The sequence below is a fragment of the Rhea pennata genome, chromosome 9 (assembly GCF_028389875.1).
Source record: "Rhea pennata isolate bPtePen1 chromosome 9, bPtePen1.pri, whole genome shotgun sequence".
In the NCBI taxonomy this organism is placed as follows: domain Eukaryota; kingdom Metazoa; phylum Chordata; class Aves; order Rheiformes; family Rheidae; genus Rhea; species Rhea pennata.
The window spans coordinates 36,937-106,234 of record NC_084671.1 but is presented as its reverse complement, the minus strand read 5'-3'; the positions used below and the strand labels follow the sequence as shown (position 1 = coordinate 106,234).

The following is a 69,298-nucleotide window of genomic DNA, read 5'->3' as shown; positions in this document are numbered from 1 at the left end:
GTAAGGAATTGTATTAGAAGCTATATTTATGCACGCTATCTTACTGTATTGGAGAGGAAAAGTAATTTGTTTGGTTAACACATTTGAATATATGAAATGCGTCATAAAAATAAATGCTTGCATACACATGGTGTGAAAACTTCTTATGTTTGTTTGTTCTTTGCAGCAACTTCTTGTGTTGTTCCAGAAGATACAGGCTTTGGATCTGTTCTTGTAGCATCGCCTACTCCTTTAAAAAGAAAAACAAAGAGGAAGGGTAATGAAGAAATAAACAGAGCATATTAATTTCTGAGTATTACTTGAAGCTGAAATACTGTATAGATGCCACTTTATAAATGAAGCATATTTTGTTATGAATTGCTTTGATACTGTTCAGATTAAGAAATACAAACAGAACTTCAGGGAACTGTGCAGGTTCTATGAGCTTCTACTGTGCTTTGAGGTGGACTGTTATTAAATGTGACTTCTATTTTCTCAGGTACCGCTAGCATTCCATCATCTGAGAAAAAATACTCTGAAGACGGCTCCAGAACAACTCTGATTATATGTCCACTGTCTGTCCTAAGCAACTGGATTGTAGGTTCTATGGTCTTCTAATGTGTAAATGTTATTTTGATGCTGCAGAGGTAGCACTGCTGGTAAAATGTCGTGGTTTTCCTTTTTCATAAAATAGAGCTCCTTTCACAAGGGAGACATATTTGAGAGAAATTGTAGAAATGAAGTAGTATTGTATTAACAGTGCAGTTCCACAAGTTTACTATTCCACGTGCCATTCCAATGAGCTTACTACTATGAAAGAGAAAGAGCTCCCTTTCCATTCCCTGCTTCTGGCTAGGCAGACTGGCACTTCTGAAACTTTGTTGTGAGCTGATCTATCTCCTTAAACTGGGGAAGGAAGCGGGGACATGCAGGAGACATGTCCTATTTCTTGCATGCTCAAAATGAAGTTACCGTTTATTGGTAATGCGTGTAACTAATCTATTAGAGATGTACAGTAATTTGATGATTCTACTCTTTGTGAAAGTAGATCTGCTGGGGGAAGAGACTGAGGGGCCCTTTTTCGCTCTGTTTCTGCATAAGTTACAGTTTTTTTGCTTTCATACCATTTTGAGTGAAAATATTAAGGGGATACTTTAACTTTCAAATTATGTTTTATCTGGAAGTCCTTGCTACCTGTGGTTATAACATTAATAAGAAAAGGCAGCAAAATTTTAATTTTAGACTGTAAGTAAAAAATTCAAATCATACAGTCAAGCAGGAAACTATAAATAGTTTCAAAAATTATTCTTTTTATTTACTTGAAACTGAATTAAGTATTTAAAAATGGTATGTCCAATAATTACCATATACCGAGAGCTTGAGAGAACAAGTGTAAGGAATATAAGCCGTGTGTTATTTAAGACTTTGCTGACAGTCATGCAGCTGTTTATGGTACATTGTATCACGAATTGCATTGTTGTGCAGCCTGGAGATAAGTACTGCATTGTAATACTGCATTTAATTTTTATGGCAAAAAGCTAAAAACCTAAGATGGTTAACCCAGTAGTGGGAGAAATTGTAAATGAGTAGTAAGAGAATGAACCACGAAGAGAAGAAGGTAAAAAGTGAGAAAGAATACAGAAGCTCTCCCATTACAGTTCGGGAGGAACAGTAGATTTTGAAGTACATATACCATCAGGATATGAATTAATATTTTACAAAAAGTAGAAATGTAGTTATCAGTATGTTACACTGTGTGTGTTACTAGTAACTGAGATGAATATTCCTCATCCCTCTTGTCACTTGGGAAGACAGGTAAAAATAAACCGATACTGCTCTTGTTACATAAGCAGATGTAGAAAATCTGCACTGGAACAGGTTGCCCAGAGAGGCTGTGGAGTCTCCTTCTCTGGAGATACTCAAAACCTACCTGGATGCAACCCTGTCTAACATGCTCTAGGTGACCCTGCTGAGCAGGGGGTTGGACTAGGTGAGCTCCAGACCTTCCAGCCCTATCCATTCTGTGATCTGAGTGCTAGGGGAAGTGGTTATTACTTAAGCCAACTTTCAGGAATTTTATTATAATAATAATGTAGTGACACAGTATCTTTTGAGTGTGTCATGGTGACTTTCCTTTCAGGACCAGTTTGAACAACATACCTGCCAAGATTTTCATCTAAATATTTATATTTATTATGGTTCTCACCGTAACAAAGACCCAGCAATTCTTTCAGAACAAGATGTGGTACTGACAACCTATAACATTTTAGCTGCTGATTACGGAGTAAGTAAATGTGAAAGTGTTCTGTGAAAATACCCAGCATTTGGGATAATGATGGCAGCGTATTTGAGTGCTGTTTTGCTGGGCGATCCAAAGGGTATAGCTGTAGGTCTGCTTTACACGCTTTCCAGCAAGTTTGCTGTGGTAACCAGTGGTGTTCTTTGGCTGCTTCTGTGGAGAAAATGGCTTTGCTGTAATGACGACATCTTTAGGAAGAGACATCTTAAGGATAGAGAAGTGTGTGAAGTGTGTAGATTCCTACAGTTCTCAGTGGCATGAGACCCCCATTTCTACTTTTCTGTATCAAATTCTTGAGGTAAAAGCATGGTTCCATAGCTCTTGGGGCGCATAGGGAAGATGTGTTCTATACAGGCTGCAACCAAATAAATCATATGCCTATGAATTCATAATTCAAAATAAGACATAATTTGAAAAGTGATGTTTCCACAGACACAACACAGCCATTTTAAAAGCCTGAAGTATAATGTAAACATTATTTGATTTTGTAAACTCTGATTTATCTTCCATATCTTTGTGTTGTTGAAGCCTCTCCTTTGATTCCTTTTGCTGTAGTTCATCTTCCACAATAAAGTCTGAGGAAAACTCATAGACCTTTACAGGAATCATTAAAAGAATTAATGCCTCATTCTTAGTTTTACTGTTCTTTGCTGAGAAGTAAACAAGATGTAAATAAATACTTTCCATTATTAGATGTGAAGTTGTTACATTAATAGCTTAAATTAATCCAAATTGAAAAGAAATATTTTCATTTGAGTCAAAAGATCAAAAAATACTGTGTTTCAGATCGGAGATGACAGCCCATTACATAAAATCAAGTGGTTGAGAATTGTATTGGATGAGGGACACACTATACGAAATCCAAATGCTCAGCAAACTAAAGCTGTCTTAAGTCTAGAGGCACACAGAAGATGGGTACTTACAGGTAAAATATTTGACATGAGGAATTGCAATGCATATCATCATAGAATAATACCGCCTTGTGTTTTCAAGTAGCTGTTTTCACTTTTTCTGAGATGTGCCTGATGTCTGTCCATGTCAAATTTATTTTGAATGTTTTTAAGCTTGTCTTTGGTCGGTGTTTTAGGCTTGTTGTGTTTGTTTTTCTTTTATCTCTTCTGGGTTTTTTTGGTTTGTTTTTTAATTCTGCTTGTGACAACAAATTTTAAAATAAAATTCGACATCACAGGTTCAGTGAAGATACAACCAAAAAGGACCTGTTCATGTACTGACATGTTGGATTGATTAGGAGTTTTCTCTTTCTTGTTTATCTGAATGTTGGAAGGTTTCTGAAATGTGCCACAATCCTAGAAACTGTCTGGGACCATGCAAACATGATTCTTAACATTAACTTCAAGAAGATAATGATGTAGCTACTGGTAGTAAGGATGGAGTGAAAAGATTATCATCCAAGACTTCCTAGCATTGAGAGCTGCACTTCTCTCACTTGCATATATTTGAGTGCGTTTTAGTATTTTAAATTAAAAAAATAATATGTATTATATAAAACAACAGGTCAAACTAATTGTGAGAATCCTTGTCTGCTGTTCATGGTTTGGAAAAAGCATAGAGTTTTCACTTTGACTAAAACTCTGCATTTTTAGACTCTTTGAGATTTTACAGTCTTTTTTTTGCTTATTTACTTTTTGTGTAGGTACTCCTATTCAGAATTCTGTAAAGGATTTGTGGTCTCTTATTTCCTTTTTAAAACTGAAACCTTTTACTGATCGAGAGTGGTGGCACAGAACAATTCAGCGTCCAGTCGCAATGGGAACTCCAGGAGGACTTAGGTATGAAGCCTTCCCAAAGAGTTTGTGGGAAGGTGTGACTGACGCTATGAGGGCAGTGTGAAAAATGAATTTTTCAAGTTTAAAACTGAAATACTTAACATATATTGTCGGTTCTTTCATGTTGCAAATTAATGGCTTGTATTTTAGTGCTAGGCTTGGATTTTGTGCAGAACATATATTTATGCAGTAAACTACAGAAAATACCCATTGGTAATTTTTGTTAATGAAATAATAAGTGGTCCATGTGTGTACTTTCAGGCGTTTACAGTTGCTGCTTAAGAGTATTACCCTTAGAAGAACTAAAATAAGTAAAGTTAAAGGAAAACCTGTTTTGGAGTTACCAGAGCGTAAAGTACTTATTCAGTATGTTACGCTTACAGAGGAAGAGAGACAAATCTATCAGTCTGTGAAGATGGAGGGCAAAGCTGCTATTAAGAGGTAAATAAAAAGACTGTCTGAATCCTGAAACTTGAAGTTTGGTATCACAAACAAGTGTTCTGGAAGTTTTGATCATATTAGCTATAGTAGCAGAGGATGTCAGTTTGTATGTCCTAAGCTAATAATTGTGAGTTAATAGTAGCATAATTGTGAATTAGTAGTAGCATCTGTTCAGCTCTGAAGTGGAGACTATTGCTTAACTATGTATTAGAAGTTCTAACCATCTTGAAACAAAACAATGTCAGATAGCTGAAGAACGGTCTTAGAATTTTTGTCACTGATTGTTAGAATTTCTTGTAGTAGAACATGCTACTGATAGCATTTTGTACCATTTTTCAGCAGAGGATTTGAGAAAAAAATGTTACTCAAACAGGACAATGAAAAATCAGAACATAATTCTGATATCTGAACTAGATCCCTTAATGTCATCTGTTACTTCAGACTGTAGTATTTCATACTCTAACAATAATATTGTTGTTCAGATTTTTCAATGAGGGGACTGTACTAGCTCACTACGCTGATATCCTTGGTGTTCTGCTCAGATTGCGACAGCTCTGTTGTCATCTTCGTCTTTGTACAAATGCATCTTCTAGTTTTTCAACTGGTGAGTGAGTATATTTGGTTTCTGCATTTCTAAAAACAGGACTTTCACTTTGGATTCAAGAGTGCAAACATGTTTGTGTGCTTTCTGAGCTTTCTTTCCTGGCCTTCCTCCTGTCAGCTTGGATTAGTGACCTTTTAGCTTTATTCCCTTCTTCCTTTCTTACCATAATCTGTTTGAATATGTTTGAGAAGTGGTCAAGGAAATACTCAAATAAAAAGGAAAGCATAGAAGTGTTAGTAGTTATAAAGGCTAGAAGCAGGAAGTGATAAGCCTTTACAGCCCCTCATATAAATGACTGAAGTGAGACCTCTGCAGAGGCGACTGTAGAAAGCTTGTTAAAAAGCAGTGTATATGTTGTAATAATTTACAGAAGTGCTTTTGCTGCAAGTTTCTTCTTGCCTCAAGAGAGAAGGTGTAGACGAGTTTGGCAGAGCTGTTTGTAGATTGTCGGAGGATCTGATGACTCTTCAGCAGAATAGGAAACTAGTGACTTTTTTTGTGGCTATAAGGAGGGGTGAACACAGAGAACTGAAAGGAGCGTGGAACTTTTTGGGAGAAACCAGAAGTGTACTGCTGCACAGTGTTAAAAATGATACCATTTTCTTCTTTCAGAAGAAGGTATTGCATTTGTAAGTATTTAAATACTATTTAAAACACTCAATTTAAGAGTTCATAGTTTTAGTATTTCAAAAAATCCTATTGTGAAATGCCATTAGTATAGTTGTTATTTTTTTCAAAAAAGACTAATGAGAATATGATGTTGAATTTTTTTAGGTGGCTGCTATTTATCTTTCTGAAAAATACAGCTTGAAGAAATTAGTGAATAATTGTTTTAATAATTATTTGGAAATCAATTAGTAATTGCTAAATATTATTTATTTATTTATTTGTAAGAGTGTTTCTGAGCAGCCTTAACTATAAATAAAGTGACTTCCAACACCCCAGTAATATCATTGCTACCTAAACAGCTGCCATGTGAAAATTGCTTGATCTCGTTAGGCATTATGTTACACATACGTTCATCACTGAGCTTATAGTCTAGGTTCTTTGAGTTCTAGTTACCGTTTTTCCAAGTAAGATTATTCCTAGTATGTCTTGAAATAGTAAATTAGAATTTTTCTTTAGTTTTTGTCATCTTATGTTTTTATAATTGTAGGCTAAATCCTTATTGTGTAAAATTGTTAAAATTGTGTTTTGATCAGTGGAACTGTGTTAATATGTGCCAGTTAAGTTTCCTATATGGAATATCTATTTTCAAGTGTTTTTCTGTATTAGCAGGTAATAATACTCCTGAAGAACTGCGTCAGATGTTAGTCGATAAAATGAAGTTGGTTCTGAACTCTGGTTCAGATGAAGAATGTGCAGTTTGCTTAGAATCACTGACTTTTCCTGTGATAACACACTGTGCACATGTGTTTTGTAAACCATGTATTTATGAAGTCATCAGAAGTGAACAGGTTGGATATTTTATGGTTGCATTTAATTGTAATAGCTATTCAAAAAGAATTAAGAACTGGTACCAGCGGAAGCCCATCTAGCTGTTGTTCATTGTAAATCATAATTGGTAAATTGTCTAAAACTTGTCATCCACTGGCCACTAGTATAAAAACTGTTGGCCTTCACTTGAACTAAGGACTGTCAAACTGAACAGTGTTAAGGTCCATCAGTATGTTCAAAGACCTTTTCCTGTGCTTTCCTGGTTCTCACCTTTTCTAGCCCTTGGGTGAATGTGATGACATCAAATGCATTGTTGTATACCTCTATATGGCTTGATCCTTCTTCATTATTTGCATGTGAAATAATGCACATGTATTTTTGTTGTACTTAGAAGGGACCAAAACTGTATATTGGAAGCTGACCGTTGAACTAAAAACAGCTGCTCTCCTTATTCTTCTCTAACAGATTAATGTCCTGTGTGTGGAACAGAACTCAAATGTGGGCAAGTGTCTTTCCTGCAACATGTAGAGCTGTGCTGCCTTTCAGTTTAGGCCATCAGATTTTCTTCCTCCAGAACAGAATTTGTGGTTCATCTTCCATTGGCCACTTTTTTGAGGGGGAACCCTTCCCCCACCCCTTTTTTTAATGTGTTCCCATGCAGTTCTAAGCTATATTCTGCTTTCTTGCTTGTCCCTTGCTTTCTGAGGGAATCTGATTGTATGGTAGTTCTACCATCTGTATTCACCACTTTCACATTTCCGCTCTGGAATTGTGTGTCTCCCACTCAGACATGGCAGAGCTGCAAATACCAGGCTAAACCTGGGTGGTACTTCTTGTGAGGCAACAGAGGGCAAAATAGTTCCTGCCTGAATGTAGTCAAGCCTAGGAAATGTAGTGTGTTTGGTATGTAAATTTACTCTTTGTGTTGTCACACACAAATATTCCAATGCAGATGGCCCAGTCAGGAGTTTCTGAGAATTTTGAGGGAATCTAGTGATGTGAAATTATTATCTAAGGAAAGAGCACTTGCAGAGGCCTTTTTCCTACGTAGAGTTTCCTGATGTGTCTGATGTGTCTGTACCAGAGTCAGTGACCCTTGCCACCTTCTTGAGTATCTGGATATGTGGAAAAATCAGTCAGGTTATAGTGGGGCATGTATTACTTGCATAGAAAATAAGACTTTTGCTTCACCTGGAAATGACCTTGGATTTTGCAGAACTAGAGTCTTTGTCTAGTCTCACGTTGTTCCAAAGATTGCATTCATAGTAATCAAGTCTGAGTAGTGAGGGCAAGTGTAGGTTCTACTTTCTCTGGATCTGTCATGAGTTTCTAAAATAGAGGGGAAGCATTTGAACAAGTTCCTATGTTCAAAATGATTGCTGGTTTAAGTCAAGTCTTAAGGGGAGTTTCTGCATCTTCCAGTTGAAATACTGGCTCACATCTAAATGTCAAAGTCAAGAGAATTAACTTGACTTTTCATATAGTAGGTATTTGTCCTAGGGCTGCATCTCAGTTGGGTAATTCTTATGACAGAATGGTTAGAGCAGTTACTTTATCCTAGTATATAACTTGGAAGAGTAGAGGGATAGCGTAGTGGTTATCACCTTTGTTTTACACACTGAAGGTCCTGGGTTCAATCCCCAGTGGAACCAACACCAGGAAATCTTTGGAAGATTGGACTAGATGATCTCCAGCAGTCCCTTCCAACCTTACTGATTCTGTGCTAGCATAGATTTGGGGTTAGGTTTAGCTCAGTTGGTTAGAGCGTGGTGCTAACAATGCCAGGGTCGCAGGTTCAATTCCTGTATGGGCCACTTGTTTGAGGGTTGGACTAGGTGATCTCCAGAGGTCCCTTCCAACCTTACTGATTCCAAGAGGACTTTACTGGCCATCTCCTCTTCAAAACAAAGCAAACCAATAAACCAGCCCACACCTACACCTCCAAAACAGTGTAAACCCATACAAGGTCTACCAGCCAGGATGGTAGCCTATGGTTTCCATTATTAATTAAAATGGGAGCATTAAACTGGCAGTGAGGAATGGGATGTGAAACTGCCAGCACAAAACTGTTGAGTAAAAAGATCGATCTTTCATTTGTTATAAACTTCAAGGTAATTTTATCTTTCTGATACTATTTATTGAAATTGGAAAACCTTTCAGTGGTCAACAGTTTAATGAGCTTTCCTCTGTGTATCTACTGTATTCATCTAAAAACATGCCAGATAAGCATCAAATGATGTGGGTTTTTTTTTCTAGATTTTATTATGAGAAAATATTTTTGTCATTTTCATATCTATTCACTGCAAGTTCTCCTTTTCTGTGTTGGCATTGTACATGTGCATTTTTGTTATTATGTTGGTTTTAATTCCAGAACTCAATTCGAGAAGGGATGCATGAAGATACGAGGAAAAAAAAAAAAAAAAAAAAAAACACTGATGTAGTGAAGGAGATTTGAAAATTTCCTGTTTTTTTCAAATCTGTCAGACTTTATTTAATTTTTCTTGACATTAGAGGGGTTTGGATTGCTGCCAAATTATGGAATGTTCATTTGTAGCTACATTTGTGGAGACTGTTATTTCAGATTCCTCTGTGGCAAGAGGAATGAGGCAAGATACAGTTTCTGTCTTCTGAAAAGGAATCATTATTGCTGCACTAATACTGTATGTGCACACTATGGTTGCTGGCCTTTCAACTATTGTTCATTCCAGATCAGCATTCTGAGAGGTGCTTTGCTGCTTCTGTGCAGATTGCTGTAGAAGTTGAGTCAACCAATTTTAAGTGGTTGTGCTCTTAGTCAAAAATTTTTCATATTTATCTTTTTGATTCCCTAAGTTGCATATTTGTATACCATACACAGTCTTAATTTTGTGTGTAGTTCCATGAAAGTGCTATTGCATAGATTCTAAGCTTTGCTTTAGCCGAAGTTTATGTATGCTTCAGAGAGAAGCGCTGTTGGTGTTAAATTGTGTCTTATTTCTCATGTTTGTTATGAGAAGGGGAAGTTGGTAGCCTGTGTCTGATATCTGACCTTAACAAAGCATATTTCATCAAATTACTACTATTTCTGTGCTGATGATGAAGACAGAATGAGTTCAAGTTCATTCTTTGCTTACAAATAAGAATGATCCTCACTTTAAAAGATGGTTTGTTTTTTTTGTCTGTTTAGTCTTCTCCCCATAAACCAAGTATTCACTTGCATTTAAGTCTTCAGCTACCTATTTAAAATATAAATATGCTCAGGAAAGACTTATTTTAAGGAAAGCTGAGTACTGTTAAAACTTTTAGCATTTACATGCTACCTTAAATGCTCTAACAAATGTAATTGTTTTGATTATGTTATGTGACTGGGGAGTGGGTCATGAGGAAGAATGTACTACTTGAGGATTTTTTAATGGATAACAGTACAGTAACTTAGTAAAATGTGCTTTATATTGGTGATCTTTAGTATTCACTATGATTAATTTTTTTTATATAATGTTTGTTTGGGGGGGTTGGGGATTTGTTTTTTTTTGTAGCCAAATGCCAGTTGCCCCCTTTGTAGGAATGAACTTCGAGTAGAGCATTTGGTGGAATGTCCCGTGGAAGAGGAATTAGACTCCAGTAATGGGAAGAAGGGTGATCAGGAGTGGGTATCCAGTTCAAAGGTATATTAAATTTTGGTTTACTTTGATTTTGTAGAGCGCTCTCTAGAACTTTTGTGTAAATATGCACGTTTTGAATTACTATTTAGAAGACTGCCCAGCATGTCAAGCCAGCACAGGAGAAAACACATAATCTGGTACTCATCTTTGTGTGGACTTTGACGCATATTAATTAAATATGACTTTCAGTGGAAGAGCCTGTTGCTTTATCTTTTGTTTCTTTTTCTGACAACTGAGTAGTTTTGTAACCAGTAAAAGTATTCAGCTCTTCCTTTTGGAAACTAAAAATCTAAGTAAATAATTCTTTCTTAGAAATTGACTAAAAAAAGGAGATATTTTCAGCTCTGGAGGGGAAAGTGAATGAGCTTTACATATTTAATACAATACTGTCAGATAAAGCAGTGAGATATTTTAATGTTACGTTGTAGACCTTTCTTCAAGATCTGACACTTTTTTTTGCATCACGTTCATTGTGTGCTTACTGCCAAACATGAAAATTTCCGTTTTGTACTTCCAATATTTTTGTTGTTTTGAGATTACTTTTTCAGAACATTACGTTTGTCATTTAAATTTGTAGTGAAGTTACTGTTATTTCAAAAGATGTTTGTAAACTTATTCCCTGCAAATCTTTCTGCGGTGACCTAAGAAGTTATTTAGGATATTGCACTCTAAGGTGAATCAAGGTGTTTTCTAAACTAGTGCCTCTACTTCTCTCATTTACATTCTCTAGCAGTAGTTCTCCACCTCATCGTAGCTAAACATTACATGAGAAAATTGGCTATGTTCTCTGCCTCTTACCAAAGTCCGTGCTCATTTCTTCTCACGCTGGTCCTGAGATTTCTTCTGGTGGCTCCTTGTCTTCTGCCATAGCCAGTAAAGGGTCTAGCAGAGGTTATTTTCTTGTGTATTTCCAGGGCGGGAAGCCTTTCTCACTTGTTGAGTTTTCCTGTGAGATAACACTGCCTTATGGCTTTCCCTTGCTCAAAACTTAGTATTCTGAGTTCCAATGCTCTGTTCCTTTTTTCCATCTGCTCTGGGGTTAGGGGAGTTGTTGATTCCTGACAGTGAGAAGTATGCCTGGAAGATGTGTTTGTTATCTTCCTTTCCCCAGATCTATGGTTTGTAACCATTGAAAGTGCTCAGCCCTTGCTTTACTTAGGAAACTAAAAGAAAGTCGACCCACATTACTTAAGATTAGACAGTTTGAAAGGTATTATGGAACACTGATTTCTCAGTTGATGTGAACCTGATCAAAGCACTATTAGGAATGAAACGTGACCAAGTCATAATCAAATTGCATAAGTCTTCGTTTGATTTCAGATAAATGCTCTAATGCATGCTTTAATAGAACTACGGAAGGAGAATCCAGCTACTAAATGTCTGATTGTTTCTCAGTTCACAACCTTCCTGTCACTGATAGAAAATCCTTTGAAGTAAGTGGAACTACTGTCATTTTTTAGTAAGCACGTGCTCATTTAAAAAGCTTGCACAAAGATGGTCTCATTTAAGTTTTTTATAACTTCAGAATATGAACATGTTATTAAATACTTTGTTTAGTGGCATAGAGCATGAATCTCATTCTTGTTATTTTTAATGTATAGCCCTTAAAATGAACAATTTTAAATATGCATTTCAAAGTAGAGGTCAGGTTTTGCCTATGTTTGTTTCCTGTTGTTACAAAAAAATGAATTGTTAAAAGTTATTATTTTCTCTTCAGAAAATCAGGGTTTCTATTCACTCGTTTGGATGGTTCCATGACACAGAAAAAAAGAGTAGAAGCAATTCATTGCTTCCAAAGCAGTCAAGCAGGATCCCCAACCATAATGCTTTTGTCTCTAAAAGCGGGTGGAGTTGGATTAAATCTGACAGCAGCTTCCCGAGTGTTTTTAATGGATCCTGTAAGTAAAAGATTGTTCATAATGACCTGACGCAATTGAAGTGAAGCTCCTTTGGTGTCCTCCTCTGAGGAGTGACACTGATAGGTATCTGTTAAAGGGCAAGCAGGGCTTTTGTTTGTTTCTCTGGCGCATTTTTGCTTTATCACAATACTTCTGTGTCCATTTACTTCTCCTGAATGGAAGGACACCTGGAATGCTAATAGTATTCTTTACAAAATGATGTGACACCTTACAGTGTAGCATTTGATGTCAATTTTCTTGTTTTTCTGTGGATACTTTTTAATGTGCTTTTCTGCTTGTGCTTTTGAAACTTGAAGTGGTGCAATGTTTTTTGCTTCTGCAAAAACTCTTATTTTTTGTGCTATAGTGCAGTGCATCTGTAGGTTCTGTTATTTTTGTGACCTTACTTACAAATAAAGACATGAGTGTGAGATCACTTTTCACAATTGTAGGAGGCTAAGAGTGATGATGGTACCTGACCTTAGGGTGATTAGATTTTTTTTAGTTACTTATGTATTTATTTTTTAGTTAAAACTCTCTGGAAGAAACATAATGAAAAGTTACTTTTAAGGAAAGAAAGCGTAAATTGCAGTGAAAAAAGAAATCATAGAAAAATGATATCTCTCAGAAGAATCGGTTTGTGTCTCATCCTGTCTGATTATTCACTGTATAAAACTAACGTTTTTCTGTTCACTTCCTCCCTTTTCCACTATTTACTCTTTATGTCATATGTCTTAAATTTTTGAAATTGGAAAGCGATACAAATTCTCAAGTTCGATTTCACCTGAAAACAAAAACAAAGTAAATTAAAATAATGAAGTGTAACTCCAGACCTGGTATCACCAGATACCACATCTGGTTTCACCAATAGTAAAGAAAATGTACTAGCTTGGCAGTCAGGTTAATGACAATATCAGCATGGAGACAAAAATTATCTACTTAATAAAGGAATTATATATGACTGAAAATATGAAGAGGTAGCCTTGGAAAATTGTAATATATCTTAGAATATTATCATTAATTGTGATGTATCTTAGAAAGTATTGTTTCCACTTTTGCTCCGTTAACTCTTTATCTTATCCGCATTCCTCTTTATCTTAAGCCTGTTTAGCCATCAGAGGTTCTTAGACAAAGTCTAAAATTAATTTTTTGTGCTAGCCTCAGACTGGGAGTAGTTCATTTGCAGTGCAATATTTGTCCGATTAAGTGCGGACGGTATGATAACATTTTTAATGATTCTATATGTATCTTGCTCTGTGTTTTGAACGTGATTATTTAACTTCCTCATTGTTGCCATTGATAGGCTTGGAATCCTGCTGCAGAAGACCAGTGTTTTGACAGATGTCACAGGCTGGGTCAGAAGTACAGTGTCGTTATTACTAAGGTAAGTTGAAAGAACGTCTGTTCGAAGTTGTATAACTGTGATTAATTTTTTTCTAAAAAGCTTTACTGTATTTTTTGTAACAAAATTGTGGCATTGTATGTCTCACTGATAAACTTAACTGAAGTTGTGGTGTGACTTTTGAAAAGGGGCATTGGATTTTAAGGTTAACTTACAAGTAACTTATTTGCTGTGAAATAATAGTTTTAAAAATAAAATGTCCCTTTTGAGCTGTTTGGAGTGGCTAAGATGGTACTGTTGCTGTTGCCTAGCCTGGTTGTTCCTGCTCATCATTTTGGAGGTATTTAGAACATTCTTTCTTATGTCACAGCAGCTTGTTCAGCTGCAAAGCAACTAGTCTGTGTCATCCAGTACTTAATCACAGAAATAATACTTGGTAATATGAAGACAGATTCTCTTCTATACTTCCAACAACTGTTTAAAAGAAGATAAAACAAAAAGAGGAAAAAATAATTAAAATGCTAAATGTTTTCCTCCAACTGTTTTTATAATCCTTCCCTCTTACATTTTCTTTGCAAAGAAATTAGATTACTAAATAATGTAATTATGCTTTGGTGTACTTTTTTTTTTTTTTTTTTTTTTTAAGCACCTTTTTTATTATTATTTTTAAGGAAGGGAGAAGAGCTAATGCCTTTGTTTCAGTGAGGGTTTTATGTATTTCAGTTCATTGTGAAGGATTCAGTAGAAGAAAATATGCTGAAAATCCAGAATAAGAAGAGAGAACTTGCAGCAGGAGCCTTTGCTACCAAAAAGCCATCTGCAAGTGAAATAAAACAAACTAAAATTAATGAAGTTAAGACACTAATTGATTTATAGTTTGAAATGATGGTATTTTTAGTAAAGAACATAATAAATAATTTAGGTAATATTGGTTAATCTTCAGTTTATTTCTCATGACACCTTATAATTTTGCTATCTATGTGGTCAAAACGTAAATGTTAGCAGTAATTTAAGCCAGAAAAATTAATTTCCTCCTAAATGTTGATTTAGAAGTGCATAAATGTATTTTACAGTACTGAAGTATTTCCAAGGTATTTATTTCTTCCAAATGTTACACATTATATACAAAGGTTTAAGAATTCCTTAAAATCCCTCAAAATAGAACTGCGTATTTTTCATGCATTCTAAGAATTTCGTTGCTTTTTAGCATGAAAAGTAAACAGCATGTGTGTTTTGTTCTTCTAAAACATCACTCTTAAGAAATGAATTAGCTTCATGTTTCAGTCTCAGTGTTTCCTGTTAACTAAACGGATCTTTTCAAGTTTTTGTTTCAGTACAGCTGGTCAGTGATCATTTTGTAAGAAATTCTTACTTTTGCAGACTATGTTCAAATATGGTGTTTATTTCAAAATGTTTAATTTGTGAAGCACTGGAATCTTTTTCATGATTTCTGAATAATGCACAGATGTAGCAGAGAGTTCTTCTGTTGATTATCTTCCAAGTTCTAGTCAAAAATTGATTACTGCATTTGTAAAATATTTTCTTCTAGTACTTTTCTGATATATCTAATATTTTTTTTTATAAAAATACGTGTTTTGCAGTTTGGATAAAGTGATAGAATCAGAGGCGTATATTCATAATGCAGTTTATGATCACTTAAAGCACAGTAGCATTGTTCAGAGTTTGTGTATGTAAGTTGTGATACATACAGAGTACGACCCTAATACTAATAGACCTTAGTAGCTAACAGCATTCTCTAACAGTTTTCTCGTACTGCTTAACACTCTTCCAACCCAACCCCACACATTCTGCAGGTTGAAAGATGCCTTAATGGAATGCTGATCTGCATACACCTTGACTGATACAGGAAAGAGTTGTTTGGTAAATCACTCAAATGTATGTTCCACAAACTAATAAACAGCACTGAAGAATACTGGATATTCTCATCTGTTCCATCTTGCTCTTCTCTGGAAGACCAGTTGATTCTGGTGTTTTGTTAAGTGTTGTGAGGCAGAGAAGCTGGCTTCCCTGTAATGCTCAGAATTGGAGACATAGACTGCTATGTTTAGACTGCGTTTAGATTCAGGAAGTATACTTGGCAGCAGAGAAATAAACTTGGTAATGCCTTTCTTGTTTTTCTTACAATCAGCCAATGGATATTTTAAGATACAATGTGAATTGCAGGCATAAGCAGAAATGAAAAGGACTGGGAAATAAAGGCAAGACATTTTACAGTTGGAAAAACAAGGAGCCGATGGAAGGCGTGAGAAAGGACTTGAAAACATGTGACCTGTCATGATGGTCCAGTTTTCAGGGAGCAAGGCAGCATGTTAGCTATATGCTGGGGAAAGATATGTTTTAAGTTTGTTAGAGAAAGAATTAAAAAGCTCTGAATGATGGAAACAGAGCCCTGGCAGCTGGTTACACCACAAAACAGCTGACAACAGAACAAGAAAACAGATGTACACCTGATACAGAGTGTATGCAACAATCCTCCTGTTGAAACATGCTTGTGTATGTGTTGCTCATGCTGTACTGCTAGATCTGTAAGTTGAAATTTCTTTAGGTTTGTGGCTCACATTCAGGAGGTTGGAAGTGGAGAAGCAATTTTCATTGTGAATGAAAGATTTGGCTTTGTGTCATTGTTGTCTTGTCCAAGTTAAAGTTCTCTGGAGACCCATTTTAATGGCTAATCAGGCTACATCACTGCTTGTGTTTAAAATAATGCTGACCACTTACTTTGTAATGTAGAATAGTGACATTTTGCAGAGTAACTTGAGCTGTGACATGATTGACTTGTTAAGAAACCAATTAGTAGTAGTATCATTTTTTCACCTACCAGATGATGATTTCCTGTTCCAAAGCCAGATCAGATCTTACTGGAGTTAGTATTAATCTGCATGGCTTGTTAAGCTGTCCCCCAAGAAAAACAGTAATGGTTTCCAAGAGAATAGTAAAGGTCAAAGCTGAGAGCAAAAGTGATGATTGGATAGATCAACTGCTTGAGTGGCTGAAAAAACATGGTGGGTTTTTTTTCAGTTTTAACAAAATAAAAGTTGTCTGTGGTTATCGGTACTCTCTTTCCTGGAGTTCTAACAGTGTGCTCTGACATGTGCTCATGACAGATGTAGTTAAATTAAAAAAAAAAAAACAAAAAACAAACAAAAAAAAAAAAAACCCACAACTTCTGGACATTCAACTGTTACTCTGAGTTGTCACCATAAGGACAACCTTAAATGATACATTTTCTAAAGGCAACTATTATAGCAACAGGACTGTGATTCTTTTGAATAATTAAGATTAGAGCTGTAGTTAAGCTACTGTGTTAAGAGTACCTACACCTCAGAACAGCCATTTGATGTGTCAAAGTAATACTCATGTGGGAGGAAAGAAGGAATGTATACTTTGCTAATGTTGCCTGCGTTAATTATGAAGGAAATAGTGGCAGATAATGACATAATAACTCTTACTGAAAATATGCTATATAGGGTTAGGTAAACAGATCATAGCTTTTACTTCCTCAGACTATGGGTAAACACTTGACCTTAGTATGAGTCAGGGGCTAGGACAAGATGGTTTTACAGGTTTTATTTCTTTACTCACTGTTTGTTAACTCAGAAAATACAAGTGCCGGTCTTCAACATCTACTGTTCCTTAGAGCCTTTTTATTTTGTGCCTTATTTTCTTATATTAATGTAACAAAACTTATATGCTAAATCAAATTTTCAGGCTGTTGTAGTTTCACACTTACTTACACTTACTTTTTCAGCTTATTTGGAAAGAACTTTAATCTGCTTGTTCCTTAGTAATGAAACAGGGAAGGGGAATAAAACTGAGACTGTTAAGATCTCTTAAGCTGGGCCTCTTATGCCTGGGGAAGAGCTGACCGAGGGACAATCTTATCAAAGTCTGTAAGTATCTGAAGCAAGGGTGTCAAGGGGACGGGGCCAAACTCTCTTCAGTTGTTCCATGTGACAGGACAAGAAGCAATGGGCAGAAATTGAATCCAATGGTATCCTGGGCTGCATTTGGAAGAGTGTTGCCAGCAGGTCAAGGGAGGTTGATCCTGCCCCTCTGCTCAGCCCTGGTGAGGCCCCATCTCCAGTACTGTGTCCAGTTCTGGGCTCCTCAGGACAAGAGAGACATGGAGCTACTGGAGAGAGTCCAGCATAGGGCTGTGAAGATGATCAGAGGGCTGGAACACCTGCCCTATGAGGAAAGGCTGCGAGAGCTGGGCCTCTTCAGCCTGGGGAAGAGCAGACTGGGGGAGGAGGGGGTCTTATCAGTGTGTATACGTACCTGAAGGGAGGGAGTCAAGGGGGACAGGGAAAAACTCTTTTCAGAAGTTGCCCCATGTGACAGGACAAGAGGCAGTGAGCAGAAACTGAAGCACAGGAAGTTCCACCTGACTGTGAGGGGGAATTTCTTCCCTGTGAGAGTGACAGAGCACTGGCACAGGTTGCCCAGAGAGGTTGTGGAGTCTCCTTCTCTGGAGATCTTCAAGGCCCGCCCGGATGCAGCCCTGTCTAACATGCTCTAGGTGACCCTGCTGAGCAGGGAGGTTGGACTAGATGATCTCCAGCGGTCCCTTCCAACCTTACTGATTCTATGATTCTCTTCAAAAGAGTATTTTACTCTTTTCTGTAATGCTTCTGTAATGCTTTGTCAGCATACAGAGCTTCAAGGTTTGTACTTGTGACAAATATCCAATTATAGGTTATGCTCACTAATCTCCCTCTTCTCAGAGCTTCGAATTTATCTGTAAAAAAACCTTTAAGAGGAAGAAAGGGCTAATTACAGTGGGAGTTCAAATGCTATTTAAATAGCTGCAAGCTGCTTTGATTTGGACAACTCTTTAGAATTTTTGATGAATTTTGATGAAGGACTTGCAGCAATTAAATAGTGAAAAAAGTTAAACTAACACTCAGACTATGTTGTCTGCTTTATCAGCAAGTAGTGAGAGCTTGCTGATGGTGTACTTTCTCTTTTGGCTAAAAGCACACCCTGACTAGCTTTCTGCCACATCCTCCTCCAGTAGGAAAATAATGAAATAATTATCCATTTATTAGTGTTTCCAGACTAGTGAAAACTACAGTTACCAGAGAGCTGTTTAGATTCTTCACTCAGCTAAAAGGCAGTTCTGGGACCTAGTACAGAAAACAGCCATCTCCATCTGGTGTCAGAACATTTTTATTAACATGGCACTTACGCTGCTCTTACATGTATGCTGGAATACATGTGCCTTGAATCTGGCAAAAAAAAAAAAAAAAAAAAGGCAACTCATCTCTCACTCTATGCACACATGGAAAGAATAGCTTTTTTTCTAATCAAGGCAGGTGCAGTTACTTAAACAGAGTTGATCTTTTGACTTCTAAATCTGAAAACCTTTCCTTCGTAACAGCATTGCATTTAAAAACAATTTTGTGTTCTACAGGGCTTATATTAGGAATGATGTTTCTTTATTTCTGAAATAAACATTCCCTCTTTCCAGACTCCATTCTGCTTATTTGAATAGCTTCAGCATGTAGTTTCTCCACAGGCCTGTCATATACATGGCACTTTGATAAGGTGATCTGCCTTAAGCAGCTTCCTGGCAAGTGACTAGGGTCTGGATCTATTCACAGAACTAAAGATGGCCATCTGCTGAGGGTAGTTAGAATGGCATTAACAGAGCTTATGAGTTGTACCTGCTCAATATTTTAGTAAGACTTGCACAGAGCTCTTTTTTTTTAATTGTTTCGGAGTTTAGAAAAGCCAGAAGTGCATGACAACTTTTTATTTTTGCGTCAAGTGCAACATTACAAGTAACAGATAAAACTCATTTTACTAGTCTCACACTATATAGAACTTAACAAATGCATTCTGCCACGCTGTAGGCCCTGGGCATAAGAACCTGGTCCAGATCTTCAGTGCAAGTGTGACTAGAAAAATAAAGCAGTGCTATTACTTTTACACCTGCATGTATCCCGGTGTCATTACATTTATGATAAGGCAGAATGGCAACCACTCTAGTGCATGAGCAATCCCATAGATTTGATTTTGTGTCTAAAACAGCAAGCAAAGGGAGTAATGCTAGTCACCTTAACAAGGTGAGGTACAAACCCACAGTTTCAAGGAGTATGTTGAGCCAATTTAGTGTCTTGATTGCAACAGACAAAACTTGAGCTTAAAATACCTGTTTTTAGTCTAGGAGGGAGAATTGGAAACTGGGCAGTTATAGCTGGCCCAAGGAATTCTGCTTCCTAGCCTTTGCTCAATCTTATCTGTAGCACTGCAGAAACCTTTAACCAAAAAGTCTTCAAAAAGCTACTAGTAAGTTTAACTGACCCCATTCAATACCTTTCTAGCGGCTATAGTTCTGGAACAAGTCCTTGCACTGACAGTGTTTGAGACAAGTATTTCTATTGAAGGTAGGTGTCAAGTTTCTTCTTGATGTTGTCAAAAGAATCCATCCCCATATAGTCAGCTTGGCCTTGCTCCCACCGTTCCCTGCGTTCTTGTGAAGATATAGTTGGTAATACTGGTGCTGGTGGTGAAGGTGGTGGTGCTGTTGCTGATACTGACATGTGAGACACTGCCTCTGTAACCTCTGCCTAAAAAGAAAGGAAGAGTGAAAAAACAAAGCAGTGCTTTGCACAGCTAACGCAAGCAACAGGCATGGGGATGGGACAAGTAGATGTTCTCATGCACAGCAGCTAGCACTGCCAGTGTGCAGGGATTATGCAACTTCCCTAGCAAAATAACAAAGCAAAGTGTTAAAAGTCAGTGGGCAGAGAGAAAAAAAAAAAAAGTTTAAGTTCTTCATACCTCTCTACAGAAGCCACAAGAGAAAGCCAGAGTATAGACCAAGCCCGATAGCTGCAAATAGTTCATTAGAAAGATGAAAGATGCAACATTAACAGGAGAAAGCACATCTTTAGAGATCAGTAACTTTGGGTTGAGAAAGGCTGAGAACTTAAACTGGCCCATGTGCTAAGCTGAAACTGTAGTCTGCATTCAGAAGCATGCTATTAAACTGCATGCATGAGAACTAGAATTAGAAGAGTTACTTTGGCCTTGACAAGTATTAAGATTCATCCCTGCCAGTCTACTAAAGTACTTATTTTCTAGTTATTCTAGCCCCACCTAGATTTACCATGTAAAATCTGTATGTACAGATTGTATGCTGAATTAGGATTCTTCTTGAGAACTGTATTAGCTGAAACACATTGAGTCATGGCCCCTCTCTGTACATACTGAAAAAGACAGTTTAATTTCTGTCCTTTAGTTTGTCACTTAACTATAGTTTGTTGGTTAAGTAACTTTGAAATAAGGAAGTTAGGCAGACATTCATATTTAAGACTACTTCAGCACACTTCTCACCTGTGGTGTTCTTTATTCCAAGCTAAAACGAAAAACCCACTAGACAAAATACACCCCAAAAATAAATTAAACCAAACCCATGCTTTGAGCTGTGGGTAAGGGGAAAAAATTGAGATGGTACAGAACCTATCCATACCTAGATAGTTTGTATAGGAATATTAAAAAAAAACATACCATGTTTACACTTGTGATATTTTCTTTAACAACTCCATGCTGTTCTAGTAACGGTAAAACATTAGCCATGTAGGTATCCCACCACATGTTGAGGAATTCTGGGTGAACTATTTTAGGTTCATGCATTTTCTCTCTTAGACTTTTTGTTCTGGAGTCATATGTATAGTTCCATGGCTTTGTGCTTCCCAGGAAATGTACCACTTTAGTATTTGCACCAAACCTGTGAGACAGAAAAAGTTAGAACCCACAATTTCTGTAGGTGTCCAGAAAACAGAAACATGAATGTCTTTAGGAGACTAAACACTAAACTATATGAAACTGCCAATGCCTACTGGAACTGGAAGCATTTCTATGCAAACAGAAGTCTACGATTACACTAGTCAGAATACAGCCAAAAAACTAATGTCTGGGCTATTTCAGTACTTACAGCAAACTCAAGTCTTTAGGTAGAATGATGTCCATAGCTCAGGAAAGAGCAGTCTCAAGCAGCCGTTGTAAATGGAACTAGTTTTAAAAGTGAGAAAGATTCTACTCCAAAGTCAGTGATCTGGACAGCTAGACAGTACAAGCATTATGTAAGGAAGGGTCAGTGTTAAGAGTTACTCTTTCAGTCTGTATCTGTGTACAAAGGATCTTAATAAGGTCTTGCTGCAGGTAGCTTTTATTTTCCAGAGGCATAGTCTATGTGTAACGTAGCTATTCCAAAGGACTTTTGATCTTGTTGCAGCAGAATCTTGCTAGACAACAAATCACTGCTTCCTAAATAACCTTAGCTTAGCCATGTTTTGTAAAAACTTGGATTTCTTGAATTATTTGAATTCCATTTTCAGTATGGATTTCTAGTTTTGTCCCAAACATTATTAGTAAGCTGTTTTGCATTAAGCGTGTAGATAAGATGCAACCCATTTGAAGTAAAGAACTTCAGTAAAAGAGATGACATTAATTCCGTTCCTCTCCTATGGCTGCATGGAGTTCAGCTTGAGTCAGTTTTGAGAACTGGCAGTACCAGTCTCTCTAGTAACAACAGCTTTCATATCTAGTTCAGTTTGTATCACTGAAATAATCCAGTGTAGGATTTCTTCTCATCGTAATAAAATTGAACTAGGTAATAATGCAAAACTAGCTTATGCAGTAATACAATTTAAGAATGCCCAGATCATTTTGACTGGGACTCAGATGTTCAAGTTCTTCTGCATAAGGAGATTGTACAGGTGTGTTTCAAAGTCTAGGCTACTCAAAGCATATGCATTTTTTGATACGTCTGTCTCCTCTCCTACATTGAAAGATTAACTGCATTTGCATACAGTGTCACGGACACGACTGGTATTACTGAGGCATGGAAACTCATGCACGCTTGAAACAAGATCAAATATTTGTAGTAGTTGCAAGCAGAGAACTCTCTTGAGAAGGTGTTTCTGGGCTTTAACTGTAAATCCCAGTGTCAAGATTTGACATAATAGGGCTACCTTGGTTTCATTAGCTGGCACATCGCTATTTAGCAGCTGTTTTTCTTCATCTCAGTCTGCTACTGTCTTGAGAAGCTATGTCATTGCTACAAATCAAGGCTTAAATGGCAAATTCTATTTCTAGCCTTAGAGAATGCCTAAGAAGCGTTAAGTTACAATGTTTTTACAAATTAAGAAAAGTACGCTTAGTATTCTGGCCACTTAAGAACTGTACAACAGTTAATACATGCAAGGCTTCAAGGATGTTCTCAGTATCCGTTTTCTAGATACGATCTCTCTTCTAGAGACTTAAACGCAACTGTTAAGAAGCTTTATGTCCAAATTAGCCATAGTGACTAATCTGTCTTTCCCCATCTCCCAAAAAAGAAGCATTCCACCATTTTTTTGAAATTAGACAGTTTCTCATGTGTGAGCATTTTCCTTTAGAAAAAGGATTACTGAGACTGCTATGAAGCTTGGTCTTGTACAAAGCAGCAAAAAGCATAGCTAATGATGTTAACAGACTTAAGCCTCAGTTTATTCCACCTGCTGGTTATCGTGAGCGTAGCTCCTCATCTAACCAAGGGGACTGCTCACCTACTGACCAGGGTGTTCTACTTTTAGATGGAAATGCAGCACCTTTTTTTTTTCTTTTTTTTTTTCTTTCCCTGAAGGTGTGCTGAGCTCAGTTATACAATTGATGTAATCAGTTAAAGGGAGTTTTTGTCAGGAGCCACCAATCCCATTAGCATTTTGTGGCAGCAAGGTCACATGACTATCAGCCAGCCAGCAATGGCAAGAGGACATACTTCACAATAGAAGTTAGCTTGTCAAATGCTATCTAACTACTTAGTCATTCTCAGGCTTGCATGTATTTCTTAAAATAAGTGTTCCACTTTTAGCACGACAGGATTTCAGATGGTGTTCTGATCACAAGACACAGTTTGAGCTTCAGCCAGCAACAGTCCTGCTTATGCTAGCTGCTGCTTTAGACACTAGTCATTTGATGTCATTCAGAGATCAGATTATTTTTTGTAACTGGTATTTCTTACTTTTACAGCTCTTAATGAGCATGGGTTTTGGTTAGTGTTCAGCTTCTCATGTTACTTCCTCTCCTCTTGTTTGTTATAACACTCTTAGGAGTGACCTTGCCTATCACATAGGGTTTAGTCATAAGCCAAAAATCTAATACTGTTAGGGAGTAGAGAGTTGTTTTCTTTAACAGTAGAAGCATGCAGTGGCATGACACCTGGCTGCAGTCTTTGTCTCATCTTACTACTTAGGGAACTGGTCCTAGGTCTATAAAGACTGGTGGGAGGGAGTTCTAGCTTTATAGGAGTTACACACTTTGTACAATTCCATGTGTTTATTTGAATGGTATAGATCAATAGATGAAAAAACTACTGGTTGTTAAATACCTTAAGTGATACGACAGGACAAGCTATCTAGACAAGAACACCACTACCAGTGACACGAAGTTCTGCTGATTCAAACCAATTCAAGATCTGATGTCTTTGATTACAGCTGTAATAAGAGTTCCAGGCTCCAGGTTCCAAGTAAGTTGTGTTTCTCACTTTTTGGAAGTGACCTCTCAAGTATGCTTATTCTAAATCAACTTCAGTGTTACTCCCAAGGATGGTAGTTAAGCCACAAACATACAGCTTTCTTTGCTTTTCTCACCATGAGATAACTAGTATTAATTCAGCCCTTAAAAAGGAATAGAAATTGCTATGTATCTTCTTTTGGTTAGATAATAGTACCCATTTAGAAAAAGTTCTTGTGTAAGTTCACATTATACCTTGCCATTATGTAACAAAAGATTAGTTTATATAAGCCTTAAATCTGGTTAGCAACTCACTCCAGAATTTTTAACTTACGCTTTAAATGCTGGAAGATAGGAGTACACAGAAGTGCTGCTCAAGTTATAAATAAATGGTAGATGTTTGCTCATGTCTGTTGTTGCCCAGCTGCTAAAGAAGGTGTTTAATAACCCCTGGTCCGCACCTGAAAATACATTAATAAGCTGTTTTAGATGGTTGTTTTAGGATCTTCAATCACTCCACTAGTCCTTCCTAATTAAGGGTTAGTAGTGCAGCCTGTCACCTCCTCACTGAAGTTCTATTTCTGAATGACCCTGTAAACCTTGCAGCCATCGAAGATCCAAAAAAACTGCACAGAATGAAAAAGGTTGGTTGAAATTACTCCTGCTTTCTGAAAGATAGCAAGCTGTTCAAACCCTGCTATTCAGGTTATTTTAGTAGCGCTTAAATGCAAGCTGTGTAATGCAGCAGCAAGCAGGACCTGATAATAGCATACTACATATCTTTAGGAAAGCTGTAGCTAAGAAGATCCTGCTCAAACAGCAAGTTTATTATTTAAGCTTTACACATAACGTAACCAAGATCCCTGGACCAGAATTAGGGTACCAGTGTTCTGTTAATAAGCTAACAGCCCTGGACACATCACTCTACATTGTGATCTTAATAAAAGCACTTTCAGTCTTAGTGACAGCTCTAGTAGAACTTCACCAAATCCATTAATAGGAAATAAAAGCTCTAGTTCTGTACTAGTATTCCAGTGATTCACATCAATATGATGACATGAAATTACACTGAAACAGTGTGAGTTTAATCATTTTTAGTATGATTATGGGAGTGGGAGCAGTTACCTGTTTCAAGTATTTAGTGTTTGGAGAGCTCTGATCAAAGATGACCAGCAGTTGCACATAAATTAAGGTCAGAGTTCATATACAAACTCTGGACATGATTTCTTAAGTATTTTGGAAAGTCATTGAGACAAATACCACTTCTGCGCATATCCATGAAGCTACTAACCCCTGAATGAGGATAACTGTTGAAGTTACGACTAGAGCTACAGTACTGGGAGGGGTTGCCTCTCAATTTGCAAGTAGAGGCTGTAGTGAGGTCAAATTAAAGTTACTTGATATGTTAGTAGTAGAGTAGCTAAAAAAGAAACTCCTGGCCTGAAACAGACTAGTTTACAAGCAGCTACAGGGAAGTAGAAACCTTTTAGTTATATCCGTCCATTCCGTAGTATTACTGAATACACTTAGTCTTGCAAGTACAAGACCACCAGAGAGATTTCCTTGACTTTGATTTGCTCGCTTCCCTTCATCTCTGTTAAAGTAATATTTCTCAAGATTAAGTGGATAGCATAGTTAGAAAAGAGATGATATTTTATTTAATCTTTTCTTCTCTAAAGCAGTCAGTCTCTGCTGACTCCAGAAAGGTCTTACAGCATGATTGAACTAAGGTTTACACCTTTATTGCTATTTGAGTATAGTTTGCTTTTTGTGACTGAAGTATCTAGATACTGGGCACACTTAGAGGTAGAGGAGGTACACTGACAAATATAAACCCTAAGTATCCTGTTACAGCTGTCAGTGTACATGCAGATTGCAGAGTGAGAAATTGCCTAGAGACACTTTAGATCCTAACTCACTTCTCAGCCCATGAAGAGGAAAAGCACTTTTGAACTAGTTGCCCATCACAACAAAGCAGCAAAGAAACTAGACAAGCCCTCAGTCTTTATTCAGCTACATTTAGTCTTACCTTCTAATTCAATGGGGTATTAAGAATGCATATGCTAACAGTAAAATAATGTAGAAGAAATGGATCTGCATGGGTCATATCTTTATTGATAGTAACAACAATCAGCTTACTCTACAAGACTTATCACTCCAACTTGTTCCACATACTCAGCTTGTTTTCAAATTGCACACATTTATGCCAAAGCAGCCACTGAAAGCAGCATTTAGGTGTCCTGGTTCACACTTCACTGGTAGTGTTGTACAAACTGACCATACATGAGAATCAGGCAATTATATTAGCTACGAGTCTACATCTGTAGACTTGCTGCATCATGTCTTTATATGTGAAAAACATTCCATATCTCAGGCTAAAGAGCCAGAGGATTGTTTGAGTAATAGCAATAACTTAAGGTATCAGTACTGCCAGACTTGTTTAATACCGAACTCTGTTTCCTTTCCCCACTAGTTTTAAATAGTATCTAGAATTATTCCATGGCATATTCCTTATCATCTAGAAAGGTGACATTCAAAGACATTAGCTTTTATTCTATAGAACTAGTCATCATTCTATCATTTCTAGACAACAGCATCATATAAGATGCATCTATCTACTATAGTTAATAAACATGAAATATTCTGGAAGGTCTTGCATTTCCTAGTTGTTACTCCTGCAAATGAGGTATTTGGAGCTTGATTTCAGATATGTATTGCTTGATAGCTTGTAGAGTTTGCATCCTTGCACCCTATTAAGAACAGTGATCCTTCACAGACCTCTCTCTTCAAGGAAGTTTACTAGTAAACTTATTCAGACCAATTTAAATCCCTCTCATCTGAGTTCATGAGCTCAATAACAGCTTATGCAGGTAGTATACGTCTTCCCTTTCTCATTATTCAGATCTGCCATTTAGCACTAGTAAAACTGAATAGTAAAGTAAAACCTGAAATAGAGGTGACAGTTTAGAAATTTTGTACTTAAACCACTAACCTACACTTTTACTGTTCGAGTGCTGCAACAACTGCTTATTGTTTAGGACACTGAGGAAGTTGCACCATTCTGTGGCTTTAGCAGTTCTATCCTTTAGTAGACAGGGGCCTTAACAGGCCTAAGATAGGGTCTGCTAAGAGTCAAGCACAGATATCTCAGCAAACAATCACCAGATCTCAGATATTCCTGGAACTATTCAACAGTGGGCCTGCACAAGGTTTTTCCCCCCATCTATTTTTATTACCACAAGAATGCAGTATCATGTTAAAACTTTCGCCACAGCTGCTGATCAGTTACACTCAACATTTGAGAGCACTTCCTGAATTGACAGCTGCTACCTTGTAAGTAATAATCTATACACAAACCCTTTATTTCAAGTACTCATTTTCAGTAGAGTTTATTCACATGGTAGCATTAAGCATCCAACTGACACTTAATGTTCTTTAGGAGGCACAGGAATGCATACAAAGCAATTATCCTGCACACTAGGAGTGACATCTAAAAATGTTACTGTTTACAAGGTACAAAAGGTAAGTCTACAAGATAGCTATTTACATTCAAATAAGAGAGCATTTTAAGGTCTTTCTTACATAGTTCTCTAGCTTTTTCAGTTAGACCTGGTTTTGTGCCGCAGTAGTTATATAACGAAGTTTAGTGAAGGGAAACGGTGCCAGTCATTCAGAAGCATTGATCTATGGCAGGCTTCAAGCAACAAGTGCGTTCACCGGAATGGTTATAGTTTGAAGATACTTAAAAGACAGCAGAAGTTGGCTTCTCAAGCTTAAATTTGGCACAGTGACTGATCCCAAGTGACCTCTGGTGGGAAGCAGCCAGGGCTACAAACATTTGATATTTGGACAACAACTGTCACTGTCTTATAAAGATAGGAAGCTATCACAGTGTATCAAGCTCTAATCTTAAGTGATAGTCATATCTTCAAGTGCATTTGTTCATGGAGCTGCACTTAAGTTAACCAGTACTAGTGTCTCACGGCAACCTGAATTAACCTAAAACACCCAGTCTTGAGTGTACTGTTAGCTGAAGAGACAAGTTCATTCAGAAATGCATGAAGCACGGCACTGCAGTTTGATTTTGCTACACATGTATTGTGTTTGCCCCATCTTAACAGCTCACTATATGATTCTGCATTGCTAGTGCTTTCAGCTGCTAGTTCGAAAGGCCAAACTCTTATTTTTGTATTTCATGGGGGCCACAATCTGAAAACATAATAGAATAAAATCCTCTATAGCAATAAGTTGTGTAGTCACAACAGAGTTTGGAATTCTATCATCCTGAACCCTGATAGCACACATCCAGTTACTGAGCCATCCCAACCAGCATTAGTTTGGTCTAAATTATAGTGGAATATGGATTAATACATACCATCAAAACTGCCTTTCTCTGTGGCAAGCTGTAACAGCTGATTGTATGTTTCAGTGGAAGGTCGATAAACAAAAACTCCAGAATTAAAACAGTCAGGCCAGCCTGGATCTGGTGCTGCAGACAGCTCTTCTCTCTCAAAAAGTTCATCAATATTTGACAAAACCTAGTTGTAAGGGGAAAAATTGCTTTCTGGTTTCTGGGCTGGGAATTGGGTATCTTGTCTTAATTTTGATATCCATCTCAAGATATGAAGAAAAGTTCTCACATCATTAGTCTTGTTATAGAGGACAATTTTTTAAATTGAGATAGTCCCCATTTATTAGATGTTACAAGTATTTAGATTTAAAAGCACTTCCACAGTTACTGAGTTACAAGTCCAAATAGCAAAAACCCTTCACCACTCCTTCACAAAAATGAAACAAAACGTATCCAGAACTACAAAACCCCCAGCAGGTTATAAAGAGGCACCATGAGACACAACTACTTACCATTGTGTCTGCATCCATGAAAACACATTTTGAATATTGTGTCAGTTCCCAGCAGTGAAGTTTTGTTAGAGTGATGCCCAGCTCAGGTCTCTTCATTAATGCCAAGTGTGCTGAATCTCCACTATCCAGAATGTTTACCAATATGACTTCATCAAAGACTTTTTCCAGCACTTTCCTGTGGAAAGACATAGTTGCCAGAATTTAGTTCTACTGTTATTCCAGTACCAGACCACTTAACAGATTCCATGAACAGAAGTGAGGTAACAAGGAACCTGTCACAGGTTCATGTGCCATCAGTAAGAGCTGAGTGCATATGTTTGAATGCATAAGCATTTCTCTGCACCTCAGTGTATCTACTTTGCAATGGATACCTTTGGGGGAATCAGTAAGTTTTTTTTCCAAATAAAGGGTTTAACTGGTATTGCTACGAGGTTAGGTAAGTTATGGCTATGCAGTACAAGCTTTCCATACTTCCCACCACCCCACCAGACTGAGCTCTTCGGTAAAATGACAGCCTATTTTAAGCTTGCAATTAAGAAACAGGAAGCTGTTAGAGTAGTTTGGGCAAGACTTTGGACAGTAGCTGAATCCTGAGCAGTTGTAACAGCAGTTTATGCAATAGCCATGACAGTCACGAATATAGAACAGTGTTATTAAAACAATGTGACTAGTTATTAAAGCTTTCTTTACCCCATGAAATTTTAAAGGCTCACTTAAATCATGGCTATGGGTGCAGCAGCATTTTGACTCAGTATCATGTCCACCTTAAGCTTTCAGATGGCGTAGTGAAATTTTGTGGCTAATAACCTCTTCTGTAATTAAGCAGTGATGTTAAAGCAAATGGTGGATAAGAAGGATGTGCTTCTAAGAATCAAAAGCATCTGTAAAGTCTCACTATTTTATATAGCATCTTGAATGCTCAGCAATCTGTACAGTTTGAGCCATGGAGAGTTCACAGATGAGTTAGAACTGTGCTTTACAAGGCTGTCTTTCTACCGATGAAAAGTAGAGTAGGAACAGTTGTTTTTAACTTAAGGCACATGTTTGTGGATAGACTGAAAAGTGCAAGTTCCACTTACGTCATTGTGTATCTACTGGTAGTGTTGCTATAGCTAGTCTAAGAACTTAGCATAGCTACTTTGACCTAGCACAGTAAGCATGCTTATCAGGTTCATCTCCAAAGAGTCCAATCAACCTCTGATTCTGTTGATTTGACATCCTTGGTGCTACATCAGCTTGATTCATACATTCTTTCATGATGCAATCTGATTTGAAGTGTCTGTTAGATTTCCATAGTTTCAATGTTACATTAATGCATCTGGAACACTCCCATGAAATAGGTAAACACCACATCCCTACCCCACCTCCACACAGACCCCCTAATGAAGGCACAATGTCATTTTTGGGCAATTCCAGATATGAGCACTAAAGAGCAGAGATCCAGTTCAAACAGTACTATCAAGTCAGTTTAGTGCTCTAAGTACAGTGGTTTAATTTTTTTTTTTTTTGTCATCACCATATAGTGATACAGAAGACTGTCTGAAGCAGCACTTGCAGTGCTTTTTCAACAGACAGTCAGAGTTTGATTTTGCTGGGCTTAGTTTCTAAGCTTCCAGTAACTTTAGAAAATTACTATATAGAAGTTTAGCTTTCTTTTTTAAACTTTCACATCAGCAGGGACTGTGGCAATCTGATGCCTTTAAGTGACCTTACCTCATAGGATCTGAGACCTGAGGAGTTATGAGTGCAGTCAACTTCCTTGTTGTTCTATGAAGTTGCAAAGATGAACCAAGTACCAGTGCTCCTTTCACATAAGAGTCATTTGTGGCTAGAGTCACAAAAGACTGATCTGAAAGAAATGAACTTGGTCAGGTTAGCAAGGTCAATCACTTTATTCCAAGAGAGGTATTAGAAACTTAGAACTGTTAGTCAGAAGTCATGCTTAGTACCTCTAGGACATGTCCTTTAACTGTGTGTATTGCTTGTCTACTACTGAATGAAGCAGATTATACTTGCTTAGCTATACTTGCCATTAGCAACTTGACACATAGCAAGATGTAGTAAAAAGCAAAATCAAGACTGCTGCAAGAAAAATTCAGTTCCAGCTTGCCCACAGGTTAATGTCACATCAGATGTTAGTGGGGGGGGGGGGAAGTATAGAGCGCCATATTTGGGGCAAATATATAGCCATTTTCAAGTATTGGTGCTAGTAAGCTTGCATAGTCTAAGCTTAAGAACAGTTCAGTTTTGCAGAGTTCTGTGGGTTCAGCTCTGAACACAGAAGCTAGGTCAGGATAAGTCTCAGGTTTCACTTTAAATTAAAGCAACTGTTGAATTAGATGTTGGACAGCTATATTAATTTTTGCTAGCTCGGGATTTTGCAGATGAGTTGTTTAGCAATGCATTGTTGCAGCTTTGTCACAGGAATGCAAAATTTAAGTGGAAAGCATCTAGTAATAAGTGATTTAAGTCCTGTAGCAATAGTTTTTGCTCTTCAGTTGGTGCTCTCTAGAAAGGTATGGATGGATTGTAGCTATGAAGTATGATCTTGTGCTCCAGCAGTCTCTTAAAAGTGATGACTAAGATGTATTACTTTGCCCTGTACTACTCATTAAGACCAAACAATACAAACTTTACATTTTTAGTTGGCATTTTTGTTTTAAACTGCCAGGGTGGAACTGACACAGCTAACAATGAACTGAAGTAGTTTAGAAATCACTTGTTTGACTGTCATTATGCAGCAGTCCCTTCTAAGCTACAGTGCTTTACCGAGAAGCACACATTTTCCCTACAAAGCTTTTTTTTTTTTTTTTTTTTTTGAAGACTATCTGTAAAATTTTTTGGTAGGAATTTCAAGAAGAGGTTCTTTCACATCAAAATTTTGGAAGCTATTTTCAGAGGGATCATGTCATTTGGGACAACTACTCAGCCTGTAAGACAGTCAAGTTTTTATTTAATTTTAATGCCACCTAAACAGTGGTTAACAGAGTAATGTATCACAGTGGTCTAAACACTCAGCAGATATGTTCTACAAGCCAGCTTCAAAACCCTATATTTTATCTATCAGCCAAACCAATTAGCCCCAGGAATTTGGATTACAGTGGTCAGTTACACAATTCAAGAAAAATTCTATAAAGCCAGAAATAAAAAGTATTTTAATTCATTAAACTAGCAGTTCATATTACTTCATATAATTCAGCAAATCTATATGATACTTTCCTTTTTTTAGAGCTTTGATGCTTTACAAGTAACAAGTGTGTACCATTTTAGGTGGCATAAACATCCATCCAATAGGGAAGCATGCATTATCGCCAAATTTGCATCTTACTCTACACAGACAGCTCACTAAAAATCCAACACAGACAAGGCAAGACTGTACTAATTTTTTCAGCAGAAGACTCGTTCTTCTAGTATCCTTGCCACTGACAGACTAATCTTTTGTGTTTCACTGTTAGCCTGTATACTCTTGGCAGGTCTCCTCGCTCAAACTGAGTATTCAATTTCTGTATTGCTATGTTTACTAGTTAGGTAGCTTGTGACACATGGGTCTTCAAGAAATAAAGCCAATTTAAGTATGAAGTAAAGACTAAAAAAGCCCTCTAGCCCATCTCAACTACATTTGGAAACATTATGACTGCTTGGCAGGAGGAGGACATTGGCAGCTTGTAGAGCTACAAAGTCAGTACAGCTTTCACAGCTCTGAATAAAACATGCCCCATCTCATACCTTCTCTTCGCTACATTCATAGATGTTACATATGAGCCCATGCTACAAGCTAGGCAAGACCAGTTACTGCTTAACATGGAAGTTAAATCTACAAGAGACCAGTCCATTCCACCCAACACAGAAACCTTCTAGTTGTGTGAGCCTCCCTTGCAATCCTCCCCCATGTCCATTCACCGTAACTCTTCTTCCACAGAAGGTCTGTTCACACTGTAGTCATTGCTGTCCCTCACCACAGAAGAACAGTAAACTTAGCTACTAGTGATAACATGGCTGCAACACAAAGCACAGGATATTTGTACAGCTTCGTAAGTCATAACTGACTTATCTGGGCAAAACTTTCTCATGTGACAGCTTATTGGAGCCACTCTGTATCTTCAGAAGCTATTTCAAGGACCTCTTTGGCTGCCTGGTTCACAGGCTGCAGCACAAAGCTGAAGCAGCCCTTCGCACGGGCCCCAAGGCCCGAGCAAGGCGCACCCTCAGCGGACAGGCACGCCAGGCTCGGAGCGCCACACGGGCATCGACAGCGACGCCAGCTCCTAAAGGCGCATCCACAGCTCTCACAGGTGTTCATCTGCTCCTCTGAGAGGAGGTGAGTACATCCGGCTGGTTTTGAGCCCAGGATTCCTCAGGGAACAGGAGCATCTACCCAACATGTGCCGCAGGAGGCGGATCGCGAGCCCCTCGCGGCTCTAGAAGTGAAACATGTTACTCCAGCCGCCAGGCGAGCAGAAGCGGGGGGACAGCGCCGCACCTCCCTGCCGAGTGGCAGTAACTCGCCCGCCGCAAAGCGCGCAGACCCGCGCGCTGCACCGGCCCTCGCGCTGCGAGCGGCCCCGCCGCACTCCAACGGCGGCTGGCGGCACGGCGACCTCCAGCACAGCGCGCAGCCGGGCCGGAGCACGGGCGTCCTCCCCGCCCGCCCGCGGCTGCCGCCGAGCCCCTGCGGGGGCCCCGTCCCGCCCAGGGAACGTGCCGCGGCGCAGCCTAAAAATAGCCGCCGCGCCTCAGCCCTGCGCCGCGCCCGGCGGCCCCACGAGCCCGCGCCGCGCCGCCAGAAGCCGCAGCACGGATGCCGGGGGCCCGCGCTCACCCACCTGCCATGGCGGCGGCGCCCACCGACAACGGCGGCAGCAGCACCCCAGCACTGCGCCACGGCCCGGCCTTATGCACGGGCGGAGCCGCGCGGCACGTCCCTGGCGCGGACTAAGGCCCCGCCCCGAGGAGCGCCCGCCCCCTCGCCGCGCGACGCGGCGGGGCGGCGGGGCGTGACGCGGCGGGGCGCGACGCGGGCACGGGGCGGGGCGGGGCGCGGGCACGGGGCGGGGCGCGACGCGGGCATGGCGCGGGCGCGACGGGGCGGGGCGCGGGGCGGGGCGCGGGCACGGGGCGGGGCGGCGGGGTTCCGCCATTGCCCCCGCTGGGGAGAGCACGTCGTTCGTCCTCCCGTGGCGCGGCCCGCTCGGCGCGGCCCGGCCCGCCCCGCCGTTGTTCCCGGCGGCTGGGGCGCGTTGCTGGTCCGCGCGCAGCCCGGCGTGGTCGTGGCGTCTCCGTCCCTGGAGATCCTCCACACGCAGCTGGAGCAGACCGGTGACCCTGCTTGAGCGGGAGGTCTAGACCAGGTGCTCTTCAAAGGTCCCTTCCCGCCTCAGCTGTTCTCTGATGAGGACATGTGCCTAAGAGCAGAAATGCGAGCTTTGACATCAGTTTTAACTGTGATTGCCATGAGAGTGTGAGGAGGGCATTTTTTTGTTTCCTCTTTTTATTCTGTCTCTTTTTCCACGTGACTAGAACAGTGAAAGTCTACTTCTTCCTGTGTATTTGTACAAGGGATTCTCAGTCACTTACCTGAGCTGTAGGTGCTACTGCCTCAATAGTAAGAATCAATCTTAAATTTCTTAAAGTTTCACAGAAGTGCTGACTAGAATCTTAAAATCTCCTGAAACTGAAAACTTTTAGTACCTCATCTTAAAATACTTTCCTTCCTTCCTTTAAGAAATGCTAAAACTTTCAAGACTTGAAGCAAACAAAGTAGCCTATGATAAAATTTTTGGAGATGCAAAGCTCTCAAAATGTAGAGATCTTAGCAGGGATTTAAGAGCAAGCAGAGGTAATACTTCCATCAGATTATTCAAACTTAGAACAGTGCTTTAGTTAAAGAGTCATGCTGACTCTCAGGTTAATACCTCTTCCAGGTTAGGACATGTAATTTACTTTGAGTTCTCGTGGAAATAAAACGACAACAACAAAAATCAGGATGATAGGCTGGGAATGACTGAACTCTGATTAACTGAACTCTGTTTTGCCCTTCTGGAAAATCTTAGTTACCATTGAGATGCTTCAATGCTTACATACCTGATAAAGTGTAATAGCATCCATGTTACTAGAGAAGTGATACATTAAGAATAATGCGTAACAATTATAGTTGTGAAAGACTTGTATAAGCGTTAATCCTACATCTCTGAGCAGTTAATTATTACTACATTCATTTTTACCGATGAAGACTATAGGGCTCATTCAGATCAAATGGAAGGAGTTTGCAGTTTATGCTAGTGTAAAGTAACAGTGATGTTACTCGGGAGATCCTCTTAATTAACCTCAAGAGTGATTATTGCAGCATGGTACCATCAGTTCAGGCAACGATGATCTTACATGACTTCCTCAGGACTGCACAGAACATCACCAACATAGATCTGTGGTGTAAGCGCTCCTGCACTTGACCTTCCTGCCAAGGCCTTCATACTCACGTGCAGAACGGAGTAGCATGAGCCTGCGGGCACGTGCTCCTGGGTTCTTGACCTGAGTGTGACAGTGCTTGAGGGCTAATTAGGAAGGCTTCCCTTCAGTGGAGTCTTTTTTTCTTAGAAAGTTAGGTTTTCGGAAGAAAAAGGCCATTAATCAAGGGGCTGATCAATAACGACATGCTGATTAGAAATCCTGGATATTGTCTGCATCGCAGTGCAAAATGATCTGTGACTGTTAAATCCCATCTCCCTGATAAAACTAGCACAACGTATGCTGAAAAACAGAAGTGTTGTCACGGTGCTGAACAATATTCAAGGTGGGTGAAAACAGAAATGTATCTGGTGAACAGTTAAAGGGGAATTAACGGAATCAGCTTTATGAATTCCTTTTTCACACTTACTGAAGTGTGCAGTAGTGCTCTAAGTTCTACTTAAGAGTTGGGTAATTATTGAAAGTCTGCAGAAAACAACTTCTTGCTGAGTCTCATTTACAGCATCCATGTTGGCTGTGCCAAGTACATTTGCTGTCTCAGGTGGGTGTATAATTCCAATTAAATGCTTGTTAAATGTAGCTGCCTTGAAGTATATGCAGTGTAAAGTAGATTTCTTTTGAGGAATGCTTTCTGGTTGTATTAGGAAGCTGGGCATAATTAGTATGAAAATACTAATGAAAATTCTCTGTGAATTGGCCCTGTATGTCAAATTTAGTCAAAGGTGACCTTCTAGCTGCATAATTTGTACAGACCATAACATTATTTATCCTATGCAAACCTTGCAACAATTATCTTGTTCTTTTCTCCTGCATTGTTTGTTATTATTTCATTGCCTCTCCTCAGGATGCTCATTAACATTTCCCTGTAGCTCCCAGGTTGTTCAAACTGCAGATTCAGCAGTTTTGTTCACTGCACTGGGCAACAGCAATCATGTTACTTGGGCCCTCCATTCTTTACATTATTTTTTCATAGGAAGGCAAATTTAATTGCAGCTAGTACTAATTTGCAGAATGGAAGGAGAGTTGGTTGTTTATTAAAAAAAAAGCCCCAGATGGTATAATAAAGAGGTCCAGGATCTATTTGCTTCTTTCTTCTTGATGCTTTTGCCAGTGGCCATTTGTATTTTGGTGTAATCTGTCACCTGTGGAGGTCAGTTTGTTGTGGCAGTTGACACTGCTGTAACTGTAGTGGTTGACAGTAAAGATCTGAAGCAAGTGCATCTGATGGGGTTTTGATCCCTAGAGTTTTTTAGTACTATTTTTGTGACCATATTTTCATTTTTCATAAATATGTACAACATTTAGAAATCCTGCAAGGCTCCTGATCTTAATATCATGTTAGGAAGGGAACTCCACTGTTTACTTTTAACATTTTGTCCGTGCTAATTGTAGGCCACGGGGTCCTTCCCATTATGTATTCCCAGGTATCTTCTGGAGAAGCCCTGCTTAAAATGACATCGTTTCTAGAACAGTTTAAGGCATCTTGTCTGGTTTTCGAGGAGTGTTACATGTCTTTCTAGTTACAAGGGCTGTTCTGAACATTTTAGATTTAATAAGGATGACTGCTGCTAAGTATCTGAGTATCATTGCTGTGTTTTCTCCTACAGGAGGCATAAAAAAATTTCATAGGTAGGAATTCACAGTGATTATTTTTTCATCCGAATGTATATTTCATTGCTCTTAGTACAGAATGATTTGTGTCATGATTCTTGCTAAAAAATATCTCCCACCTCAGTTGTACATAAATTGAAATTGTTTTCTTTAAATGTTTAATGGGTATAATGGTCCAGCTGAGAGATCATAGATTTTAGCCTGTAGCTATTAAGCACTTAACACTGATATGGCTTATATTCAGGAGGACCATTTGGCACAGTATCAGTTGTGGGAGTGTATGTTGAGGAAAAATGTTTTATTTAGGGAACTGTACAGAGGACAGTGAACATCTGTTTATGAAGCTGATTACGAATCTGAAAAAGGACAGTAGAAAATACTTGGGTTCCAGAGTCATCTTTATCCCTGGCACATTTAGGTTTCGTAGCTTCACATAAATCAATGTGCTTTTCCTCCTAGCATTTTAGCTATATTTAGAGCCACTGATAGGGTTCAAATACTATATGGAAATCTTTAATGAGACCCCTTTTCATGTACTGGAAAGGACAGAGTTTATGTTCTGGAGTAACGTCAAAGAAGAACAGCAAACGCTGTTTTCCTAATGATTACTATTTATACATTGTTTTTCTCTTCAATTTTGTATTGGTTCTTCCCTGAACTTGGAGACTTACGATGGATCAAACTTGTGCATTGGCCCAAGTAAAAAATGGAAAAAAAGACCAAGAAATGAGACAGCAGCAGGAATAGCAATTTAGAGAATTTATGGAAGGAGAAAGGATTTGGAGATGCCAGCTAATCAGTCGTAGAGCTCTGATGTACTTTAGAGTCATACCAGAGAATGTGGTTATTAAACTATAAAGATGATAAACAGAAATGTATGGGACCAGAAGCTATTAATTATGGTAGGCTTATTTGCCTTTTAAATCTGGCTGTTTTAAAGAGTATTCTAGCTGCTAATACTAAACAACTGCTATAGGGAAAACTGAATAATCCTTGTGTTTTAGCTGCTCATCACATCTCTCAAAGACCTCAGTGCATGAGGTCTGTGTTAGAGCACAAGGTAGTGCACTTTCTGAGATAGTGATGGTTGTTACAAAGAGAGTTTTAGTGCTGGTTGCAGCATAACAAGGAATGAGCTGCAGAATTCCACTTCTTAAGATTAGGAAGTCTAAGATATGACATCTGAATGTTAAACGTGACCAAGGACCATAGAACAGGTATCTCAGCATGTGTGACAGCTATCCAAATACGGTTGAAGTACATGACATCTTCCAGATTCATGTAGTGTTGTAATTGCCATGATGGTGTTGGAACATAGGAAAACAGATTTTGTAGGTAGAGATCTTTCATTAGATGATTTGATTTAATAAGAGAAAGTAGGCAAGCTTTTGGACACACAAGCCTTCCTTTATTTGAAGTAAAACCAGGTAGTCAATAGCATTAATGATTTTATGGCACAGTATAATATTCCTCCTCACTACCCTCTCTGGGTTCCACAGGCAATAAACTGTCTGTTTCCTTCCCTTACATTATCTCCTCTTATCCCCTTATTAAATTCTATTTTACCTCAAAGTTCTCAGATATCTTGTTTTACAGAGATGGTCTAACTGATATACACCTACCTGAACTCTGAGCAATCGTTCTCTATTTGTGTTTCTCTTTGCTAGTTGTATTTAGGTCTGCTACTTCTCTTTCAAATGTGAGGAAAGCTGCTGAGTAATCAATGGCTTTTTCCAGCTTTCTTCAGCTATATTAGTTGGTTTAATACAGCGCGGTATGTCCATCTACAAGTCTGGTTACTAGTTATTGAGGAAGGTCAAAATGGCTTTTTGACCATTCAAGAAAAACTTGAATGCATACTGGATATGGTGTGCTCCTAATATTCTCCTATAGAGTAAAAGAGACATTTTTATTTCTGTTCCACTGATGTTCACCACTGACTTAAATGAGTGAGGTTGTTTTTTATTTTCAGTATTTTGGAACTTGGGTTTGGACTCAGTTGGCTGATTTTCTAAAATTAACATCAAAACATGATGATGAGGTTTCCTGTTCTGAAATTATGTTCCGATATGCATTATATGATTATAAATTTTCATTCTCTCCTCTGCAGAATATAATTAAGGCTAAACTCGGCAATCTTTAACTGAAAAAGAAAAACCTTAACAGACTGAAAACAGTAGTGATGGGAATTGTAGTCATTTAAGAGTTATTACATTTTACTCTTTTCTCTAAGCCTCCACATTGTACTGACTACCATATAAGGAAGCCATGCAGAAATACTGATCTTCACAATCCCTAATGTAGGAATGTCTTATTCTGGACATTATGAAGGCAAGACCTTTTTCAGGGTCATGTAACATTTGTGACAGCTCTTGATACTAGTTTCTTTATTAACTTTATTAACATCACCCTTTTATTGTCTCCTTAGGCATATTTGTTGGTACTTAGAACGTTGGCTGTATTCTGGCGAGCTTTCCCAGCTTTTCTAAAGCTAAGTATTGTTATTCAGAATCACACCATTTATAGGAGTAAACCTCCTGTAAAATGAACTGCTTAGTATCCTAATCAACCAGGCAGGCTCTCAGCATGCAGATGGTCAGTATAGATCATCTGGTGTGACAGAAAAATCCTCAGTTCAGTTTTTGAATAGACTATGAATTATCCTGAGCAAGCAAAAATGCGTGCTCAGGTGGAGACCATTGTTTAGGTTGTTCTCGGCCCTTTCTTTGTTGCCAGACCTCAGATCAAACTAGTAAAATTATATTCCCTCTGCCTCTGCTACCCTTTATGTTGCATCTTTAAAGGTTGGATAGCTGCATAAATCATGTATATGCCTGCTCTTCCCAACTTTTTCTACACTTCTCCGCAGGACTTCTGGTGGTTAGAAAATACCATTCATATAGTTGGGTTAGTTTTGAATATATTCAGGGACAAACACATACATATGACCTTTATAACATCAAAATAATTGTTTAAATATTTCATGCCTCCTGAGCATCTGTTACATCACTATGTTGCAGTTCCTGAATGACCCAGGATTTTAGGACATCTTAATCATGGTTTTAAGGTTACCCTATCTGTAATTATAAAGGATGAAAAAAATCTCTACCTTTTGCCCTAGCAGTGCTAGCTGAACCTGGCTGTCTTATTTGGATTTTTCAGTTACCCTTTTCAGCAAAGATAGTTAACTTGGACTGGCTGCAGCCAACAGTTTCTGTAGGCTGCGGTCTAGCTCCTTGACTTATTTTATTGTGTTGAAGAGAGTATCTAGGCTGAACAATGATGGAGCTCAGCAGAACTAAATGGAGCTGAGATTCAGTTGGTTGCTAGGCTTGCAGGGGAATAAAAAAACAATTTCTCTTCATCTAAATAGTGAATAGGAATTCAGGGAAAGCTGTAAACGACTTGGAAATGGTTGAGAGAATGGAAAGCATGAAACGCCTAGTAAAAGGAGAGAACCTGTGGAAATGGAGAAGAGGATGGAGGGGGTGTAGCATAAGAGAGAACATGTGAAACTGACAGAGAGAAAGCCTGAAAAGAATTTCAGCTCTAAGGAGTTTTCAGATTTAGAAAGGGAAAAGATCTGTTAGAAGGTAACGAAAGTTTCTGTAGGGGCTTTGGGGGATGGAGTGACAATGATGTAGTGAAAGGGACAGAAAATCAAGGACTTGGACTGGGAGACAGAGTGGGATGAAGTTAGAAAAGACTTACATGCTGAGGCTAAGAGACTAAGGAAGCTAAAAAATTGTATGGGAGCGAAGTCTGAAGACAGACTAGAGTGCTTTGTTTGGGAAATCTGGCAGTATCCCTTGAAACCACTTCCTGGAAGACTCGTGGAAAATAAGATGGGCATTAGCCCAGCTTCTATATGGCAGGAGTGCCTAGGAAGCCAATGGATGAAGATACGTAACAGAGGCGCAGTCAGCAGTTTCACTGGGATTGGTATGCAGCTACTAATGCTGCAAGATACTTTGCTCCCCATTTCACTTCAATTAGATCTTTGCTACACCAGCTTTCCTTAACAGAGCTACGCTATGTTCACTTGCCAGTGATGGAATGGAATTAGCTGGAACAATTCTTATGGGTCTTTATGCAGCATGTCCCATTGCTTTATGTTGTAGTTCAATTTAGTAACATGACAGAAAGCTAAATAATTAGAAAATATAATCCTTCTTTTTACTGATGTCCAAAATAGCAAGAAACAAGTATGTATCTTTTTTTATGGCTGTAAATAACATTTTTGAAAGTCTCAGATTTAATTCTGAAAATTTAGCCTAAGTTTTCAGAGGTGATAATTTTTCAAGCCAACCTATGGGATGAGCAACTGACATGCTCAACCATAGCCACTTTGAAACTGCTTCAGAAGGACTGAATCTTTCCTTTTGCATCCTGGTGGAGAGGCCATCTTGTATCAAAACCAGTGCTGCTTGGGGAATAGCAAGACTTTGTGAAAGAAGAGCTTTGGATCCAGCCAGTACTCAACCCATGCAGTACAAAGTATACCTTGGGGAATGGGATGAGGGAGTCCTATCCATCTGTGTGCAGGGGGAGATCCAAACCTGGAGAACACATTATATATATATATATATATATATATATGTATATAAATATATGTACATATATATAAGGATAGATGGAGGAAGCACTGTTAATGAAGATGAATTGTGTTTTTAGTCCTCCTTTCTGTGCTCTTGTGTGAAGCTTTTATAGAAAAAAAGATTTTCATTTCGCCTTGAAGAGCATTTATTTGTCTTGCTTTTCTCTGAGAACTGACTGCTGTAAATTGTTTAGGGTAAGGTTGGAAGGGACCTCTGGAGATCATCTAGTCCAACCTCCCTGCTCAAGCAGGGTCACCTAGAGGGTCACGTTAGACAGGATCGCATCCAGGTAGGTTTCAAATATCTCCAGAGAAGGAGACTCTGCAACCTCTCTGGGCAACCTGTTCCAGTGCCCTGTCATTCTCACAAAGAAATTCCAACTCGTGCTCAGGCGGAACTTCCTGTGGTTCAGTTTGTGCCCGTTGCCTCTAGTCCTTTCGCATGGGACAACTGAAAAGAGTTTGTTCCGTCCCCTTGACACCCTCCCTTCAGATACTGATAGACATTGATCAGATCCCCCCTCAGTCTTCTCCAGGCTAAGAGTCTCTTTTTCGAGGCTAAGTCAGCCGTGCTGAGCCCTGTGACGTGCCTTATGGCCTGTTTGGTGTGCCCTGAGAACCTTTGTTTGTGTCTTGATTTGCCCTGGAGCCCTGTGTTTGCCTTCTGATGCCCTCAGGAGCCTTCAGTTTACATTTTGGGTTGCCCCCAAAACGGCCACAGTGTGCCTCAGGGCCAAGTGTTTGCTCTGCAGCATGCAACAAAGTTCTATTTTCAGCTTTCTCATCTGCCACAGAGTTTTCTGAGTGTGTCCCAGGGCCCTTCTTTTGCCTTTTCATGCACCCAGAATCATTTTGTTTGCTCTATCATTGCTTTTTTCCTTTTTTTTTTTTTTTTTGTTGGGGGGGGAACATGTTTGTTGCACCCGCAGCTCTCAATTTGTTCCCTTGTCCCCTGAATGCTCCCTGTGCACTCCAGGGCTCTACCTTGAGCTTTCAGGAAGCTGCTCTCAGGAGCTGGGGGGGAGGGCTCTGGCACCCTGGCAGCTGCAGGTGTCCCTGCTGGGGCTGAGGGCCATTGCGCCTGCCTGCTTGGCTGGGGCTGTGGGGCCCGGGGCGTGGTGGTGATGGCGAGGGTGGGGTTGCGGGGTTGACACAGGCCAGAAGCGGAGATGCATTTGGGGAGAGGTGGCGCCGGGGCCGGTCGAGGGCGAGCGAGCTGCGGCCGAGCACCGCCTCCTGGAAGCGGCAGGACGGCTGCAGCGCGGAGGAAGACGTTAGTGGGGCTGGCTGTGCGTGTGTGTGCACGCAGTCCGTCCTGCGCGGACGGAAACGACCTGGGCAAGGTGGCACAAGCGGGGTGCGCCGGGGCTGTGGAGGGTGGGGGGGAAAGGGGTTGCGTGGGAGGGAGGAGGAGGGCGTCCTGGGCCAGATGGGAATGGTGTCTAGGAGGCGGTGGAGGGATTCTAGGAGAAGCCCTAGGCAGGTTTGCGGAGAAGGCTGCCGGGGGGGGGGAGGGGGGAGAGAGAGGCAATGTCGGAACTGACCCGGAGCCGGTCGCGGGAGGGGCCCAGACTGTATTAGGGGTCGGGACGGAACGGAATCGCCATAGGGTCAAACTAGTTCGAGCCGGGCGGAGACCCTCCCGCGGCATGCCGGGAGCGGTAGTCTTCCGGCACAGGGCTTCCGGTCGGCCATGTCTGTTTCGCGCAACATGCCGGGAGCGGTGGTCTCTCGGCACTGGGCTTCCGGCCGGCCATGTCTGTTTCGCGCGGCATGCCGGGAGCGGTGGTCTTCCGAGACTGGACGTCCGGGCAGCCATGCCGGTCATCTGCCACCGACCCAGTAAGCGCATGCGCACGGCGTTCCGCCGTGCTCGTTTTTGCCACCGCGTGTTGAACAGGCGGTGCTGCACCAGACCGCGGCTCGTGCACGCGCACAGCGCTCCGTCGCGGTCACTGCTGCCGTCGCGTGTCCACAAGCGAGTACTGCCGCCGCGGGCGGAGTATACGGCCGGCAGCCGTCGCACACGCGCGCACCGCCGCTCCTTTCCTCTCCTCTCCGGTGTTTCGCTCACGGGCCCGGCTCCTCGCCCCTTCCCGGCGCTCACGGGGCAGTAGCGCAGGGAGCTCTTCCTTATCGCTGCCTCCCGGTGTCGCAGGGATGGGCAGTGCCGCCCCGGAGCTGCTCTGCGGGACTCTCGCTCCGGGGCGGCCCTAGAGGCTGCTCGCTGACCGCCGCCCACTCTCGGGCACGCGCAGAGCAGCCGCGGGGAGAGCCCCGCGGGGCTGCGACAGACTGCGGATCTCCCCTCCCCCCGCCCCTCCCGCTGCGGCTGCGCCTCGTTCGCGGGCGGCGCATGCGCGGCGCCGGGGAGCAGCATGGCGGCGAGCAGGGAGGGAGCTTTCGCGCGGCGGCGGCGGGCTGAGGCTGCCTGAGGTGGAGGAGCGGGGGGTGCCCGTGAGGCGAGCGCGCCCCTTCGGGTGGCCGCGGGTGTCGGGCTGCCGCCTGCTCGCTGAGGCCGTGGCTGCGCGGAGGCGGCGGTGCGGGGCTCGGGGCGGCGGGGGCTGGGGCCCGGCTCGGCCCCGCCGGGAGCGCCGGGCGGGGTCTGCGCGGCGCCGCGTGTGCCGCAGCGCGGGTCCGACCCCCCCTCGCCACGTGTCGCCTTTAGGGCCCCGGCTCCTGCCCAGCTGCTTGGGACGCAGCCCGGAGGAGCGGGGCCGCAGGCGGGCCCCGGAGCGCTGCTGAGTCCCGGGAGGCTTGAACCCTCTGCGCCAAAGCGGCCGAGGGAGAACTCGGGTCGGGCGCGATGAGCGCAGCCCCAAGTCATTCGCTTGAGAAGCGTGGCCGGGCAAGCGGGCGGATGGGTAGAAGAAAGAGGCTCCCAGACGCCCTGAGGGCCCCCCCCCCCCCAGCCAGGCACAGCCTGAGAAACGTTGACGGGTGACGGCACAGCTGCCAAACCGATTTTTTCTCTCTCTTCGCCTGAGCCGCCTCTCGGAACTCTCTGTAGGCGCAAGATGCGGCTGGTCTGGGATAACTGCGCTGTGCGCAGTGCTTCAGGGGAGCGTTAACATGAAACTGCAGGCTAAGGAGTCGCCTAGTAAAATAAAAGGCTCGGGAAAAGCCTAAGAGAGCACTGATGGGCCCTGGGAAGCCCCAGGGATGCTACAGAAAAGAGCCTGGCTTTTTTCAGGCACCTCCTCAGAGCAGAGAAATGGCTTACCCCGGCCTGCGGGAGAATGGGTGCTATTAATAACAGCCTTTCCTTACCACGGGCATTGCGAAAGCAGAAGGGACTAGAGAGGACGCGTAGCAGGTTATGGACTCTCTGCGAAGTTTAAGCGAACAACAGTCCCCTCTTAAAGTAGAGCCGGTTTTGTCCTAAGTAATAGATGAACGTGGCTGTGAGTAACGTGAAGAGAAGTGGTTGCATCTGTCACCCTTGGGGCCTCGGGGAAGTAGCGTCTAAAACCTGGTACCCTCGTGGCCTCGTCAGCCTTCTCGGTCTGTCTGGCAGGGTAGTTCCCAGAAGGGGGCATCTCCAAGAGAAGCGGCTAGACCCAGCGACCCAGCCGTTCGCTTTGGTCGCCACCTGTGAGGCGAGCATCCGAGCGCAACGGGAGTCCGGGAGCTGTATCGAGAAGGTAATAGGTCTGAAAGAGAGACCGGCACATCAAGTGCTGTCGCTCTTCCGTGCAGTTAAGGGCCGAGAGAATTCTCTTTTCTCACAAGCAGACACCACGGTTATCTGCTTGGCTCATATTCTGCATTCTTGTTCTGTTTCTCACAGCACACCTGCTTCTAGTCTCAGTTGAAGGACGGGTCGCCTAGCTCAGCGTCTAACAAACCCCACAACCGGCGGCCCGGTCGCTATGGCGCTGCTGTTGCTAGCAGAGCCACCAGGTCTGTGTGAAGCCTTAGGTGCCTGCTTGGAGCAGTATTTTGGTCTGCTCACCTGGAAGAAGCAGCGAGGCCTAAAATAAGACTTTGTTGCGGCTACATGGGTAAGCTGCGACCCCACGTGTCTTTGCCTTGCTTTGCTGCCTCATGTCGTAAGAGCGACTTGGGAATAAAAACTGCTTATGGGGGTGCTTAAGGGAGGATCTGCGTTCTGCCCGGCTTAGGGAGCTATAGCGAAAGCTTGGGGAGGGGAGGGGAGGGGAGGGGGGAGCACTGAACTGAGAATCTCCCAGTGACCTCGGTGGCTTGATTTGTTTGCAGGACAGTGGTCTGAGGGTGGGGGCGGTCTGGGAGAGTTTCAAACAGGACAGGAAAGAGCAAGGAGGGTTTGAGAGCGTGGACGAACCAGGTGCCCAGGGTACTGAAGTTGTTGAGGGCTGAGAGCATTTGGGGTTAAGCATCTGAAAGGGGTTAGCGCACGAGGAATAGTCAAATGCCGTGACGGAACACAAGGCTCCTCTCCAGCCTGGGCCTGTGCGTGCGCCCCGGCTCTCGCGGACGCCCCGGAGCTGTAGGCAAACAGGCGAGCAGCCTGGCAGGCGAGCGGGCTCGGAGCGTGGCGAGGGCTGTCCGCGCTGTGCGGGTCCGTCCGCTTCCGGCTCTAGCCTGGCGCAGGGCAGAATCGCGCAGACAGGCGAGCTCAGGCGTTGTCCTCTCCGTTCTCAGAGCTGAGTGCCCTCCCTGAAGGCAAAAGCGGAAGGGGTAGGTTGTCGGCTACTCGGACACCTGCCGCATCAAGGGCGGCAGCGGGAGCTGACCCCTCCCCGACGGACGGACGAACTCTTCGGGTGTCACAAGGTAAGGGCAGGCTCGCTCCCAGGTGGTGTTTCTGCACGGTAAAACAGTAAACAGTTGCTTTATTCTTTTTGCTCGTGCCTGTGGTTCTGGCTATGCCTTTGCCATGAGGACGATGCCCAGGGGGAGAGGGTTGCGCCTGGGGCCGGCTGCCGGCGGCCGAGCCCCTTGCACTTCGGGTTGCCTGCGGTTCCCGGGGAACTCAGTGCTGTTGACGGGGCTGTGGGGAATCGCCCTTGCGTGGCCTGGACCCTTGGGACTCTGGGCGGGGGGCAATTCCCATCGTGGTGGGGGCAGCCAGGGCCCCTCCAGGGCCGCTGCGTGAGGGCACCGGGCTGCTCCCTGGTGGGGCTGGGGCCAGGGGCTGTGTGCCTGTAGCTGGGAGCGCCCGTGGGAAGGGGGAGAGCCTGCGGGCACCGTGCTGTCAGCCGTGCTGAGCCCTGTGAGGTGCATGTTGGCCCCTTTGGTGTGCTCTGAGGCCCTTTTCTTGTGTGTTTTGGTTTACCCCAGAGCCCCGCGTTTGCCCTCTGGTGCCCTCAGGAGCCTTCAGTTCACGGTTTGGGCTGTCCCCAAGGCCCCCGTGTGCTCGGGGCCCTGCGTTCGCTTTGCGGCCCGCGCCAGAGTTCTCCGTTTAGCTTTGTCGTCCGCCGCAGAGTTTGGCGGGTGCGCCCCAGGGCCCTCCTCCTGCCTTTCGGTGCCCCCAGAATCGTTCCGTTTGCTCTGTCGTCGCCTTTTCTCTACCTTTGTGGCCCCCGCAGGTCCCGCTCGGTTCCCTTGTGCCCCGAGCGCTCCCTTTTGCTCCCCGTGCGCTCCAGGGCTCTGCCTTGAGCTTTCAGGGAGCCGCTCCCGGGAGCGGGGGTGCCTCTGGTGCCCTGGGAGCCCCCGCCGTCCCCGCCGGGGCTGAGGGCCGTTGCTGCTGCCCCCTTGCCGACAGGCTGCGGCTGCGGGAGCCGGGGCTGGGAGGCGGCCCGGGTGGGGCCGGGGGCGCTGCTGGCGATGGCGGGGGTGGGCCCGGGCCAGGAGCGGAGCAGCGTTTGGGGCGAGCTGGCGCCGGGGCCGGTCCGGGAGCTGGGAACTGGGGTGCGGAGCGGAGCAGCACCCGCTGGAAGCGGCAGGGCGGCTGCAGCGCGGAGGAGGTGAGGGGTGTCGGGGGGCCGGTCCGCGCCGTGGGTCCGGCGCGTGCCCCCGCGGATGGGAACGTGCGGGGCGGGGGGGGGGGGGCACAAGCGGTGCGCGCTGGCGGGGGGGGGGAAGAGCGGCGCACCGGGGCTGCGGGAGGGCGGGGGTGCGCCGGGGCTGCGGAGGGCGGGGAGAAAGGGGGTGCGCGCGGGGGGTGGGGGTGGGGGGCGCAAGAGGGGGGCGTCTTGGGCCAGCTGGGGATCGCGTGTGGGAGCGAGAGGAGGGACCTGAGGGGAAGCCCTAGGCAGGATTGCGGGGAAGGGGCGGAGGCGGTGTCGGAACTGCCGCGGGTCCGGTCACGGGGGCGCCGGAAGGTATTGGGGGACGGGCCGGCCATAGGGCCAAAGTTATTGGAGCGTTGCGCGGCAGCCGCGAGGCACGCCGGGAGCGGTAGTCTTCCGACACTGGGCTTCCGGTGCGCCATCTTCGTGCCGCGCGGCACGCCGGCAGCGGTAGTCTTCCGACACTGGGCTTCCGGTGCGCCATCTTCGTGCCACACGGCGTGCCGGCAGCGGTAGTTCTTTCGCCGCTGCGCTGCCGCGCGGCCATATTACTCAGGCGCTCGTTACTGCGGGGCAGCGCATGCGCACTGCGTTCCGCAGTACTCACTGCTGCCCTCGCCTGTCGATAAGGCGGTATTGCAACAGATATGACAGGCGCCCGCGCACTGCGTTCCGCCGCGCTCACCGCTGCCCTCGAGGGTCGAAAAAAAGCAGGCGCGCACCTGAGGCGGGAAAGCGCCTACGCCCTGCCCGCTGCAGTGCTCGTTACCGTCCCCGCGTTTCGAGAATGCGGGACTGCACCCGAAGCGGGGCCGCGCACGCGCACTGCCTCCCGCCCCGCTCTCTGCTGCCCTCGCCTGTCCGCATTGCGGTACTGCACCCGAAGCGGGGCCGCGCACGCGCACTGCCTCCCGCCCCGCTCTCTGCTGCCCTCGCCTGTCCGCATTGCGGAACTGCACCCGAGACGGGGCCGCGCACGCGCACTGCCTCCCGCCCCGCTCACGGCTGCCCTCGCGTGTCCAAAAGCCAGTACTGCCGCCACCCCCGGGCTCCCCTGCGTGCGGAGAATACCGCCGGCAGCACACGCGCGCACTGCCGCGCCTCTCCGCTCTTTCGGCCGCAGGTAAGCGCATGGGCCCGGCTCCTCGCCCCTTCCCGGTGCTCATGGACCGGTAGCGCAGAGCGCTTCTCCTTATCGCTGCTCCCTGGGGTCGCGGGGACGGCCAGTGCCGCCCCGGAGCTGCTCCGCGCTACTCTCGCACCGGGGCGGCCCCGGAGCCTGCTCGCTGATGCCCGTCGGTTTCTCGGGCACGGGCAGAGCAGCCTCGGGGCGCTCGCCGCTCGGGGCGAGCGCCGCGGGGCCGCGGCGCCCTGCGGCTCGCACGCGGGAGCCGCGAGAGCGCCGCCCCGGCTCTCGCCTCCTCCCCGCTCCCCCCGCCCCTCCCGCCGCGGCCGCGGCGGCGGCCGCAGCCGACGCATGCGCGGTGCTCGACCGCCGGGCCGCTGCTGCGGCTGCGCCCGGTTGGCGGGCGGCGCATGCGCGGCGCCGGGGAGCAGCATGGCGGCGAGCAGGGAGGGAGCTTTCGCGCGGCGGCGGCGGGCTGAGGCTCCCTGAGGCGGAGGAGCGGGGGGCGCCCGTGAGGCGAGCGCGCCCCTTCGGGTGGCCGCGGGTGTCGGGCTGCCGCCTGCTCGCTGAGGCCGTGGCTGCGCGGAGGCGGCGGTGCGGGGCTCGGGGCGGCGGGGGCTGGGGCCCAGCTCGGCCCCGCCGGGAGCGCCGGGCGGGATCTGCGCGGCGCCGCGTGTGCCGCAGCGCGGGTCCGACCCCCCCTCGCCACGTGTCGCCTTTAGGGCCCCGGCTCCTGCCCAGCTGCTCGGGACGCAGCCCGGAGGAGCGGGGCCGCAGGCGGGCCCCGGAGCGCTGCTGAGTCCCGGGAGGCTTGAACCCTCTGCGCCAAAGCGGCCGAGGGAGAACTCGGGTCGGGCGCGATGAGCGCAGCCCCAAGTCATTCGCTTGAGAAGCGTGGCCGGGCAAGCGGGCGGATGGGTAGAAGAAGGAGGCTCCCAGACGCCCTGAGGCCCCCCCCCCCCCTCCCCCAGCCAGGCACAGCCTGAGAAACGTTGACGGGTGACGGCACAGCTGCCAAACCGATTTTTTCTCTCTCTTCGCCTGAGCCGCCTCTCGGAACTCTCTGTAGGCGCAAGATGCGGCTGGTCTGGGATAACTGCGCTGTGCGCAATGCTTCAGGGGAGCGTTAACATGAAACTGCAGGCTAAGGAGTCGCCTAGTAAAATAAAAGGCTCGGGAAAAGCCTAAGAGAGCACTGATGGGCCCTGGGAAGCCCCAGGGATGCTACAGAAAAGAGCCTGGCTTTTTTCAGGCACCTCCTCAGAGCAGAGAAATGGCTTACCCCGGCCTGCGGGAGAATGGGTGCTATTAATAACAGCCTTTCCTTACCACGGGCATTGCGAAAGCAGAAGGGACTAGAGAGGACGCGTAGCAGGTTATGGACTCTCTGCAAAGTTTAAGCGAACAACAGTCCCCTCTTAAAGTAGAACCGGTTTTGTCCTAAGTAATAGATGAACGTGGCTGTGAGTAACGTGAAGAGAAGCGGTTGCGTCTGTCACCCTTGGGGCCTCGGGGAAGTAGCGTCTAAAACCTGGTACCCTCGTGGCCTCGTTAGCCTTCTCGGTCTGTCTGGCAGGGTAGTCCCCGGAAGGGGGCATCTCCAAGAGAAGCGGCTAGACCCAGCGACCCAGCCGTTCGCTTTGGTCGCCGCCTGTGAGGCGAGCATCCGAGCGCAACGGGAGTCCGGGAGCTGTATCGAGAAGGTAATAGGTCTGAAAGAGAGACCGGCACATCAAGTGCTATCGCTCTTCCGTGTAGTTAAGGGCCGAGAGAATTCTCGGTTAAGCGCGTGCATGCAAGGCTTTGAGAAAGGATGCGGAGCAGTAACAATAATACCGAAGCAGAATAAAAACAAGGTTTCACGGAAGGCGGCGTAGGTAAGTGTCAGGTGATGCGCCTGCCTGTCTAATAACCTAGCCCTGTTGGCTGTATGCAGTGTTTCCAAACAGTTTACCCTGTACTGCGTGATACAAGGTGCTGTATTAAGCCCTTTCCTTTCGGGGGGGGGGGGGGGAGGGGAGGGAGAAAAAAAGCCAGGAACACAGTAAAGAGAGAAAGAACGCGCGTAAATCTAAGCCTTTCGTTGCCAGCAAAATGCCAGTTTCTCTCTTTGTTACAGAGCTGGAACCAACGACAGCAAATGCTGACGGAGAGGGAAGCCGGACGAGCGGCATGTAGGGGATTAATACCTAAGGGACGGGGTTGAAACGAGGAGGCAGAAACGCAGCGGACCCTCGGTATCCCCAGCAGCTGCCACGGTAGCGGCAGGTGTTCCGCCACGGGCAAGTCAAGGTAACTCTCGACAGCGACTGTTAGTTATTTCGGCCTCCCGGAGGCAGCGCCGAGGCCCAAGCAAGCCGTTCCTACCCCGTGGGTATCGCTAGCGGCATCTGCCTTAGTTTTGCTTTGGTCGTTTCTATTTTGTTTTGTTATCGCACGCGCGTAGATAGAAGGGGAAAGGCGTGATGCTTTTGAGGTTAATTGCCGCGGCCGAAGTAGAAGAGACCAGGAAAACGTAAGCAAGCTGAAGTAATAAAATCAACCGGGACCGGCTGAGAGCTGTCCCCGTCTGCCCCAAAGGAAAACCCGTTCCTCCCGACTAGGCAGGATCGCCGTTAAGAGCGACCGGAATAATAGGTCACCAACGTGTAACGGGAGGCCTGTGCAGCTCACAAACAAGTCTGCTCCGTACGTGTATTTCTGGGTGCGTGACTTTGTATGTCTACAAAACGTCCTGTTTTAAAAGCTGCAGGGCAGCAAATCGTTATCTTCGGGGAACGATGGTCAAGCGGCCAGAGTTACGGGAGAGGGAGAGAGAGAAAGAGAGAAAAGGAAAGAGGGGGAGAGAGAAACACAGAGAGAGAGGGGGAGAGAGAGAGAGAAAGCGTGCGCCCTGTAAAACGAAGAGGTCGTTTTCGGAGGGCTCAGTTAGCGCAACCCGCAGTTAGTTACCTGGCAATGGTATCTGGGGGAGGAGGAAGACGGTAGGTGGAGGAGACGTTAAAGCCTCGTGGAATGAATTAGCACCTCCTGCCCGCAAATTCCTAGGACAAGGCGAGCCTTTTCCAGTAATGCTTTCCGCATCTGGTGACTCTGGGGGAGCAGCACCGTCAGAAAAGAGCGGTAAGGGAAAGCGGGTGCGAACGGCACCGTCCTCGCGTCCCCTTTGGGGCCGGACCGCAAATTCTCTGGCTGTGAGAAAGACCGTTTAGCAGCGCCCTGGGCTGTAACTGTCTCTGAGACTTCTCCCTTTGATAGCACAGAGGCGGTCCAGCGCGCTCAGGTCCCTCTGAAGTGGTAACGCCGGGCCTAGGACTAGACAGCAGGGGAATTTCTATCCGAGCGGCACGATGAGCACTAACCTTAACGAGCAGGGGGTTACTGTGCAGGTGTTAAAGGAAGGGGATGTTGCGCGTGTCTGCATTGAGCGAGGGGCAGAGCACGGTTGCGCCAAAAAATGCAGGCAGAGGAGGTTTCTGACAGATTAATCTCTAGCGGCTACTTAGTCTAACTTCCCTTTCGCAGCAAACCCGAGTGTCGTCGTAGCTCCCAGAGCAGGGCTGGGGGAAGCGGTACCTGCGGGTTGCGCGTTCTCGTTTACCTTGCGTGCGTGCGTGCGCGCGTTTGCTTTAGAGCTGCTTTTGTGCTTAGAAGCACCTTTGGATTCTTACGATTTTCTGCAGAGCTTTGCTTTGCTCCGTACTTTTGTAGGGTGATGGATTTTACGGTGCCTGCATCGACAGGTGCTGGCTGGCTAAGTTGTAATGTCCCGAGGGAGACCCTTAGGCAAGGCCGAGGCGCTCGGGGAGGGAGCCTGCCGGAAGAACGTCGCCCGGGAGGGGTCGGCGGCCTCGAGCTGTAGGCGCTGACGCGCGTGGCTCGTTCTGTCGGACGCAGAGCGGTTGCGGAAACTTTAGCTCGGCTTTACACCGTACGGCGGTAGTATTTTTGTGTTTCTAAATTGCGTTAATCCTCGGCATTCTGAACAGCAGGGAACGACGACGGGCTGTCGTGAAGAACTACAGGCTGCCGCCCTCCGACCTCGGCAGGTGATGCGACGAGAGCAGCCGGGAGAATCCGAATGCCGGTTTTGGCAGGTTCTCTGCCTGGTGCTGACGAGGAGCCTTTGACAGCAGGAAGGTTGGCAGCGTCCGTACCTGAACCGTGGAGTAGTAAGCTGCAGTTCACGGACCAGTAAAGGAGGCGGGGCGGGGGGGGGGTGGGGATAGTGACCGGTTGAAGGGATCGATTGCACGGACTCCTGATAGGTTCTGATCAGAAGACGTCTATCCATATCAGAAGGCAAAATATATCTATCGATACAGTAAGCACGAGTTGTGCACGCGACGTACACAGCGCAGTGATTGGGTATACAGCGACAAGCACGCGCTCCAGCTACTAAAGCGATTGGTTATGTCCCTTGATACGATTTTCTCACAAGCAGACACCACGGTTATCTGCTTGGCTCATATTCTGCATTCTTGTTCTGTTTCTCACAGCACACCTGCTTCTAGTCTCAGTTGAAGGACGGGTCGCCTAGCTCAGCGTCTAACAAACCCCACAACCGGCGGCCCGGTCGCTATGGCGCTGCTGTTGCTAGCAGAGCCACCAGGTCTGTGTGAAGCCTTAGGTGCCTGCTTGGAGCAGTATTTTGGTCTGCTCACCTGGAAGAAGCAGCGAGGCCTAAAATAAGACTTTGTTGCGGCTACATGGGTAAGCTGCGACCCCACGTGTCTTTGCCTTGCTTTGCTGCCTCATGTCGTAAGAGCGACTTGGGAATAAAAACCGCTTACGGGGGTGCTTAAGGGAGGATCTGCGTTCTGCCTGGCTTAGGGAGCTATAGCGAAAGCTTGGGGAGGGAGGGGAGGGGAGGGGAGGGGAGGGAGGAGCACTGAACTGAGAATCTCCCAGTGACCTCGGTGGCTTGATTTGTTTGCAGGACAGTGGTCTGAGGGTGGGGGCGGTCTGGGAGAGTTTCAAACAGGACAGGAAAGAGCAAGGAGGGTTTGAGAGCGTGGACGAACCAGGTGCCCAGGGTACTGAAGTTGTTAAGGGCTGAGAGCGTTTGGGGTTAAGCATCTGAAAGGGGCTAGCGCACGAGGAATAGTCAAATGCCGTGACGGAACACAAGGCTCCTCTCCAGCCTGGGCCTGTACGTGCGCCCCGGCTCTTGCGGACGCCCCGGAGCTGTAGGCAAACAGGCGAGCAGCCCGGCAGGCGAGCGGGCTCGGAGCGTGGCGAGGGCTGTCCGTGCTGTGCGGATCCGTCCGCTTCCGTTCCCCGTCTCCTCGTCCAGCCCGCCCTCCTTTGGGTTTGTAACCTTCCCCTGCACCCAGCGTTCGGCTCTGCGCGCAGACCTCGGGGCTGGGCTTCGTGCGGCCCAGGCCCGTGCCACCGAGACCAACGATGGGACGGGCGAGCCGAGCGCTGGGCAACGAGCGTCCTGCAGGGCTCTAGCCTGGCGCAGGGCAGAAGCGCGCAGACAGGCGAGCTCAGGCGTCGTCCTCTCCGTTCTCAGAGCTGAGTGCTCTCCCTGAAGGCGAAAGCGGAAGGGGTAGGTCGTCGGCTACTCGGACACCTGCCGCGTCAAGGGCGGCAGCGGGAGCTGACCCTTCCCCGACGGACGGACGCCGGTGATGACTCTTTGGGTGTCACAAGGTAAGGGAAAGCGTGCCGGCGTCCAGCTCGGTGGCAGGCTCGCTCCCGGGTGGTGTTTCTGCACGGCAAAACAATAAACGGTTGCTTTAATTCTTTGCGCTCGTGCCTGTGGTTCTGGCTGTGCCTTTGCCATGAGGACGATGCCCGGGGGGCGAGGGTTACGCGTTGCGCCTGGGGCCGGCAGCCGGCGGCCGAGCCCCTTGCGCTTCGGAGCGCCTGCGGTTCCCGGGGAACTCGGTGCCGTTGACGGGGCCGTGGGGAATCGCCCTTGCGTGGCCTGGACCCTCGGGACTCTGGGCGGGGGGCGATCCCCATCGTGGTGGGGGCAGCCAGGGCCCCTCCAGGGCCACTGCGTGAGGGCGCCGGGCTGCTTCCTGCGTGCCTGGAGCTGGGAGCGCCTGTGGGGAGGGGGAGAGCCTGCGGGCGCCGTGCCGTCAGCCGCGCTGAGCCCTGTGAGGTGCCTGATGGTGTGCCCCCGAGGCCCTTTGTTTGTGTTTTGGTTTGCCCCAGAGCCCCGCGTTTGCCCTCTGGTACCCTCAGGAGCCTTCAGTTCACGGTTTGGGCTGCCCCCAAGGCCCCCGTGTGCCTCGGGGCCCTGCGTTCGCTTTGCGGCCCGCGCCAGAGTTCTCCGTTTAGCTTTGTCGTCCGCCGCAGAGTTTGGCGGGTGCGCCCCAGGGCCCTCCTCCTGCCTTTCGGTGCCCCCAGAATCGTTCCGTTTGCTCTGTCGTCGCCTTTTCTCTACCTTTGTGGCCCCCGCAGGTCCCGCTCGGTTCCCTTGTGCCCCGAGCGCTCCCTTTTGCTCCCCGTGCGCTCCAAGGCTCTCCCTTGAGCTTTCAGGGAGCCGCTCCCGGGAGCGGGGGTGCCTCTGGTGCCCTGGGAGCCCCCGCCGTCCCCGCCGGGGCTGAGGGCCGTTGCTGCTGCCCCCTTGCCGACAGGCTGCGGCTGCGGGAGCCGGGGCTGGGAGGCGGTCCGGGGGGGGCCGGGGGGGGGCTGCTGGCGATGGCGGGCCCTGGCCAGGAGCGGAGCAGCGTTTGGGGCGAGCTGGCGCCGGGGCCGGTCCGGGAGCTGGGAACTGGGGTGCGGAGCTGCACCCGCTGGAAGCGGCAGGGCGGCTGCAGCGCGGAGGAGGTGAGGGGTGTCAGGGGGGTCGGTCCGCGCCGCGGGTCCGGCGCGTGCCCCCGCGGATGGGAACGTGCGGGGCGGGCACAAGCGGTGCGCGCTGGCGGGGGGGGGGGGGGGGTGGAAGAGCGGCGCACCGGGGCTGCGGGAGGGCGGGGGTGCGCCGGGGCTGCGGAGGGCGGGGAGAAAGGGGGTGCGCGCGGGGGGTGGGGTGGGGGGCGCAAGAAGGGGGCGTCTTGGGCCAGCTGGGGATCGCGTGTGCGACCGGGAGGAGGGAGCTGAGGGGAAGCCCTAGGCAGGATTGCGGGGAAGGGGCGGAGGCGGTGTCGGAACTGCCGCGGGTCCGGTCGCGGGAGCGCCGGAGGGTATTGGGGGACGGCGCGGGACGGGCCGGCCATAGGGCCAAAGTTATTGGAGCGTTGCGCGGCAGCCGCGAGGCACGCCGGGAGCGGTAGTCTTCCGACACTGGGCTTCCGGTGCGCCATCTTCGTGCCGCGCGGCACGCCGGGAGCGGTAGTCTTCCGACACTGGGCTTCCGGTGCGCCATCTTCGTGCCGCGCGGCACGCCGGCAGCGGTAGTCTTCCGACACTGGGCTTCCGGTGCGCCATCTTCGTGCCGCGCGGCACGCCGGCAGCGGTAGTTCTTTCGCCGCTGCGCTGCCGCGCGGCCATATTACTCAGGCGCTCGTTACTGCGGGGCAGCGCATGCGCACTGCGTTCCGCCGTACTCACTGCTGCCCTCGCCTGTCGATAAAGCGGTATTGCAACAGATATGGCAGGCGCCCGCGCACTGCGTTCCGCCGCGCTCACCACTGCCCTCGAGGGTCGAAAAAAAGCAGGCGCGCACCTGAGGCGGGAAAGCGCCTACGCCCTGCCCGCTGCAGTGCTCGTTATCGTCCCCCCGTTTCGAGAGTGCTGGAGTGAACCCGAAACGGCGCCGCGCATGCGCACTGCCTGCCGCTCCGCTCTCTGCTGCCCTCGCCTGTCCCCATTGCGGTACTGCACCCGAAAGGGGGCCGCGCATGCGCACTGCCTCCCGCCCCGCTCACTGCTGCCCTCGCCTGTCCGCATTGCGGTACTGCACCCGTAGACGGGGCCGCGCATGCGCACTCCCTTCGGCCCCGCTCACTACTGCCCTCGCCTGTCCGCCTTGCGGTACTGCACCCGAGACGGGGCCGGGCATGCGCACTGCCTCCCGCCCCGCTCTCTGCTGCCCTCGCCTGTCCGCCTTGCGGTACTGCACCCGAGACGGGGCCGGGCATGCGCACTGCCTCCCGCCCCGCTCTCTGCTGCCCTCGCCTGTCCGCATTGCGATACTGCACGCGAAACGGGGCCGCGCATGCGCACTGCCTCCCGCCCCGCGCTCTGCTGTTCTCGCGTGTCCAAAAGCCAGCGCTGCAGCCCCCCCCCCCGGCCTCCCCTGCGTGCGGAGAATACCGCCGGCAGCTCACGCGCGCACTGGCGCGCCTCTCCGCTCTTTCGGCCGCAGGTAAGCGCACGGGCCCGGCTCCTCGCCCCTTCCCGGTGCTCATGGACCGGTAGCGCAGAGCGCTTCTCCTTATCGCTGCTCCCTGGGGTCGCGGGGACGGCCAGTGCCGCCCCGGAGCTGCTCCGCGCTACTCTCGCACCGGGGCGGCCCCGGAGCCTGCTCGCTGATGCCCGTCGGTTTCTCGGGCACGGGCAGAGCAGCCTCGGGGCGCTCGCCGCTCGGGGCGAGCGCCGCGGGGCCGCGGCGCCCTGCGGCTCGCACGCGGGAGCCGCGAGAGCGCCGCCCCGGCTCTCGCCTCCTCCCCGCTCCCCCCGCCCCTCCCGCCGCGGCCGCGGCCGCAGCCGGCGCATGCGCGGTGCTCGACCGCCGGGCCGCTGCTGCGGCTGCGCCCGGTTGGCGGGCGGCGCATGCGCGGCGCCGGGGAGCAGCATGGCGGCGAGCAGGGAGGGAGCTTTCGCGCGGCGGCGGCGGCGGGCTGAGGCTGCCTGAGGCGGAGGAGCGGGGGGTGCCCGTGAGGCGAGCGCGCCCCTTCGGGTGGCCGCGGGTGTCGGGCTGCCGCCTGCTCGGTGAGGCCGTGGCTGCGCGGAGGCGGCGGTGCGGGGCTCGGGGCGGCGGGGGCTGGGGCCCGGCTCGGCCCCGCCCCGCCGGGAGCGGGGTCTGCGCGGCGCCGCGTGTGCCGCAGCGCGGGTCCGACCCCCCCCCTCCCCCCCGCCACGTGTCGCCTTTAGGGCCCCGGCTCCTGCCCAGCTGCTCGGGACGCAGCCCGGAGGAGCGGGGCCGCAGGCGGGCCCCGGAGCGCTGCTGAGTCCCGGGAGGCTTGAACCCTCTGCGCCAAACCGGCCGAGGGAGAACTCGGGTCGGGCGCGGTGAGCGCAGCCCCAAGTCATTCGCTTGAGAAGCGTGGCCGGACAAGCGGGCGGATGGGTAGAAGAAAGAGGCTCCCAGATGCCCTGAGGCCCCCCCCCCCCCCCCCCCGCAGCCAGGCACAGCCTGAGAAACGTTGACGGGTGACGGCACAGCTGCCAAACCGATTTTTTCTCTCTCTTCGCCTGAGCCGCCTCTCGGAACTCTCTGTAGGCGCAAGATGCGGCTGGTCTGGGATAACTGCGCTGTGCGCAATGCTTCAGGGGAGCGTTAACATGAAACTGCAGGCTAAGGAGTCGCCTAGTAAAATAAAAGGCTCGGGAAAAGCCTAAGAGAGCACTGATGGGCCCTGGGAAGCCCCAGGGATGCTACAGAAGAGAGCCTGGCTTTTTTCAGGCACCTCCTCAGAGCAGAGAAATGGCTTACCCCGGCCTGCGGGAGAATGGGTGCTATTAATAGCAGCCTTTCCTTACCACCGGCATTGCGAAAGCAGAAGGGACTAGAGAGGATGCGTAGCAGGTTATGGACTCTCTGCAAAGTTTAAGCGAACAACAGTCCCCTCTTAAAGTAGAACCGGTTTTGTCCTAAGTAATAGATGAACGTGGCTGTGAGTAACGTGAAGAGAAGCGGTTGCGTCTGTCACCCTCGGGGCCTCGGGGAAGTAGTGTCTAAAACCCGGTACCCTCGTGGCCTCGTTAGCCTTCTCGGTCTGTCTGGCAGGGTAGTCCCCGGAAGGGGGCATCTCCAAGAGAAGCGGCTAGACCCAGCGACCCAGCCGTTCGCTTTGGTCGCCACCTGTGAGGCGAGCATCCGAGCGCAACGGGAGTCCGGGAGCTGTATCGAGAAGGTAATAGGTCTGAAAGAGAGACCGGCACATCAAGTGCTGTCGCCCTTCCGTGTAGTTAAGGGCCGAGAGAATTCTCGGTTAAGCGCGTGCGTGCAAGGCTTTGAGAAAGGATGCGGAGCAGTAACAATAATACCGAAGCGGAATAAAAACAAGGTTTCACGGAAGGCGGCGTAGGTAGGTGTCAGGTGATGCGCCTGCCTGTCTAATAACCTAGCCCTGTTGGCTGTATGCAGCGTTTCCAAACAGTTTACCCTGTACTGTGTGATACAGAGTGCTGTATTAAGCCCTTTCCTTTCGGGGGGGAGGGGAGGGAGAAAAAAAAACAGGAACACAGTAAAGAGAAAAAGAACACGCGTAAATCTAAGCCTTTCATTGCCAGCAAAATGCCAGTTTCTCCCTTTGTTACAGAGCTGGAACCAACGACAGCAAATGCTGACGGAGAGGGAAGCCGGACGAGCGGCATGTAGGGGATTAATACCTAAGGGACAGGGTTGAAACGAGGAGGCAGAAACGCAGCGGACCCTCGGTATCCCCAGCAGCTGCCACGGTAGCAGCAGGTGTTCCGCCACGGGCAAGTCAAGGTAACTCTCGACAGTGACTGTTAGTTATTTCGGCCTCCCGGAGGCAGCGCTGAGGCCCAAGCAAGCCGTTCCTACCCCGTGGGTATCGCTAGCGGCATCTGCCTTAGTTTTGCTTTGGTCGTTTCTATTTTGTTTTGTTATCGTACGCGCGTAGATAGAAGGGGAAAGACGTGATGCTTTTGAGATTAATTGGCGCGGCCGAAGTAGAAGAGACCAGGAAAATGTAAGCAAGCTGAAGTAATAAAATCAACCGGGACCGGCTGAGAGCTGTCCCCGTCTCCCCCAAAGGAAAACCCGTTCCTCCCGACTAGGCAGGATCGCCGTTAAGAGCGATCGGAATAATAGGTCACCAACGTGTAACGGGAGGCCTGTGCAGCTCACAAACGAGTCTGCTCCGTACGTGTATTTCTGGGTGCGTGACTTTGTATGTCTACAAAACATCCTGTTTTAAAAGCTGCAGGGCAGCAAATCGTTATCTTCGGGGAACGATGGTCAAGCGGCCAGAGTTACGGGAGAGGGAGAGAGAGAGAAAGCGCGCGCCCTGTAAAACAAAGAGGTCGTTTTTGGAGGGCTCAGTTGGCGCAACCCGCAGTTAGTTGCCTGGCAATGGTATCTGGGGGAGGAGGAAGACCGTAGGTGGAGGAGACGTTAAAGCCTCGTGGAATGAATTAGCATCTCCTGCCCGCAAATTCCTAGGACAAGGCGAGCCTTTTCCAGTAATGCTTTCCGCATCTGGTGACTCTGTGGGAGCAGCACCGTCAGAAAAGAGCGGTAAGGGAAAGCGGGTGCCAACGGCACCGTCCTCGCGTCCCCTTTGGGGCCGGAACGCAAATTCTCTGGCTGTGAGAAAGACCGTTTAGCAGCGCCCTGGGCTGTAACTGTCTGTGATACTTCTCCCCTTGACAGCACAGAGGCGGTCCGACGCGCTCAGGTCCCTCTAAAGTGGTAACGCCAGGCATAGGACTAGACAGCAGGGGATCATCTGTCCGAGCGGCACGATGAGCACTAACCTTAACGAGGAGGGGGTTACTGTGCAGGTGTTAAAGGAAGGGGATGTTGCGCGTGTCTGCATTGAGCGAGGGGCAGAGCACAGTTGCGCCAAAAAATGCAGACAGAAGGTTTCTGACGGATTAATCTCTAGCGGCTACTTAGTCTAACTTCCCTTTCGCAGCAAACCCGAGTGTCGTCGTAGCTCCCAGAGCAGGGCTGGGGGAAGCGGTACCTGCGGGTTGCGCGTTCTCGTTTACCTTGCGTGCGTGCGCGAGTGCGCGCGTGTTTTTTGGCTTTTGATGCTGCCAGAATTGTTCTGTTTGCTCTGTCATTGCAGTATAATATACATACACATATATATATAACGTGTGTACGTATATATATATATATATATATATACATATACACACAAAACACGTTTGTTGCACCCAGAGCTCCCGCTTTGTTCCTTTATGCCCTGAATTCCCCTTTTAGCTCCCTATGTGCCCCAGGGCTCTCCGTTGAGCTTTTGAGAAGCTGCTCTCAGGAGTCTGGGGGCCTCTGGTGCCCTGGCAGTCCCAGCTGTCCCTGATGGCCTGCAGCTCTGGGCACTGTGGCTGTGAGAAGTCCCAGGTGGCGCCTGTTGGGTGGATTGCAACGGCAGGAAATGGGTACATGCTGTGCGCTGAGTCTGCATTTGGTAGAAGTTCATGTCAGGCTTGGTCCAGGACAATGGAACTGCTGCCACACACTGCCTGCTGGGACCGGAATGTTGGCTGCAACACAGAGGTGAGCAGGGCTGAGGGAAGTCTGGTCTATGGCTTGTGTATGTGCTGGGGGGTCTTAGTGGATGGGAGTGTCCTGGGCAATTCAGCACAACTGAAGCGGACCACGCCGGGGCAAACTGTACTGGGGCTGGGAGTCGCCATGTATTGGGATAGTGGGGGGCAAGGACAGGGTGGGGAAGAGTGGTGCATCAGGGTCATGGAGGGTGGGGGAGGAAGGTAGTGCACTGGGGCTGGAGGGGGAAAGATGAATGGATTGCATCAGGGTTGTGGTGGGGTTTATTGCGCATCAGATTAGTGGGGGGAGGGGGTCAGGGGCAGATTGGGGCTGTTTCCTGCAGGGATAGAAGGGATCCGAGGAGAAGCACTGGGGAGGGTCACGTGGGCATGGGCAGTGTGGGAACTGACCTGGGGCCGCTCCAGAGGGTGTCGGGGAGCCCCGGACCCGTGCTGGAGATTGCGGGGCTGCAGCGTGGCCTGTGCGTCGGTTTCCGGCCCTCGAGTGTGAGGGGGGAGGAGAGACAGGGCTGGCCAGAACTGAATCGCCGCAGGGTCAAAGGTCACCGAGCGCTGCAGGCCGGCCCCCACCCTCCACCCCCGCCCGGCATGCCAGAAACAGTAGTCTTCCGGCAGGCCATGTTGTTTTGCGCTGCACCCCGAGAGCAGTAAACTTCCGGCACTGCTCTTCCAGCTGTTGTTTTGTGCGGCATGGCGGCAGCAATAGGCTTAGGGCACCAGGTTCCGGATTTTTTTTTTTTTTCGCTCTATGCCGGGAGCACTAGTCCACCAGTATCTGACCATTCGGCCATTTTAGGCTGCTGCGGATGCCGGGAGCTCTAATCTTCCTGTCGGCCATATTGTTTTCCGCTGCATGCTGGTAGATGTAGTCTTCCGGTACAGGCTTTCCAGGAAGTCATTTTATCCTGCCGCACATGCCAGGAACTGTAGTCTCCTGGCACCGGGTTTCCGGAAGCCTATTTTCATATGCTGTGCATGGTAGGAGGTGTAGTCTTCCAGTACCGGGCTTTTGTGAGGCCATTTTTGTCTGCAGCGCATGCTAGGAGTTGTAGTCTTCTTACTGGAACGCTGCTGTGGAAACCCTGCAAGACTCACGGACAAGGGAGAGAGGTTATTGTAACACAGTAATGTGAAGGACGAACAGTTCCAGCCGAATAACATTAAGTAAACCACAACCCTTTGAACAACGCGATGAGTTGGCAAAACAAAAACATCAGAATAACCCAGTAATCTAAGATCATTAGTACTTATTAACATATTAAATTACACTCCCCTAAATCAATGAGATCAGAATGACATAATAATGACATAATAATCATGTTACCGCCTTTTGAGCTTCTTGTGCTAATTAATAGGAATGTTAAAGCGCAAGCATGGAGTTAATACATGATATGATAAAATTGTAACCGATAGAAAAAAATGTGTAAAGTACTCCCTGAAAAGTGTAGGGGTGCTAGCTTTGTGGATCTACCACTTAGCACCTATCTCTGCACAGAAATATAATAAATATCTCAACGTTGTGTATCTATTGGTTCCTTGCACACCAGACAAAGAAGGATAAAGGGCTCCACCCCACTTTAGCAGCCTGCTTCTCTGCTTTCGCCTGCTCCTTTGGCCTTTTATTTTCCATCTGCTGGCCTCTGTTGGCCTTCTAAACCCCTTAGCGCCCCTCTTGTGCACTTTGCACTATTCTTGCAGCCCTCTTTGTGTCTCACAGCTGTCTTTTGCCCCTCCCGTCTTTTTACCTCCCCTCTACTCCCTTCAGAGTGCCTCTGCAGGCCTTTATCCTGCCCAACAGCACTCCTTTGGTCCTCCAGACCTCTGTGTGACACTCCTTTCTTCTGGCCCTGAGCTCTCTTCTGGCCCTATACACCCATTAGCACCCCTGCAGTCTCCTCAGAATCCCCCAAGGGATCTTCTTCCTGACCTAGAGCTTTCTGGTTGCCAGTCCAGTCCCTTTAGCAGCCTGCTGCTCTGCTTTGGTGTGCTCCTTTGGCCTTTTATTTTCCATCTCCTGAGCTCTGTTGGCCCTCTAGACCCCTTAGCTCTGCTCTTGTGCACTCTGGACTATTCTTTCAGCCTTCGGCATGCCCCAGAGCTGTCTTCTGGCCTCCCTGCCCAGAGACTTTAGGAACACTCTAGTCTCCTCAGAATGCCTCCAACTATCTTCTTTCTTCTCCAGAGTCATCTTTCCCTCTTGGAGTCCCCTTAGAAATCCTGTAGTGCACTCCAGACTACTTTTTAGCTTTCTTTCTGCCCCAGAAGTTTGTCTTGGCACCCTGTAAACCCATTAGCCCCCCTCTTGTCCCTTTAGAATCCCCCAGGTGCCCTCCTTCTTGCCCTGTAGCCCTCAGTTGGTGCTCCAGCCCCTTTAGTAGCCTACTGCCCTGGTTAAGCCTTCTATTTTCCACCTGCTGACCTCTGTTGGCCTTCCAGACTCTTTAGCCCCCCTCTTCTGCTCTCTGGACTATTCTTACAGCCTTCCTTGTACCCCACAGCTGTCTTTTCCTCCTCCAGCCTCTCTAGCACACCTTGACTCCCCTCAGAGCCCCTCTGAAGGCCTTTATTGCAACTCAGAGCACTCCTTTGGTCCTGTAGACCCCTGTGTGACACTGCTCTGGACCACTCTTTTGGCCTCTGTGGTGCCCGAGAGCCTTCTTTTGGCCCTTTAGAGCCCCAAGGACCCCTCTTGTGCTCTCTGGACACCTCTTTTGGACAGAATGGGGCTCAAGAGCAGTCTTCTGCCTTTCTGGACTCCTTCAGGACCACCTAGTCTTCTCAGAACCCCTCCAGATTCCTTCCTTGTTCCTTGTCTTTGTTTTGGCCCTCTGGATGCCTTAGGGTCTCTATAGAGCACTCTGGATTATTCTTTCAGCCTTTCTTTTGCCCCAGAGCTCTCTTCTGGTACTCTACACCCATTAGCACCTTGCAGTCCCCTCAGAATCCCCCAGGAGCCCCCCGGTTGCCAGTCCAGCCCCTTTACTAGCCTGCTGCTCTGGTTTAGCAACCTCTTTTGGCCTTTTATTTTACACCTGCAGACCTCTGTTGGCCCTCTAGACCCCTTAGCATCCTTCTAGTGTACTCTGGATTACCCTTTCAGCCTTCTGTGTGCCCCAGAGTTCTCCCCCGCCCCACCCCAACGCTTTGGAACTCTCTAGTCTCCTCAGAACTCCTCTAGCTATCTTCCCTGTTCCCTAGAGTAATTCTTTTTGCCATGTAGATTGCTTAGCACTCCTAGTTTCCTCTGGATGTCTCAGCCTTCCTTGTGGTCTTGATGCGTCTTCTGGCCCTCTGGAATCCCATTAGAAAGCATGTAATTTTCTGATAGCCCATCCAGGTTTCTTCTTTATTCCCTAGAGTCATTTGTTTGGCTATGTAGGCCCCTTTTGAACCATTGTAGTACACTTTAGACTAGTTGCTTCCCTTCATTGTTTGCCAGAGCTGCTGTCTGGCCCTCCCCCTCCCCGGATCCCGCAGTCCCCTCAGAATCCATCTTGATTGCTCCTGCTGTCCTAGAGCCCTCTTAGCACTCCAGCTCCTTTAGCAGCCTACTGCTCTGCTTTAGCCTCCTCTTTCAGCCTTTTGTTTCCCACCCACAGACCTGTGTTGTCTGCCTAGACTCCCCCTTAGCACCATGCTACTCCCCTGGAAACCCTTCAAAAAACTCTTCCCTTTAAAGGCCCTTTTCATGCCCCAGAGCTGTCTTCTGGCCCTCAAAATTGCTTAAAACCCCTCCAGTTGTTCAAATGGCCTCTTGAGGCCTTTGGCCCTATACATCTCATAGAACCTCTCCTGTCCCCTTAGAATACCTCTAGAAGTCTCTCTTGTTAGTAAATTCTTAACTTTTGGGCATCTAGTCCCATTATGAGCTCTCTGGTCTGCTCTGAACACTTCCTGGGATGCTTACTGTGCTCCACAGATTCTCTCTGGCCCTCTAGCCACCTTAGGAACTGTCTAGTCTCCTCAGTAGCCCTCCAGCTATCTTCCTTGTGCCCCAGAGTCATTTTTTAGCCATGCAGGTCTGTTAGGAGCTCTCTAGTGCACTGTGGAGTCTTTTGGCCTTCCATCCTCCCTCGAGCTGTCTTTTGGCAGTCTAGCTTCTTTAGGATTTCTGCAGTGTTCTCCAAACTGTTTCTGAGCTTTTTCTTATGCCCTAATCCTTTTTTTTTTTTTTTTTTTTTTTTTTTTTTTTTTTTATTCAGCTGCCTGAGCCTCTTTTTTTTCCTCAGAACCCTTTGGGTGGCCTTGGTTGGACTTTTTTGGTGTTTTTTTAGTTGTTCTCTAGTATCTATAAGAGATGTCTAATGTGCTCTGGATTCTTCTTCAGAGCTTTACTGTGCCACATGCACCTTTGCTGGCCCTGCAGAGCCCTTAGGAATCCCTTTATTTTAGTCTGGACTATTATTTCAGCCTTCTTTTTGTGCCCAAGCTATGTTTTGGCCTTTTCACCCTTGTAGGACTCCTCTAGTCCCTTTAGAACCTCATTTGAAGCCTTTGTTGTGCCCTAAAGTGCTGTGTTGGTTCTGCAGCCGTCTTAGTACCTTTCTTGTCTTCTGTGAGTCCTCCACTTTGAGATACAGAGCTAGTATTCCCCTGGGGACCTACCTATCCCACCTAGCAACTGCATTTTCTTAATTACTCTAGGTGCTACACAGGAAACACCCCTCTTGGGAAGTAGTCACCTTACAGAAGCAGGCTTGTTCCAAGAGTTTATTTTGGTATCTCGGTTTGCCCTATAGGAAATGTTGTCCTGCCCAAAGAGCTGAATTGTATGCAGGTCTGAACCAATTGACTGCGGTATAACATTCCCTTTAAAGGTTACGTGGAATGTTGTCGTTTTCTTTCAAAGCATAAGCAGAACTGGTTTCTAGTTTTGAATGCAAAGGGTCGTGCTAGTTAGAGTAAAAAGAAGTTTAACAACATACCTCCTGGTATCATGGAAACAATAGATGAAGTCTCAGTAGCAGAGTAGATAACTCTTTTCATCAAAAAGGTCTGTTGAGCCTTTTTGTAGTTCGCATTCTGAGCAGAGGAGAAAGACCTGCTCCTGCCCAGCCCTATGTATTTATGGCTTCCACTGCTTTGCTCCTCCCCTTCCAAGTGCTTGTGGGTAGGGCGGTGGGCGGGCCTAGAGTTACATAAAGGCAGGCTCTCAGCCCAGGGAGATCATTCTGGCTTTGCTCTCTCATGGGAGTGATGCTCTGGAATTGCCTTAAAATAACAAATGCTGTAAATAACAGCATTTGAGGAAATAAAACTGCCTGCAAAAATTTATTGCTGCATTTAGAATAGCAAGGGTCATGCCTTAATGTAAGAGCAGTGGGACGGCCGAACGCAGAGACACAAGTACGACAGAAAACCACTCATACCCTGCATTTTTTCTCTCCGGTCGGTATTTTGTCCATTTACCGTCCGGTCGGTATGGCGTGTTCAGCGGTGGAAAAGGTCTTCCAGGTCTCCAGGTATATCTTCTGTTAAGTGTCATTATTGAGTTCTGGTGTTTCTGTGTTTATTGTGGAAGGGTCCTGACTTCATCACTGGGTTCTTCCCAGATGATGAGACCTGAGAAATTATTTGCTCCTCTTTTGGACTGCAGACAAAAGGAGACAGCAGAGGTTCTCAAAAACCATTTTCTCCTTCTTTCACAGCCTAGGTGGTGGTGTGTTGTGTAGCATCTCCAGTAATTCAGATGTATGTGAGCTGTTGCTCTCATCAGCTAGCCTGATGGCTTACTTGCTGGATGTTGTGCTGCTCCTCAGAAATATTGTCAGCCCTGTCAGGCAGATACTGTTTCACATTTTTGTAGTATATAGACTTGTAGAAGAATGTAGACTTTATATGAAGAGAGAAGGAAGCACCCTCCTTCCCTGCCACTGCAGTATGATGAGAAATGTAGTCATATCATTGGAAGCACAACCCCAGCATAAGTAAGCATATGTGCTTCAAGAGCTCAAAAATATAGCTAATCAACTCCCCTCTTTTCCTGCCCAAGCATTAGCGCTGAGCAGGAAGAAACTGCTGGAATTCCCCAGGTGAGCAGCAAGCAATTTGCAGCATTGCCTTCCAGTTCCTTTCTTATATTTGTGCCCCTGAATGCACTGCTGCATACTGTTTTGTGGCTGTGCTTCTGACCCTTTGGCTTTAGGGGCTGCCCACTTTGTTTTTTCAGATATCGTGTGGCCCTTCCAAGAAATGGCTGAGGATTCCTGGTGAGGCAGAACAGGTGATCGTACCAGTGTTTCAGTTGTTCTAGGGCTGGTCAGCACTGCCTGGCAGCGTAGTAAGTTTGTTGTGTTGGTTTTCCAGGTACCGTTGACATCACTGCAGAGAAGTTGTGGGAGCTTGGAATCGGCGTGGCACAGGTGAGCAGCACACACACAGCGCTTTGGCGGAAGGCGCTCTTGCGGACGAGGCCGGAGCCAGCTGGCACGGGAATGACTGCTCGTGTTCCAATTTGGCAGGTGATGAAGGTGAATGTGGTGACCCAAGGAAGATCAGAGAGTGTGTGGCTGTCATTGCAGATGTCTCTTCAGTAGAGATAGTGACCCTGAGAACTCTAAAAGCTAAGTTGAGGGGAGAAGAGTGTTGGAGTGTCTTGGCTGTGTGTGTATGCCCGCTGATGTTCAGTGCAGTGTGGAGGGCTCTTCTGGTGAGTGCTGTGTGTGAGGCAGGTGCAGTGGAGGGTGGATGGGAGGAAGCAAGAGTGAGCTAGTCAGGGCAGCTCCAGCCTGTGTCTATGTTCGTGTGTAGTTTGTGTTGTGTGTTTTAGCTCTGCTACCTTTTGTTCAGGTCTTGATGTCACTTTTGTCCTTTGCACTCAAGGAGCATGGTCCACACTGTGCAGCAGTAGTGTGGTAGGCATCCGTTGCCTTTTGCCTGGCGTGACTATTCGGCATCATGGTGACAGATTGCCTCTCATTCCATGTGGCCAGCTAAAAGGGGCGGTCTGTCACTCCAGCTTTGCGTCGTAGCCATTTGTGGCCAGTCATCTTTGCCATCGTCAAGGCATCATCGACCACTCTTGTTTTGCGTCTTTGTGACGTCCTTTCAGGGTTTTCTTCCCTGCGTCATCGCCGCATCGAATCTTTCTCGCCAACCTTTCTTGCGTCGATCTTTCTGGCTTTGCCAGAGTTCTTGCCATCAGAAGTCGTGGCACTTAGTTCTTTACTGGTCTTGTGCAGAGCATCAGAGCTGCGCGGTCGTGATGTTGTAGAGCTTTCTAGCCCACAGCATCTTACGTGTGGGAGTAGTTCTTTTTGTGTAGGGCTTTCCTGCGTGTTTGTGTCTAATGTTTCTTATCTGTCTGTTTAGTGCTGGAGCTGCCTTGCCTGTGGGTGTTAGGAATGGTAGGATGTAGAGTGTGGCAGGGATGGCTCAGAACATTGATCCGCCAGCCTGTGTGCTCCCCTTTATGCTGTTTTGCAGATGTGCTGCAGCAGCCCATGTGCCCAAGGGAGATGAAGGAAGCGAGAGGCATCTCCACTCTTAGGTTCAGGTGCAGAGCAGCATTCCCAGTAGGCTGAAGGGAGACGGAGGAAGAAAGGGGCATGGTCTTAGAAGGTGATCTAGGGGTTTGTTGTTGGAAACGGGGTGGTGTTGTGCTACGGTTCCTGGATCAATTCTTGCTTTGTACTTGTAGATGAGGAGCAATGCGGAGGCCAGATTACTCACACCCAGGCAGAATACGGCAAGGTGAGCGTCGGTCCGAGAGATGAAGCGGAGCCAATGTAGGGCCGTTGTCCTGTCGGCGCCGTCCGTGTCGCACACCGCCGTTCTCGTTTTACAGACAGGCCTCGGCACTGTGACCATAGCCTGGCGGTCAGCAGGGGTTATAGGAGCGGGTAAAGGTGTGGGAGCAAATGCTTGATGCAGGTGGGCTGTGGTCTTGCACACATCACCTCAGTGCACGATTGCTCTGTGCTTGCAGGTTTTGCAGAACGCTGTGGAAAGAAGCTGAGTGCTGGCAAGAGCCTGAGCAGGTGAGAGCGTATCTTGTTTGTGTCAGAATGTTATTGTGTGGTGGGCGGTGTTGGGCTGCCCCTCGATGATGTCTCTTGCTCTGCTTTTTTGCAGGTACCGTGCAGGCCTTTCCGAGGCACGCCTGCGGATCGCAGGGAAGCAGCTCGGTGTCTGGCATCACGGGGCTGGCGAGCGCTGTCTGGGTGAGGAGCAATTTTGTTTTTTTGTTTCTTCCAGATGCTGCGGGTGGCCCATCCAGCCGCAGTGTTGGAGTTTGGAAGTGTTGTAGTGAAGGTGAGCAGAGCATCTGTGGTGCTTTGGGGGAGGGTGTTGTTGCGGATGAGGTAGGAGCTGACTGGCACAGGGGTGACCGCTTGTGCTGTGGTTTGGCAGGTGCTGGAGGCAAACGCGGCGATCGAAGGAAGACCGGAGAGGATGTGGCTGCCGTTGCGGGTGCCTCCT

At 46.9% G+C, this 69,298-nt stretch overlaps 2 protein-coding genes, 2 long non-coding RNA genes and 1 other non-coding gene across 14 annotated transcripts in view; 3 read left to right on the top strand and 2 right to left on the bottom strand.

Moving 5' to 3' along the window:
• Window positions 1-15,361, top strand: part of HLTF (helicase like transcription factor) — a 24,474-nt gene extending 9,113 nt beyond the window's left edge. For 3 of the 4 annotated variants that reach the window (XM_062582581.1, XM_062582582.1, XM_062582579.1), the window contains exons 12-24: window positions 167-256; window positions 479-576; window positions 2,120-2,263; window positions 3,065-3,203; window positions 3,933-4,068; window positions 4,327-4,506; window positions 4,989-5,110; window positions 6,386-6,567; window positions 10,063-10,191; window positions 11,509-11,621; window positions 11,906-12,086; window positions 13,390-13,470; window positions 14,152-15,361. In XM_062582581.1, the coding sequence (XP_062438565.1) occupies window positions 167-256; window positions 479-576; window positions 2,120-2,263; window positions 3,065-3,203; window positions 3,933-4,068; window positions 4,327-4,506; window positions 4,989-5,110; window positions 6,386-6,567; window positions 10,063-10,191; window positions 11,509-11,621; window positions 11,906-12,086; window positions 13,390-13,470; window positions 14,152-14,304 (1,748 nt within the window). In that variant the 3' untranslated portion in view covers window positions 14,305-15,361. The remainder of the gene's footprint in view (window positions 1-166; window positions 257-478; window positions 577-2,119; window positions 2,264-3,064; window positions 3,204-3,932; window positions 4,069-4,326; window positions 4,507-4,988; window positions 5,111-6,385; window positions 6,568-10,062; window positions 10,192-11,508; window positions 11,622-11,905; window positions 12,087-13,389; window positions 13,471-14,151) is intronic. The other variant, XM_062582580.1, reaches the window with a different exon arrangement.
• TRNAV-AAC (transfer RNA valine (anticodon AAC)) lies at window positions 8,291-8,361 on the top strand. Its single transcript has one exon. It is a non-coding gene; the product is annotated as a tRNA-Val (tRNA).
• Window positions 15,362-18,602: 3,241 nt separating the features above from the next.
• Window positions 18,603-33,722, bottom strand: GYG1 (glycogenin 1). Of its 2 annotated transcripts, XM_062583263.1 has the most exons (8): window positions 33,639-33,722; window positions 30,529-30,664; window positions 28,816-28,990; window positions 28,328-28,490; window positions 24,287-24,413; window positions 20,965-21,184; window positions 20,236-20,286; window positions 18,603-20,021 (listed from the first exon to the last, which is right to left on the bottom strand). In XM_062583263.1, the coding sequence occupies exons 1-8, from the start codon at window positions 33,643-33,645 to the stop codon at window positions 19,830-19,832; spliced, it is 1,071 nt and encodes a 356-aa protein (XP_062439247.1). In that variant the 5' UTR covers window positions 33,646-33,722; the 3' UTR covers window positions 18,603-19,829. The 2 variants fall into 2 exon arrangements, with proteins under 2 accessions (XP_062439247.1, XP_062439248.1); XM_062583264.1 differs by lacking the exon at window positions 20,236-20,286.
• An 8,925-nt stretch (window positions 33,723-42,647) lies between these two features.
• Window positions 42,648-53,374, top strand: LOC134144383 (uncharacterized). 6 transcript variants are annotated; one of them, XR_009959342.1, is made up of 6 exons: window positions 42,648-42,828; window positions 45,003-45,129; window positions 45,276-45,489; window positions 46,112-46,243; window positions 50,667-50,839; window positions 52,537-52,875. It is a non-coding gene; the product is annotated as an uncharacterized LOC134144383 (long non-coding RNA). The 6 variants fall into 6 exon arrangements; XR_009959341.1 differs by lacking the exons at window positions 42,648-42,828; window positions 45,003-45,129 and having other exon boundaries at window positions 45,207-45,489; XR_009959343.1 differs by lacking the exons at window positions 42,648-42,828; window positions 45,003-45,129; window positions 45,276-45,489; window positions 46,112-46,243 and adding exons at window positions 48,472-48,544; window positions 50,124-50,250.
• Window positions 53,375-61,593: 8,219 nt separating this feature from the next.
• LOC134144015 (uncharacterized) lies at window positions 61,594-65,943 on the bottom strand. The gene is made up of 2 exons (XR_009959261.1): window positions 65,803-65,943; window positions 61,594-61,959 (listed from the first exon to the last, which is right to left on the bottom strand). It is a non-coding gene; the product is annotated as an uncharacterized LOC134144015 (long non-coding RNA).
• Between the last annotated feature and the right edge of the window lie 3,355 nt (window positions 65,944-69,298).

Coding starts and splice junctions, on each gene's coding strand:
- GYG1 (XM_062583263.1), bottom strand. Junction 28,491..28,815: donor TCATGGATGCAGACACAATG/GTAAGTAGTTGT, acceptor CCTTACAACTAG/GTTTTGTCAAATATTGATGA. Junction 20,287..20,964: donor ATATCACAAGTGTAAACATG/GTATGTTTTTTT, acceptor AACTATTTGCAG/CTATCGGGCTTGGTCTATAC.